Source organism: Abramis brama, assembly GCF_963993115.1.
Source record: "Abramis brama genome assembly, chromosome: 1".
Classification (NCBI taxonomy): domain Eukaryota; kingdom Metazoa; phylum Chordata; class Actinopteri; order Cypriniformes; family Leuciscidae; genus Abramis; species Abramis brama.
In genome coordinates, this window is record NC_139963.1 from 74,908,260 (window position 1) to 74,980,348 (window position 72,089).

General features: G+C 39.1%; 3 protein-coding genes and 1 long non-coding RNA gene across 6 annotated transcripts in view; 3 read left to right on the plus strand and 1 right to left on the minus strand.

Annotated features, from left to right (window-relative positions):
* Positions 1–115, plus strand: part of LOC311082332 (nucleolar protein 12-like) — a gene marked incomplete at its 5' end in the record, with an annotated part of 4,773 nt that extends 4,658 nt beyond the window's left edge. The window contains one exon of the mRNA XM_084113095.1: positions 1–115. This exon is cut by the window's left edge and continues 184 nt beyond it. Coding sequence (XP_083969221.1) covers positions 1–18 — 18 coding nt within the window. The 3' untranslated portion in view covers positions 19–115.
* Positions 116–1,157: 1,042 nt separating this feature from the next.
* LOC311089377 (uncharacterized protein) lies at positions 1,158–4,723 on the plus strand. Of its 2 annotated transcripts, XM_084124043.1 has the most exons (7): positions 1,158–1,512; positions 1,902–2,213; positions 2,311–2,676; positions 3,195–3,250; positions 3,831–3,890; positions 4,036–4,116; positions 4,228–4,723. In XM_084124043.1, exons 1-6 carry the CDS (start codon positions 1,452–1,454, stop codon positions 4,036–4,038), a joined length of 858 nt encoding a protein of 285 aa, XP_083980169.1. In that variant the 5' UTR covers positions 1,158–1,451; the 3' UTR covers positions 4,039–4,116; positions 4,228–4,723. The 2 variants fall into 2 exon arrangements, 1 of the variants encoding a protein (XP_083980169.1); XR_014607681.1 differs by lacking the exons at positions 1,158–1,512; positions 1,902–2,213; positions 3,195–3,250 and having other exon boundaries at positions 2,555–2,676; positions 4,036–4,680.
* A 27,576-nt stretch (positions 4,724–32,299) lies between these two features.
* On the minus strand, positions 32,300–40,571 carry LOC311084948. Of its 2 annotated transcripts, XR_014606681.1 has the most exons (4): positions 40,460–40,568; positions 39,294–39,410; positions 37,427–37,578; positions 32,300–32,512 (listed from the first exon to the last, which is right to left on the minus strand). It is a non-coding gene; the product is annotated as an uncharacterized lncRNA (long non-coding RNA). The 2 variants fall into 2 exon arrangements; XR_014606682.1 differs by lacking the exon at positions 39,294–39,410 and having other exon boundaries at positions 32,301–32,512; positions 40,460–40,571.
* A 4,364-nt stretch (positions 40,572–44,935) lies between these two features.
* On the plus strand, positions 44,936–54,773 carry LOC311089375 (uncharacterized protein). Its single transcript, XM_084124031.1, has 6 exons — positions 44,936–45,260; positions 46,878–47,201; positions 47,299–47,637; positions 48,121–48,195; positions 54,091–54,171; positions 54,283–54,773. The coding sequence occupies exons 1-6, from the start codon at positions 45,200–45,202 to the stop codon at positions 54,336–54,338; spliced, it is 936 nt and encodes a 311-aa protein (XP_083980157.1). The 5' UTR covers positions 44,936–45,199; the 3' UTR covers positions 54,339–54,773.
* The last annotated feature ends 17,316 nt before the right edge of the window (positions 54,774–72,089 follow it).

Here is a 72,089-nt window from a genome sequence, read left to right on the forward strand (position 1 = left end):
GAGCGGCACCAGGACTGATGAACGGCAGACTCGTGGAGCGACTGATGCGACACACTCATGAACTCTCGCCGCTCTGTGTGTGTGTGTGTGTGTGTGTGTGCTTACATGTTGATGCTTTAAAACGGACATTAAAAAAAGAAACCTTTCATTCTACAGTGTCAAACTCTCATTCCCACATTAGGCAAGTTCACAACCATAACCATAACTATAATAACTGTAAAAATACAGTTATAACTATAATACTGTAATAACTATAATAACTGTAATAACTATAACAGCTGTAACGATAACTATGTAATAACCATGACGATAACAGTATCGATAATGATAACTGTATCAATAACTATATAATAACTGATGATAACAATAACAATAACTATAATAACTAACGATACATGTAACTGTAACGATAACTAATGATAACTGTATAATAACTACTGATAACTGTAACGGTAACAGTAAAGGTCCTTTCACACTTTTGACGCACAAATAATTCGCTCGATAGTTTTATTTTTTGTTTTTTGCTTTTGCGGCGACAGAAAAGGCTTCAGCCGATCACAAACTACAAGCACAACGATTTGAAAGACGATGTGTGGCGTAGCATTGCCAAGCAACTCGGTTATCTCGACTGTGAGTGTGTTGTGTGGTAGTTTTAGTCGTTGTATAGTCCTGTGCTGTGTAGGCTAGCAGGCTAAACTACATCTGGGCTAGAAAGCTAACACTATTATCATCAAAGATAGAGACAGAGACCGTGTTTACTGTGAACATGTAACGAAATGTAGTGAGACTATTTAGGGCTGCTTTTAGTATACTATACATTCTGTGTGTGATCTCTACAGTTTCTAGTCGAATGATTTTATCTTGTTACTTCGTGTGTGACATGTAATGTGTATCGACATTAGAAAACGCACTGTGTTTAGTTGAAGACGCAAAAAAACTGTGGGAAAGCCTCAGGGACACCTGTGAGAGAAGAAGGAGAGAGGAAAAGAAAAGTGGACATTAGCATACTCCCCTTCAGACTCTCTGTTCTGTAAGATCGGGTGCACCCAAAACCTTCTTTTCTGTCTTTTAAAGAAAATGAAAAGCTCGTCTTCACTGGATGATGATGATGATGATGATGAAGTGTCCAGCGTTATCTTAGGCCCAGGGTCCCTGACGCTTAGGAGGGAAGCGTTTAGACTGATGAGGGTGCTGTCGACGCTCACTCAATACATTACATGGGGGTTTGTAGAGGAAAGTTGAGTGTCACTCAGAGTCAAGAACATTCAAGACCACAGAGCAAAATCCTCAGTGTTAAAATACACAGTCTATATATGTCACTATATAGCAACGGATTTAAACACTCGGTTGGTCAGATGAGAGGAAGTTAATAACCACAGGAGGAGCTGATGATGTTTAAAGGAGGAGCTGTAACTATATATAATGCAGAGGAAGACTGACAGAAACAGAAAATGGCTGATAAGTGTGATCTGTGTCTGCTGGGACTGATCGTTCTCTCTTCACTTCTCACAGGTAAAGAAATCTGTATTTTCTCTAAAGACATTTAGTGGAATTAGTCTGGAAAGAGTTCATTTGAACATGCTCAGTTTATTATTGCACACATTCACGTTGTGATCTCAGAGTTGTGTATTGATACACACAGATCATACTGTATTATTCCTGATACTGGACATAGTGTCACTCAAACATCTGATGATGAAGAATTATCTTCATATTAAGAGTGTGTCAGTGATTTGAACAGCTCTCTGATAAAGACTAATAGTTTATTCTGGAGAGTGTGTGGTTTGCTTTAAGTCAGGAAAAATACTAGGATTTAAAACTTCTGCTTTTTATGCTGGTGTGTTTTATGGTTCATTTATTAATATATATCATAATGATCACTGAGATATACTGTGTTTCAGGAACCAGTGGAGTGGATCATGTGTTCATCAGCTCTGGTGAAAATGTCTCTCTGTCCTGTAATAAAACTCTTTCTTACTGCAAATCAACTACATGGACCTACACTAACATATTCAGACATTCAGCAGTTAAACTGATTACTGGAGGGATAAAGAATAAAGACACAGAGAGTCATGAGAGACTGAGTCTGGAGTCTGACTGCTCTCTCAACATCAAGAACGTCACAGAAGAAGATTATGGAGTATACATCTGCAGACAATATGTGAATGGAGAACAAGGACCTGATGCACGTGTTTTTCTGCATGTTCTTCATGGTAAGTTTATGATTATGTGGTCAATTTAAAAAGGGCAGATTCTCCCTTTAAACTCAGATGATGATTGAAGAGTCTGTGATTTGTGTCTTGTGTTCAGTTTCAGTGTCTCCATCTTCATCTTCATCTTCATCATCTTCATCATCATCATCTTCATCCTCACAGACTGAGATCAGTCCAGGCCGCTCTGTGACTCTCTCCTGTCAGTTGTATTCATATGTATATTCCTGTGATAAATGGGTACGTCGTCAGGGAGTTGAGCTGTTGTGGGTGAATCAGGCTGGTGTTGATCTGAAGACAGACTCCAGATATCAGATATTATTCTCATCATCAGATCGATATCCCTGTATCATCCTCACTCTGACTACAACACTCCTGAATGAAGATGACAACAGAGAGTGGAGATGTCAGCTTACTCAGGGAAATCAACTCGAGACCTCAGTCAGATACACTGTCAAGTATTCAGGTGAGAAAACACTCTTTTCTGACAGATTTGTGAAAACTTCCACAGATTGGCTCTACTCTTTCTGATGGCTTCATACGTTTTGGAGTTGTAAAATATTAGTGGTCAAAGTCATAAACTGCATAACAATCCTTATAATTCCCAATGTTGGCCTCCTACATGGGTCATACATGATATATTGCATAAATCAGACGAGTGTATTAAAGCCTAGTATGACCCATGTAGGAGGTCGGGTTTAGGAATTATAAGGCTTATGTCCTTCATTCAAGCTGAAGGTTTATTTGCAGAAGCTCAACTGTGTTTCACTCTCATATAAACCAGGAATAAATTATACAGTAATACAGTTATACAGTAATACAGTACAGTCTCTTCTCAACTACTGCCACTGTAAACTGTGATGATGAACACAAACTGCATGTGATGATCGATATGAACATATGATGTTAATGTCCTACAGATGATGCGTCTGAACATTCATCTTCTGCAGATCCAGTCGCTTCACCAACACTGATTCCAGTCAGAAGCTCAAACTCTGGGAAGAAATCAAGCCGAACTACAGCAGCAGCTCCTACACAAGGTTCATGATCACATGATCACTGTCACACATCATCAGTCTCTCGCTTCAGCGGTTTGATCCCGCCACAATAAAATCAGTTCCATCAATTCAGGATTGAAACCTCAAAGGATCCATCAATATTTGTGCATTTGAATGTGTTCATACAGGAAACATTGTATGTTTTAGATGCCGTCAATATATTAATATTCCACATTTGAATGTTTCTGCAAACTTATTGATTCAGCAACACTGATTCCAGTCAGAAGCTCAGTGTTTCATTCTCATATAAACGAGGATTAAATTAACAGTAACACCTCTCTCAATGTAAGAAATCAAGAAGAAGAAATCAAGCCGAACTACAGCAGCAGCTCCTACACAAGGTTCATGATCACATGATCACTGTATAAATAGATTTATTTTTGGTGAATGGCGATAGTCATTCTCCTCCTGACAGCTTGATAGTGAAGTAAGATGATAATAGATGACAGACTCGTGCACATATTCATCATTTCTGTGATGTGAAGCTCCAGTATTATGTGATGATGATGTTGTGTATATGTGGCATTATGTGTTGAACTGAACTAACAGACGTGATCCACAGATCCAGCTGATACAGCATCAGAAACTGGAGTCAGTGTGTCTGCTGGATCATTATACAGAGGTACGACACGTTCATTTATACTGACAGCTTTATAACATTAAACTATCAGTCAGTCTGTAAATGCTTCATCAATAACTGTTGACAGTTGAATACCCTTGACTTCAGTCATGTACAGTTTCTCTTCTTCCTCTCATGTTTCCTGCAGTGATTGTGAGTATTGTTGAGATCGCAGTGTTTGCTGCTCCTACTGTGATTCTTCTTCAGATCATCTGTGCAAGAAGAGCTGGTGAGTTTTGAGCCGCACACAATCTGATGATTCACACTCATCTGATCTGGAACAATCTGCAATCATGATAAAAACACATACGAGAGGTCAGTCAATGCTTTTATTTTGCAGGGAGGAAGGACTCGAAGCACCCAGAGGAAATAGAGATGCCGACAATATTAGAATAAAATACTGATGAGTTTAGAGCCAATCTGCAGCAATATTTACAATAGCAAAAACTTACAGAGGATTGTTCATTGTTTTAGTTTCTTCTTCTCAGAAAACAGAGAAAAAACTCTGAGCACTTATAGTGACATAATCAAGTTTAGATTAAAATGTTTGTTTTTTTTACATATAAAAAGCCAGATTTATTTTTATTTATATGGTTTTATGGATATATTTGCCTACAGTGTTGAAAGTCATTCTCTTGCGCTTCATATGTAAACTGCTTTAAATATAATATTAATACAGTAATGGACAGACTCAGACTGTATAATCTCTCTCTGTTCTGTGTGATGGAGCTGATTTGAGGATTCTTGGATCTTGTCTGTTCATTCCTGTTTTTAGCATCTTTTTTCATTTTGAATGATTGCTATAATTTTCTCAATAAACCTCTGCAGTTGTGTTTAATAAGTCTCCTTTCCTGAGATGTTTGTTCCCCTTCATGAGCTTGTAATGTATCGTAATATAGAATAGTAAGTGTGAGTATTAATGGGTCGAGTGTTGATGAAATATATGCGTTTTCAGCCGTTTCTTGAAGATGGCTAAAGCCTCATCAGCTCAGGTTGAGTTCGGCAGGTCGTTCCTCCAGCAGGAACAGTCCAGGTGAAGGTCTGTGAAAGTGATTCTGTGTCTCTTTGAGATGATGCACCACAAGACACCGTTCACTTGCAGAACACAAGCTTCTGGAGACACATCGGTCTGGAGTAGTGAGTTTAGGTGTAGAGGAGCAGAGCCAGTGGTTGATCTGTAGGAAAACATCAGGGCCTTGAATCTGAAACTGTGTTCAGAGCAGATGTGTGTTGAGATAGTGCGGTTCACAATATGCATGTAAAGCAACACTTCACTGTGGCATCGTGTCTCTATACAGCAACTCTAGCAGGATTTAATCACTCAGTTGATCAGCAACAGAGGAAGTTAATAACCACAGGAGGAGCTGATGATGTTTAAAGGAGGAGCTGTAACTATATGTAATGAAGAGAAACAGAAGATGTCTGATAAGTGTGATCTGTGTCTGCTGGGACTGATCATTCTCTCTTCACTTCTCTCTGTCAAGGTTCTCCTCTGACCGTTCTGTCAGTCGTGTCATTGTTCAGTGTCTCTTTGTTTGTGTTGTGTTTGAGCACACGGCTCTGTCTCTGGTTGTGTTGGTCATGTGATCCTCTGGTCCCGCCTCCTTGTTTCCCGTTGCTACGCCCCCTTGTTTAGTCCTCGTTAAGTCCTCGTTTGTCTGAGTGTGCTCTCCTGTTCCTCATGTGCTCTGCTCTCTTTATAATGTGCTTCTTGTGCTACGCTACTGTTGTTGCTAATAGTCTGTTGTTCTTGTTAAAGGAACACGCCGACTTTTTGGGACTTTAGCTTATTCACCGTATTCCCCAGAGTTAGATCAGTCCATACACACCCTTCTCATCTCCGTGCGTGCCGTAACTCTGTCTGACGCACCCACCGCTAGCTTAGCACAAAGACTGGAGGTAAACGGCTCCAGCTAGCATACTGCTACCAATAGGTGACAAAATAACGCCAACATTTTCCTATTTACATGTTGTGATTTGTATAGTCAATAAAAAAAGTGAAGCTGTACAAACAGAAACACAAAAGGTCACTCGCATAGAAGTGAAGATATACTGGAGATTAACAGATGAGTCACGAGATGACAGTCAGGTTGAGATCATTAATCTAATATGCAAATATGCTCCTGTCCATCTGAAGAGAAATTCCCTACAAACCCTGAATTAATTCCTATAGAAGAAGCAAAGTCTATAATAATCAGGGTCATGCAGAAACTTGCTAAAGAGAGGATGTGTGTAATGCAGTGAGAAAAGTAATTCATGATCAAGTTCACTGCAACATTTGTCTTAAAATAAAGTCATCTTGTAAGAAGAATTCTTTGAAATTCTATATTGTGACCCTGATAAAAGAGTTGGATTAGTTATATCGGCATACGTTCTTTAAGAAAACTGTGCATAATACACAAGTGAGACAGATTAGTGCAAATATTACAGATAGGTCGTTGTCTTTCCTCCAAGCCACGCTGGTGGAGTTTTTCTCCCCGTAAAGAAATGCTCATTTTCAGACCGCAATTTAATAAATTGAGCTGTCTGATCCTTGCTCCCTGAAACAATTATTAAACTAATATTAGAAAAAAATCTGCCTCAAACCACCTGAGAAATTTTATAAGAAAGAAAAACTTGTGGCTTTTAATTCTGGTTTCACTAGCTATTTGAGTAAATGAAAACATAATACTTACATTTAAATGTGAATTTGCCGTCCACCACCGAACTCTCGGCCGCAATCTTTTAAAATAAAAAAGGCGCGCAATGACTTCTGGGGTAGGATAGGCCGCTAAGGATCCATTTATGTATCCTTCCTTTCACGGGGAAACGAAGGGTGCTTCTCAATATCCCTCCTCGTCTCCGAAGGGTTCATTTGGCGTCGCTTTTGAATCAGGGTAGCCTTCGTCACGCCGCGATGACGCAACCGGCCTTCACACTGGGACACAGCTACCTTACATATACCTAAACCTACCCATCTCCACCCCCTGATCCATAAACCCACCCCTAAACCTACCAATCTCCACCCCCTGATCCCTAAACCCACCCCTAAACCTACCAATCTCCACCCCCTGATCCCTAAACCCACCCCTAAACCTACCAATCTCCACCCCCTGATCCCTAAACCCACCCCTAAACCTACCAATCTCCACCCCCTGATCCCTAAACCCACCCCTAAACCTACCAATCTCCACCCCTTAGATCTGGATCCAACTCCGCCCCCTGGATCTCGTGTACTGCAGTGAGGTGCTACTGGCAGCCTTTTTCAAACTGGAGCAGCGCTTACTCGTGGTAGGAAGAAAATGCATGATTTGATTTGTTAAACATGAAAAGGACTTATCCGTCTGGCATGGCCGCCTGCTCTAACGTTAATCTAGATAAATGTGCGCTATTATTAGGTGCATATCCAAGTGTTTGAGCGGAGTGTGGAGCGTGCACTGCATGACATGGAGGCGCTGACGCGATTACTTGCATTTTCCTGTTAACAGTGGAAACAACTCAAAATACTCCATAATTTCTGATCAAACAGAAAAGAATAATACATCATTCGACTACCTTTATTAAGGCCGATTGCGTCAGCGGCACGACGAAGAATGTCCCAATTCAAAGGGTGCTTCTCATTTGTTATTTGTGCATCCTCGTTTCCTTTCCTCGCTTCCTTTCCTCGCTTCTCAGCTCCTCCCTCCTCAGCTCCACCCCTGTAGGATGCGAGGGAAAGAAAATGAGGACGGAGGAATCGAAGGAAAGCTTATTTATACATTGGAATACTTGATCACTCGAGCGTCACTTCACAGCGTCATCAACTGCGCTCAAAGGATCTGCCGTTATGTTGTTAAAGTTTGGTTATTTAAGAAATTCATAATAAATAATAATAAAGCAAGAGGCCATGTTGAAATATGTGAGATGTGTGGTTTCTATAAACTGCAAAGGTAAAGTATAAATTTAAATGATTGTGACCGATGTGATGGGGGAGGAGAATTTATACGTGCGTCACGTTTAGTCGATAAAACTCTTCGAAGTTTTTCGAAGCTCGAAGGCTACCCTGATTCAAAAACGACGCCAAATGCACCCTTCGGTTCCCCGTGAAAGGAAGGATACACCGAATGACAATGAACATGACAAACACAAGACTACATATAGGATTCATAAACGAGACGCACCTGCCGCTGATCTGATTGCTCGTCAGCACAGCTGACGCTGATAGGCAATCAGACCAGAACAGTACACACAGAATGAACAGACAAACCTGTGAACCGTGACAGTATTTATATTTATAGTTATGTGCTGGGAGCTCATCATTCATGTGAGAGGTCTTCTATTCAGAGAATAATTATGTCCTGTCCTGTAATAAGGTCCTGTGTCCTGAATGTTCAAGGACAAAGCTTTTGCACTACCCTGCTAAGTTTTTGCACTTCAGTTACTGTGTAGAAGATAATGTTCACAGAATGAAATGTGACATTTGAAGTGAGTTGAGCAGGCTTATTTTCCTCATTTTTTGTAATGCCTTTGAATAAGATGGGGGACATGAATCGCAATATATCGCAGAATCGAATCGCAATATTTGCTGTATCGAAATATGTTAAGAATCGCAATAATATTGAATCGTGGCCCAAATATGGTATCATATTCACACCTCAATGCTATCGAATCGTCACATTTTTGCCAATTCCCACCCCTATTGGAAAGTAAAGAACCACATCAAAATAATTAAAATCTTATCAAATTAAATTATTATTTAAAAAAAAATACTTGTAACAAAGTAAAAAAAAACACAAAAAAACCCGCTGAAAATGTTTTAAAAGCACTGCAGATGATAAAACTATGATTTATATATATATAATGTTAATGTTGTTAACAATATCACCATTTGACCATGTGCTGTTCTTGTGGCGCTGAATAATGAAATGCGATGAACCAAGAGGAAGATGAAGAAAGATAAGAAGAAGGGAGGCGTGGCCAGGCGTTTTCCTGACAGTCGTAGCTAAGGTGTGAATTTTAAGTATGTTGTTGTTTTTTTTATATTTATAAGTAGTCCTGTTGATTGTTTGCAATTCATGTGGAACTAAGTAAGTGCATCTTGAGGATTTGGTTACACATCAGCTGTGAATGCCATCTCTCTTTCTCCATCTCTCTCTCTTTTTCTTGTTTATCTCTTTCCTTATTGTATTTCTTTGTGCTTTTACTTTATCATTTAATTATTTCTCTTTAAAAAAAACATCTACAAATGGCATCAGAGTCATTAAAACAATTTAACGAATGTCTGGAAGCGGCAAACACCATGGCTGATGAGTTGGAAACCCAAAAAGTAAAGTTTTTCATCATGGCATTTACCTAAATTTAAAAGAGAATGGCTCTGCACATGCCTCCCCCAAATATATCATTTAGTGTTTAGTTTTAGACTAAAAAGAAAATAAAGAAAGGGAACTGAAGTCTCCAATGTTTAGAGGCCAGCATGGGAACATCCTAGCACAACGTGTTTGGAAGAATCGATCTGGTCAGTAAAATATAGTCATACTGTTGTTCACAAGTGATGATGCTTTTGGTCAGCAGTAATGTTTTCTATATCATTACATGTTGTGTTTGCAGTTAAAGCTGCTGGCACTAGGGCTCTCAGAAGTTGAGGAGGTGCAAATTAATGACATCCCGCAAGAGGTCCCAAGACTTGGCCAGCTTAGTGAATTGAGACATGAAGCAGAACTGTATTGATCTGACAGCAGCATCACAAACCGTAAGAGAATAACTTCATAATGCTTTGTCTGTAAATGATGATTATATATGAATGTTTTCAAAACATGCAATGACATTAACCAATCATAACAGGGGTCGTTTTACTGTCAAGCCTTAAGAGACACGCCACTAACACCAGTCATTTCAGACAGGGTTCAGAATGAAGGATGAAGATAATCATTATTGCTAATATAGCGTATAACTGTTGAGCTAAGTGAACCTGAAGGTAGTGATGGTGAGATGACGCGGGGTGAATGACAGATAAGGATTTAAAATGTGAAGAAAAAAAAGAAAATGGCAAAAAAAATAAAATTTAGGACTTTCTATTCTCATTAGAGTGTTGTGTATGTAATGCAATGACATGTACACATTTCAAGAATGTAATTAACCATTTTTTTGGTGAATCAGATCTTTTTCACCATGAAAATGTCATTCCTGGGTAACGTAATGAATTTTTAAATTAATTACATTTCTACCATTGTTGGCATAGACAAATGTACTGATCTCCATAACTGGAGCTCAACAAACAATAAGTGCTTGGAAAACTACATTTTAATCACAATTAATATAATCAGTTTGGGATTTCATATAGACATGGGCTTATTTTTGGCTGCTGATAACTCAAAGTTTCAGAACCAAATAAAAAAGAAAAGCTGGAAAATGTTTAAAAATGATTTCCAATAAAGTAAATAAGACTTGTTGTATCATTAACTCAACAAAAAACAGAATTGTGTAATCTAACACACAAATATGGGTTAAATTAATTGCCTGTGTCGTTGTTAGCCGGAAGGACATTCTGCAATATTTTTCAGTATTACCATAAAAACATCCTCAGTATATTTTTTCTTTCCAACACTCAAACTTGAAACAAAAGTAAGAGACGTAAAAGTAAGAGTTTTTAATGATTTAAAAATCTGTAAAAAATAACAGTAAATCGGTCAAATTATAATGCTTCATAAACAATGGCCAAGGGTATAGTCCAACACATTATACAGCTAAAACACTTAGCCTTATTGCAAATGAGCCAAGTCAAGTCACCTTCATTTATATAGCGCTTTTTACAATATAGATTGTTTCAAAGCAGCTTTACAGTGATAATAGGAGATTACAGTAGCAGAGATTGTTTAGGCTTTACAGCAGCTCTAGAATAAAGTTATTGTCCAGATAAAGTTAGTTTGATTGATTCACTTCCATGCAGAGATCATTAGTTATTAACTTAGGGGCCGCTAACACGACACCGTTCTAACAGAAAACTCTTAAGTTCTTTCTGCGCAAACTTCAAAAAAGCTTCCAGAGCATTTATAGTGTTGATAAAGGAGTCTGGATCTGATATATTTCTCGAGGCTGGAGAGAGTAAAGCAGAACGTTATAATCCATGTGTAGAAACTCCCTGAAGACAGTTAATATCTGCTTTACAGACGCTCATGTGCAAATGCAGGTTTATTTTACCAAGCTGATGCTAATAATTACTTTACAATACTTTTAAAATATGTTTTATAATTCAGGAAACTGCTAAAATAAGGAGGGGAGACTAACAGTAATGCTCTCGTGTGCAAAAGAATATCTTATAAACTGTGTTCAGAGCAGATGTGTGTTGAGATAGTGCAGTTCACAATATGCATGTAAAGCAGCACTTCACTGTGGCATCGTGTCTATACAGCAACTCTAGCAGGATTTAATCACTCAGTTGATCAGAACAGAGGAAGTTAATAACCACAGGAGGAGCTGATGATGTTTAAAGGAGGAGCTGTAACTATATGTAATGAAGAGAAACAGAAGATGTCTGATAAGTGTGATCTGTGTCTGCTGGGACTGATCATTCTCTCTTCACTTCTCTCTGTCAAGGTCTGACCGTTCTATCAGTCGTGTCATTGTTCAGTGTCTCGTTGTTTGTGTTGTGTTTGAGCACATGGCTCTGTCTCTGGTTGTGTTGGTCATGTGATCCTCTGGTCCCGCCTCCTTGTTTCCCGTTGCCACGCCCCCTTGTTTAGTCCTCGTTAAGTCCTCGTTTGTCTGAGTGTGCTCTCCTGTTCCTCATGTGCTCTGCTCTCTTTATAATGTGCTTCTTGTGCTACGCTACTGTTGTTGCTAATAGTCTGTTGTTCTTGTTAAAGGAACACGGCGACTTTTTGGGACTTTAGCTTATTCACCGTATCCCCCAGAGTTAGATGAGTCCATACACACCCTTCTCATCTCCGTGCGTGCCGTAACTCTGTCTGACGCACCCACCGCTAGCTTAGCACAAAGACTGGAGGTAAACGGCTCCAGCTAGCATACTGCTACCAATAGGTGACAAAATAACGCCAACATTTTCCTATTTACATGTTGTGATTTGTATAGTCAATAAAAAAAGTGAAGCTGTACAAACAGAAACACAAAAGGTCACTCGCATAGAAGTGAAGATATACTGGAGATTAACAGATGAGTCACGAGATGACAGTCAGGTTGAGATCATTAATCTAATATGCAAATATGCTCCTGTCCATCTGAAGAGAAATTCCCTACAAACCCTGAATTAATTCCTATAGAAGAAGCAAAGTCTATAATAATCAGGGTCATGCAGAAACTTGCTAAAGAGAGGATGTGTGTAATGCAGTGAGAAAAGTAATTCATGATCAAGTTCACTGCAACATTTGTCTTAAAATAAAGTCATCTTGTAAGAAGAATTCTTTGAAATTCTATATTGTGACCCTGATAAAAGAGTTGGATTAGTTATATCGGCATACGTTCTTTAAGAAAACTGTGCATAATACACAAGTGAGACAGATTAGTGCAAATATTACAGATAGGTCGTTGTCTTTCCTCCAAGCCACGCTGGTGGAGTTTTTCTCCCCGTAAAGAAATGCTCATTTTCAGACCGCAATTTAATAAATTGAGCTGTCTGATCCTTGCTCCCTGAAACAATTATTAAACTAATATTAGAAAAAAATCTGCCTCAAACCACCTGAGAAATTTTATTAGAAAGAAAAACTTGTGGCTTTTAATTCTGGTTTCACTAGCTATTTGAGTAAATGAAAACATAATACTTACATTTAAATGTGAATTTGCCGTCCACCACCGAACTCTCGGCCGCAATCTTTTAAAATAAAAAAGGCGCGCAATGACTTCTGGGGTAGGATAGGCCGCTAAGGATCCATTTATGTATCCTTACTTTCACGGGGAAACGAAGGGTGCTTCTCAATATCCCTCCTCGTCTCCGAAGGGTTCATTTGGCGTCGCTTTTGAATCAGGGTAGCCTTCGTCACGCCACGATGACGCAACCGGCCTTCAAATATGGCCTTCACACTGGGACACAGCTACCTTACATATACCTAAACCTACCCATCTCCACCCCCTGATCCCTAAACCCACCCCTAAACCTACCAATCTCCACCCCCTGATCCCTAAACCCACCCCTAAACCTACCAATCTCCACCCCCTGATCCCTAAACCCACCCCTAAACCTACCAATCTCCACTCCCTGATCCCTAAACCCACCCCTAAACCTACCAATCTCCACCCCTTAGATCTGGATCCAACTCCGCCCCCTGGATCTCGTGTACTGCAGAGAGGTGCTACTGGCAGCCTTTTTCAAACTGGAGCAGCGCTTACTCGTGGTAGGAAGAAAATGCATGATTTGATTTGTTAAACATGAAAAGGACTTATCCGTCTGTCATGGCCGCCTGCTCTAACGTTAATCTAGATAAAAGTGCGCTATTATTAGGTGCATATCCAAGTGTTTGAGCGGAGTGTGGAGCGTGCACTGCATGACATGGAGGCGCTGACGCGATTACTTGCATTTTCCTGTTAACAGTGGAAACAACTCAAAATACTCCATAATTTCTGATCAAACAGAAAAGAATAATACATCATTCGACTACCTTTATTAAGGCCGATTGCGTCAGCGGCACGACGAAGAATGTCCCAATTCAAAGGGTGCTTCTCATTTGTTATTTGTGCATCCTCGTTTCCTTTCCTCGCTTCCTTTCCTCGCGTCTCAGCTCCTCCCTCCTCAGCTCCACCCCTGTAGGATGCGAGGGAAAGAAAATGAGGACGGAGGAATCGAAGGAAAGCTTATTTATACATTGGAATACTTGATCACTCGAGCGTCACTTCACAGCGTCATCAACTGCGCTCAAAGGATCTGCCCTTATGTTGTTAAAGTTTGGTTATTTAAGAAATTCATAATAAATAATAATAAAGCAAGAGGCCATGTTGAAATATGTGAGATGTGTGGTTTCTATAAACTGCAAAGGTAAAGTATAAATTTAAATGATTGTGACCGATGTGATGGGGGAGGAGAATTTATACGTGCGTCACGTTTAGTCGATAAAACTCTTCGAAGTTTTTCGAAGCTCGAAGGCTACCCTGATTCAAAAACGACGCCAAATGCACCCTTCGGTTCCCCGTGAAAGGAAGGATACACCGAATGACAATGAACATGACAAACACAAGACTACATATAGGATTCATAAACGAGACGCACCTGCCGCTGATCTGATTGCTCGTCAGCACAGCTGACGCTGATAGGCAATCAGACCAGAACAGTACACACAGAATGAACAGACAAACCTGTGAACCGTGACAGTATTTATATTTATAGTTATATGCTGGGAGCTCATCATTCATGTGAGAGGTCTCCTATTCAGAGAATAATTATGTCCTGTCCTGTAATAAGGTCCTGTGTCCTGAATGTTCAAGGATGTTCAAGGACAAAGCTTTTGTTTACTTTTAGACTAAAAAGAAAAGAAAGAAAGGGAACTGAAGTCTCCAATGTTTAGAGGCCAGCATGGGAACATCCTAGCACAACGTGTTTGGAAGAATCGATCTGGTCAGTAAAATATAGTCAAACTGTTGTTCACAGGTGATGATGCTTTTGGTCAGCAGTAATGTTTTCTATATCATTACATGTTGTGTTTGCAGTTAAAGCTGCTGGCACTAGGGCTCTCAGAAGTTGAGGAGGTGCAAATTAATGACATCCCGCAAGAGGTCCCAAGACTTGGCCAGATTAGTGAATTGAGACATGAAGCAGAACTGTATTGATCTGACAGCAGCATCACAAACCGTAAGAGAATAACTTCATAATGCTTTGTCTGTAAATGATGATTATATATGAATGTTTTCAAAACATGCAATGACATTAACCAATCATAACAGGGGTCGTTTTACTGTCAAGCCTTAAGGGACACGCCACTAACACCAGTCATTTCAGACAGGGTTCAGAATGAAGGATGAAAATAATCATTATTGCTAATATACCGTATAACTGTTGAGCTAAGTGAACCTGAAGGTAGTGATGGTGAGATGACGCTGGGTGAATGACAGATAAGGATTTAAAATGTAAAAAAAAAAAAAAAAAAAAAAAAACTGGCAAAAAATTCAACATGTAGGACTTTCTATACTCATTAGAGTGTTGTGTATGTAATGCAATGACATGTACACATTTCAAGAATGTAATTAACCATTTTTTTGTTGAATCAGATCTTTTTCCTCATGAAAAATGTCATTCCTGGGTAACATAATGAATTTTTAAATTAATTACTTTTCTACCATTATTGGCATATACAAATGTACTGATATCCATAACTGGAGCTCAACAAACAATAAGTGCTCGGAATACTACATTTTAATCACAATAAATATAATCAATTCGGGGTTTCATATAGACATGGGCTTATTTTTGGCTGCTGATAACTCAAAGTTCAGAACCAAATAAAAAAGAAAAGCTGGAAAATGTTTAAAAATGATTTCCAATAAAGTAAATAAGACTTGTTGTATCATTAACTCAACAAAAAACAGAATTGTGTAATCTAACACACAGATATGGGTTAAATGCCTGTGTCGTTGTTAGCCGGAAGGACATTCTGCAATATTTTTCAGGATTACCATAAAAACCATCCTCAGTATAATTTCTCTTTCCAACACTCAAACTTGAAACAAAGTAAGAGACACTGACAAGTTTTTAATGATTGAAAAATCTGTAAAAAAAACTACAGTAAATCTGTAAAATTATAATGCTTCATAAACAATGGCCAGGGGTATAGTCCAACACATTATACAGCTAAAACACTTAGCCTTATTGCAAATGAGCCAAGTCAAGTCACCTTCATTTATATAGCGCTTTTAACAATATAGATTGTTTCAAAGCAGCTTTACAGTGATAATAGGAGATTACAGTAACAGAGATTGTTTAGGCTTTACTGCAGCTCTAGAATAAAGTTATTGTCCAGCTAAAGTTAGTTTGATTGATTCACTTCCGTTGCAGAGATCATTAGTCATTAACTTAGGGGCCGCTAACACGACACAGAAAACTCTTAAGTTCTTTCTGCGCAAACTTCAAAAAAGCTTCCAGAGCATTTGTAGTGTTGATAAAGGAGTCTGGATCTGATATATTTCTCAAGGCTGGAGAGAGTAAAGCAGAACGTTATAATCCATGTGTAGAAACTCCCTGAAGACAGTTAAAGGAGAACTCCTGTCAATTTTAACATTGAGCTCATTTTTTTGTAAATTTGGAGTGCTGTCAGTACAGAGAACAACGACAAAAATCGGTGTTGCCTACACCGTGTTATCCTCTTTTTAAAATTTGCACCATGTTGACTTCAATGGGGCAAGTTTTAAACCTGCTTTTAGCCTCTTAACATCCTTGATGTGTCATTACAAGTGCACAGCCAATGTGAGTGATTCCTTCAGAGTGAACACGGTGAATCTGACTGCAGTAGATGTGAAAGATATGAATAAAAATGATGTTAATTCAGCCAGCGCACATACCTGTATTTTCTTCCTGTTTTCGGTCGAAGTCCATAGTAGTCGATTGTCGAGTTAACGCGCGTGATCATAGGTAACTAACTAACTGCGCGAACTCGACAATCGACTACTGTGGACTTCGACCGAAAACAGGAAATAAATACAGGTATGAGCGCTGGCTGAATTAACATCATTTTTATTCATATCTTTCACATCTACTGCAGTCAGATTCACCTGTGTTCACTCTGAAGGAATCACTCACATTGGCTGTGCACTTGTAATGACACATCAAGGATGTTAAGAGGCTAAAAGCAGGTTTAAAACTTGCCCCATTGAAGTCAACAGGGTGCAAATTTTAAAAAGAGGATAATTTTTTTTTTACAGTTTTGTCGTTGTTCTCTTTTTTTTTTTTTTACCTTTATTTAACCAGGAAAGTACTCGTTGAGATTAAAAATCTCTTTTTCAAGAGTGTCCTGGCCAAGGTAGGCAGCAGTACAACCATACATACAACACAGAATACACAATAACATAAAACAACTAAAATAGCAGATACATCAACCACAAATCCTTAGCATATCATGCAGAACAACTACAGCCAGATGTGGCTGCTTCCAAGTCAGTTAATATCCTCTTAAAATTAACCAATGAGACAAGCTTATTAAGTTTCAAATTTTTCTGTAACTTGTTCCATGCAGAGGGAGCAGCAAAGTTAAACGCCTTTTTCCCCAGCTCAGTTCTAACATTTGGTACAGACAGAAGGACAAGATCCTGGGACCGAAGATTGTAAGTCCCAATATTTTTTACACTGATGTAGGTCAGAAGGTAGGATGGAAGAAGACCTAAAATAGCCTTATATATAAAAACATACCAGTGTTGAAGTCTCCGTGTTGACAGAGAAGACCATCCAACACGTTCATACAGTTCACAGTGGTGAGTGAGGACTTTAAGACCAGTGATGAACCTCAAAGCTCCATGGTATATAGTGTCCAGTGCATGTAAACTTTGAGACGAAGCATGCATATATAAAATATCACCATAGTCAATAATAGACATAAAAGTACCAGCAACCAACCTCTTTCTAGATTCGAATGAGAGACAGGATTTGATTCTAAAGTAAAACCCTAGTTTAAGTTTTAATCTTTTTGCCAGCTGCTGAATATGAGAAGTAAAAGAAAGAGATTCATCTATTAAAATACCGAGATATCTGTATTTAGAAACACATTCAGTCTTCTTACCCTGAGAAGTGATGATTGAAGGCAGATTTAATTTGGATTTTGAATTTGAAAAAAGCATTACTTTTGTTTTTTCAGCATTTAAAACAAGTTTCAGATCATAAATGTTCTGTTGAAGCATATTAAAATCAAATTGTAATTGGGAGAGGGCCTGGACTGCTGTAGGTGCTGAGCAATACAGTACAGTGTCATCTGCATAAAAATGAAAATTTCCTTTCGATATGTTATGATTTATGTTATTTATATATAGGATGAAAAGCAGTGGACCCAGCACTGATCCCTGTGGCACGCCTTTTGTTATTTTGAGATAGCTAGAGGTGTTTCCCTCCGCCTGCACACACTGAGTTCTGTCTGTAAGGTAATTAACAAACCAACTTACAGTTTGTTCAGAAAGTCCAGCCCTCCACAGTCTGTGCTTAAGCACTGTGTGGTCCACTGTATCAAAAGCCTTAGAAAGGTTAATAAAAAGGGCTGCACAATGCTGCTTTTTGTCTATGGATTCAATTAAGTCATTTAAAACCTTAAGAGCTGCAGATGTTGTACTATGCCTTTTTCTAAAACCGGATTGAAAGTCAGATAGAACATTTTTACTGTCTAAAAAAATCTTTAATTGATCACTGACAAGAGACTCTAAAACCTTGGCCAGGACAGACAATTTAGAGATCGATCTATAGTTATTTAATATAGCAGGGTCACCACCTTTTAACAGGGGAACCACAAAAGCTGATTTCCAGATGGACGGAATGACATTTGTGTTCAAGCACCGATTAAAAATATTAGTTAAAGGCACGGAAATAAAATTAGCTGCTAACTTTAAAAAGTAAGGATCCAATTTGTCAGGGCCTGCAGATTTTGTTGTGTCCAAATGTTTGAGGGCTTTATCTACGTCTGAAACTGTAATAGGACTAAAACTAAAACACTGAGTAGAAGGTTCGGAACCAACAGTCTCCACTATAGGGGAACACTTATGTTGAGTATTTAGTGACTCAAATAAAAATCCTGAGGCTATGAAATGTTCATTGAAACAATCAAGAATTTTGGTTTTGTCAGTAATTGTTTTAGAGTCTATCACAACACTTGAAGGATGCTCCTGACCTTTACTGTTTTCTGATAATGATTTGATAGTTTTCCAAAATTTTGATGGGTTATTCAGGTTATGAGTGGTTTGAGAAAGAAAATGATCAGCTTTGGCTTTTCTAATTTTGAGAGTACATGCATTGCGCAGCTGCCTGAAAACCAGCCAGTCAGAGTTCTCATTAGATTTTCTGGCTTTTGCCCATGCCACATTGCGGTCATGGAGGATATTTGCTAAATCCAGAGAAAACCAAGCATTGTTTCGGCCTTTAACTCTGTATTTCTTTAGTGGAGCGTACTTATTGATTATATTTACAAAGCCTTCATGAAAGAGGTTCCAGGCACTATCAACATCTGCACTGTTATAAATTTTTTCCCAGTCAAAATTAGATAAATCATGGAGAAAGTATTGTTCTGAGAAGTGCTTCATATTACGCTTGACTATAATACATGGTTTGGTTTTAGATATTTTAGTATTTCTAACTGTAGCTATGACACAGTGGTCACTGATGTCGTTTGCAAATATGGAAGCAGTGGAGTACTTATGAGGAAAGTTAGTTAAAATTACATCTAATAGAGATGATTTTTCCGGGTTTTTAAAGTTTGGCCGTGTGGGACTGTCAACAATCTGGAAGAGATTTAGTGAATCACAATTAGCTCTAAAGTCATCAGATATTGGTTGTAACCAATTCCAATTTAGGTCTCCGAAGGCTACTAATTCCTTAGAGTTAAAATCCGAAAGGAGTTGCATTAAGGAGGGCAGAGCACCGTTAACAGCTGAAGGAGTCCTGTAACAACCAATGACCATTATACAAAGTGATTTAGAGATTTCAAGCTCCAATGCTAAAAATTCAAACTGTTTAACTAATGATATTGACCGCAATACATTAACATGATGCTGGTTTTTGATGTAGATTGCTACACCCCCACCTCTATTAGGGCGGTCAGTCCTAAAAACTTTATAACCGCTTATATTGATTACTTTATCTGAAACCGATTTACTTAACCAGGTTTCAGACAAGACAATTACATCGGAATCTGTAGAGTGAGCCCAGATACGCAACATGTCCATTTTAGGAACAAGACTGCGTACATTCAAGTGAAAGAAACCAAGACCTGACCTTTCTTTAAAATCTGCCGGGGTGTTAAAGCCTATAGGGGTGTCTGGGCCTGGGTTTGGCTGCACATTTCCTGACATCAACAGTAATAAAGCAATTAGACATTTTATCTTAACTGATTTCTTGTACGATTCATTGCTTCTACTTTTAAAATGGGAGTCATCATGGAGCACACAAGAAACAGTGGTAAAGTTGTCACATAACGTCATGATACTAGACAAACAGACCAAGTCAACGGTGTCAGAAGGGAAGAATAGGCAACATGTGACATTAAGTGAACAGTCAAATGCACACGTGCCCTTATGTGATTTACATGACATTGGGAACACTGGACTGGAATATCCATTCCAGTAATAGGTATCCCCAGAGATAAATAAGGACAATGAAAATATAAAACAAAGAGAGGCAAGGAGCAACCACTTCTTTCTCTCCATACCCGTAGCACCACTCAGAAGACGTGTAAAGACAAAATATTACAACAGTCCAGGTCAGCAATGGAGAAGTCCAATATGGATTATCTGTTTTCTCTGCAGCGACCAATGATGTTACATGTTGTCACTTGTAAACAGGAAGCCCAGTGAGTGAAGCAATGCTGCGGGTAAAAGAGTTTAATCAAAACCAGACGTCTCTAAAACATCAAGCTATATCTTAAAAACCAGCAGTAAGAACAAAGAAGAATTTCCTTCATTGTAGGGAGATCAAGCCCATCAAACTCAGTGACACGTCTGCACTCGAGCTCCAGTAGATAAGTAGGCTCCCAGCACCGACCAGTCAGCATGAAACAGATCCTCCAAAAACAGTGCAGTTCCAGGTAGATTGCCGTGCCATCTTGGTGGTTCAGACTGGGATTTTATGGATACCGTGTGTTTGCAGACGGCACTGCTAGGATTAGCACAATGCCAGTACACTGAGGATGTCAGACCCGACTTAAACTATACGGATTTGTGTCATAAAACAACCATCGAGTATGACAAATACCGACTCTACATTATAGTTATATTGTACAAAAGCTCATAAAATGATCAATTTGCTATTTTCCCATAAACAAACAAATATCAATCACAGACAGAGAGACAAGCTGCCATCTTGGATTTGACAGGAAGTGTGCCCTCAATGGGCAGTTCTCTGTACTGACAGCACTCCAAATTTACAAAAAAATGAGCTCAATGTTAAAATTGACCGGAGTTCTCATTTCATTTCATTTCATTTTTCATTTCATTTTATTAAGGATAACCCCTTGAGATGGAACATCTCATTTTCGAGGGGGTCCTCAAAATAACATCAAACAATTACACACAATTACAAACTCACACATAAAGCTCTTCAGCACATTCAACCAACCAGTCCCTCCTCTATCCAAAACATATTCATATAAACAATATAAAATACTTTCAGAATATTACAGGAGAGAACCTTATTTGAAAAAAAAAAAAAAAAAAAAAAAAAAAAAACAAAGTCATATAGAGAAACATTTGCATTGATCACAGGATTGTAAATGAGTTAACAGGGCTGACTTAAAGAGTGAAAAGGAAGAGATGGACCTTAAGGAACAAGGTAAGCTGTTCCAATCAGAAGGAGCTTTGAATTTAAAGGCACGTCTTCCAACTTCTTTTGAAATATTTGGGACAGAAAAAAATAGATGATCAAGGTGTCTCAGGCCATAAGTTGATCTATATGGGACTAAATATTGCTTCAAATAAAGAGGATAATTAAAAAAGATACATTTATAAACAAACTGAAACCAATGTAACTGACGTCTGGCCTTAGGTGATAAAAGATTCAATTGTTGATACATATAACAATGATGGGTTAGGAACGGACATCTCAACACAAATCGACAGAGACTGTTATAAACAACGTTTAAGGGTTTCAGGCATGATTCTGTTGTACTCATATAGACAAAATCAGCATAATCAATAATGGGAAATAATAGCTGAGTTACAAGTCTTAATCTAATCAGTAGTGAGAAACAATTAATTGAACGATATAATAGTTTTAAATTAAAGTTTACTCTTCTCACTATAGATTCAATATGAGACCTAAAGGAGAGGCTGGAATCAAGCCAAAGGCCCAAATATTTAAATTTCTCAACATTCTCCATAAGTGTACCATCTGAGAATTTAATTGATAAGCTATCGCCCTGGTTATGTCGGGCAGACCAAGTGGGGAATAACATACTATACGATTTACTTTTATTCAATATAAGTCCGTTATCTGAAAACCACTTTTGAATAGTATTGAAATCAAATTGCAGTGAGGATTGAATCAAGTTAATGTCACGTTTTGAACAATAAATAACTGTATCATCAGCATACAGGAGAATTTGACTATCAGAGCACATTTGAGAGAGGTCATTAATAAAAATTGAAAATAAAAGAGGGCCTAAACAAGAACCTTGAGGAACACCCTTTTCCATTATCATGAACTGAGAGAGAGAACCATTAACAATTACACACTGGCGTCTGCAATGAAGATATGAATTAAACCATAAAATGGACTGTTCAGAGAGACCAATGTTATATAATTTATCCAGGAGAATATAGTGATCAACCAGATCAAACGCTTTGGTTAGATCTATAAATATTGCTCCAGTGGACAGATTATTACCTAAAGAAAATGTAACATCATTAACAAATTTTGTAAGAGCAGTAGTAGTGGAAAAATTGGGTCTAAAGCCTGATTGATGTGGAGAAAAGATTGAAAACTCATTAATATATTTGAACAGTCTCTTGTAAATAATTTTTTCGAATACTTTTACTACATTACTAATAATTGAGATTGGTCTGTAATTGTTAGGATCTAAAGGATCACCACTTTTGTATAAAGGTGTTATTTTAGCACACTTCCACATAACTGGGACTTTACAAGTAGATATAGATAAATTAAATAAATCACATAATGGGTATGCTAAAACATGAGAGGCAATTTTAATAAACTTTATTTCTAGACCATCTACACCGACTCCACTTCCAGATTTAATTTCAGAGATTGCCTGCTGTACCTCAATAGGAAGAATTGTGGTAAATGAAAAAGAACTTTTTGCAACATTACCGTTTACAAAGTTGGAGTAACAGAAATCAGGTGGACGTAAATTACAAACAGAAGAAAAGTGTTGATTAAAAGCATCAGCTACAGAAGTTGGATCGCTAACGATATTATTATTTATTCTTATTTTTACAAGGGAACTCTTATTAGATTTATTCAACAGGCAATTGAGTTTTTTCCAAAAATGTTTCGGGTTTTTAAAATCATTTGATAATGAGTTTTTATAATAGTCAGATTTGGCATTTCTAGTTCTAACAGTACAAACATTTCTTAATCGCTTATATTCAGTCCAATCTGCTAAATCTTTTGTTAAGTGGTATCTTTCCCAAGCCTTGTCCCTTTGCTTAAAAAGATATATTAAGTCACCGGCAATCCATGGAAGATGTCTACCCTTCACTTTAACTGATACCCATGGAGCATGTTTATCAATAATTTTTGATACCTCAGTATAAAAAAAATTCCAAGCATTATCAACATAAGGGATTAATTCCATCCTATTCCAGTTAATACATAACAAATCTTGAGTGAATACATCATTATTCATATTTTTAAATTGTCTTACCTTAATTATTTTAGGTGGTAGACGAGGTAACCTTATTTTCCAGGTACAAAAAATAACTGAATGGTCACTGAAACAGTCAGATAAAACACCTGAATCAACAATTCTGTCAGGGTGCGTGACCAAAATCCAGTCTAAGAGAGACCTGGAGTTCCCCTCCACTCTAGTGGGTTCCCGAATTAATTGGATAAGATTTAGGCTTTCAAATTGATTCCTCTCTTTCAGAGAGGACCTATCAAGCCAGTTCCGATTAAAATCTCCCAGTATTATAATTTCGTCAAAACAATTTAAAGAATTAATAGTACTAAGGATATTGTTAGTTGATTCGGATAACGAATTCGGGGGTCTATATATATTTCCTATAATCAATCGTTTGTTTTGATGAAAACATATTCTAACAAAGAGGCATTCAAAAAGTACGGGGCTTTCACTTGCAATAATAAGTTCAGAAGATAGATTTGTGGAAACATAAGTAGCAACTCCTCCACCACGACTGCCTCTGTCTGCTCTATATACATTATAGCCATCAAGACTTATTTCATCATCACGTACATTACTATTTAACCAAGTTTCCGAAAGAGTAATAACAGCAGGTTTGTTATATAAGAGCCATGCTCTGAGAAGATCAATTTTATGAGGTAGACTCCTAATATTTAAATGAATAACTAATAAGCCTTTAACCATAGTCATTCAGAAATAGATAAGAGAGTGGGACATATGATTGGATGGAAGAGCAACACACACATACACATATACACATCCACACACTAACAAACACAAACTGCCTGGTCCAAAGCATTGAAATTAAAAATAAAAAAGAAGAGAAAGAAAAACAGACTATCTGCTAATATATGCTGAATATTGTATTTACATCATTTACTAATTCAACTCCCAATATAAACAAAACAAAAGAAAGCCACTTCTAATAGCATTATAACATTAAACAAGTCACACCATACGACTTAAAGAGCATATGCTTCAACTTTTTATCAACAAGGGCTTATAGAACACATAAAAAAAAAAAAAAAAAAAAAAAAAATTATAAAGTGATATCGTTTATCATATAATCAATTCAAATAAATTCAGTTCAAGTCAAAGCCTTCAAAGAAAGTCGGCACCATTTGCACTAAGTTCCATCGAATGAAGTAAAGTCAAGTAAGACAGTTAACGTTTTACAGCGCTCTGTAAAAAACAGTTCGCTTCTGCTGGGGTTTTGAACAGAAGCGGTTTCCCATTAAAGATAATCCTGAGAGTGGCCGGGTAGATCATTGTGTATTCCAGTTTACGTTGTTGGAGTTGTTTCTTAATGTCATCGAATTGACGTCGCTTACTAAGTAAAGCAGCACTAAAGTCAGGAAATATATGGATACGATCACCGTTGTACTCAAGTTGTTTTTTCTCCCGGGCAAGTCGGAGGATTTTGTGCCTATCAAGGAGACTAAGACACTTCACCATAATCACCCTCGGCTTACCACTGTCCTTGGTTCGATGCATTGGAGAACGGTGAGCCTTCTCAATAACTGGGGGAGTAGTAAAACTTTCTCTCCCAAAAAGCTGCTGAATCAAACTGGAAACAAATCCACACATGTCCTTGCCCTCCGACTCCTCGGGAACGTGAACAAAGCGTAGGTTGTAAATCCTATTACGGTTCTCGGCATCATCCACCTTGTCCCGCAGGTAAACGTTTTCACTCTCAAGTGTTTTAATACGCTTTCCAAAATCAGATATATTATCCTCATTGCCACTGACTCTTTGTTCAAGCTCCGATATATGTTCTCCCAGGTTTGATAAAGAAAGCTTTATTGTCTCTAAGTTCATCTGTAGATTGTCCATCTTTGCATCAAAATGGGAGACCATTTCAGATTTTAATTGTTGTAGTGCGTCCAAAAGGAATTTGTTTGACGCGGTCTGCTCCATTAGGCTATATCTCTAGTACAAATCAAAGCTGACTGCTTCAGGAAGAGCGTGCTTAAGTCAATAATCAACGGAGACTTTTATTGTAGGCTTTCAAATTCAATATAATACTTATCGCAAAGTTAGTTGAAGACAAATAATTCCATAATTAGCAGACCAGTCTGCGCCAGACACTCACGCCGCCGCCATCTTGGATCTTGGATGTCGTTCTCCTTTAATATCTGCTTTACAGACGATCATGTGCAAATGCAGGTTTATTTTACCAAGCTGATGCTAATAATTACTTTACAATACTTTTAAAATCTGTTTTATAATTCAGGAAACTGCTAAAATAAGGAAGGGAGACAAACAGTAATGCTCTCGTGTGCAAAAGAATATCTTATAAACTGTGTTCAGAGCAGATGTGTGTTGAGATACTGCAGTTCACAATACGCATGTAAAGCAACACTTCACTGTGGCATCGTGTCTCTATACAGCAACTCTAGCAGGATTTAATCACTCAGTTGATCAGAACAGAGGAAGTTAATAACCACAGGAGGAGCTGATGATGTTTAAAGGAGGAGCTGTAACTATATATAATGCAGAGGAAGACTGACAGAAACAGAAGATGTCTGATAAGTGTGATCTGTGTCTGCTGGGACTGATCATTCTCTCTTCACTTCTCTCTGTCAAGGTTCTCCTCTGACCGTTCTGTCAGTCGTGTCAGTCTAATCTGTCTATTTTAGTGGTGTTTTGTCCTTCCCGCTGTTCCAGAGGATCCTTGCTATTGTTTAGTATATTTCCCCCCTTAGTTTTCTCTGCTTATTCTGGAGCAATGTAGCTGTTATCTGATTGGCTTGAGTAAACGGTGGGTGGAGTCCACTTATCTGTGGCTTTTCCTGCATGTTGACGCTAGAAGTGTTTCAAAATCCACAGATGCGTGCAGCGATTTACAGATGCACAGATAGCGGTTCACAAATAAATGCCAGGCAGAGTTGTGTTTGTGACAAAACACATTTGTTTCATTTTTTTACTCATTTGTAAATCTCATTTTATTTACTTGTGAGTTTTATACATTGTTGTGAAACTCTTACATTTATTTGTGGATCTTAATCTATTTATTTGGAATAATGCAACAATCCTAATTATTTAATATTGGAAATTTCAGTGAAACTGTATGTGGTGTGTGAAAACCCCGTACACGTCCATACACTTGAGATGCACAGAGATGATCAGATACAGGACATTTCTGATTACACACACTAGATGTGTTCAGAGATTTCCAGTATACCAGCAATTGCTGATGTTGTAATGTTTAAATCCTGGTAAGCATGAGGCCAAGAAAAGTAGTCAATTCTTATAGCTAGGCAGAACTGCGGATCGTAGGCCAACACACTTTCGTGTACGTGACCATTTAATACAGTTACAATGAGGACATATTTATGAATAAAGACAATGATTTTAGCTAATAAAATGCATTTAAAAAAACTACTGTACCTTTAATTTCAGATGTTTAAATTACAAAATACCATTTTTCAACCGAGTGAATCTACACATGAGAGGCCTTCAGAAGTCATAACTTCAGGGGTCAACGGTTTAGGTCAGTTGGTGAAAACACTGTATTCTCCTACTTAGTATGTGTGTAAATAGTTGTATTTAAATCTTTGGGTGTATTTTTACACGCCAACATATTTTGTCACACCGTAGTGATGCAAACTTCCACACTCTTGTAAAGCCTATGGACTAACTTTAAAACATCATCTTTACACAGCAATCACATGTGTCCAAAACATCCGTGTAAGATTCAAAAGACCAAATCACTAAGAAAAGAGGGTTGAAGTGCCGATTATAATAAATACACAAAAGTTCACAAATGATGGTTTTATTACTCCACTAGATTTAGTCGTCTTGTCCAGACAGCAGACGACACTGTTTCACATTTTGTATGTTGGACTGTACGTGTTTTAGGTGAAGACGTTCTTTGAGAGCTGTCAACATTCAGTGTTTATAGGAATAAATGAAATTAAGAATTTAAGTGATAGTCTTTGTTTGACTAAATTGATACTTCATTTTAGTGCAACTTTCCCTCTATCTATGATGTGGAATCACACAAAGTATTAACACGAAAAGTAAGTGCTGTTTTACACTTAAACTATTACAACAGAATCACATCTGACTATTGCCCTGAGAGAGGCATATTCATTAGAGCTTGAGGCTGTTAAAGGTCCACACTAACTGCACCCTGCAGATAAAATTGCACAAAAGTAAATTCTAGAGGTCAAACTCGCTGAAAAGTAATTACAGCATGAGCCATTTAAAACAAATACAGAAAAGCCACTTGTGATCAGTTTTGAATGTTTGTAATTGATATTGTACATTCTAGTCGATTACGCTGTTTACATCTTGTTTCTTTTTGTTTTTGTACAGTTTGCAAAAAGTATATAGTTTTAGAGCGTGGTCAAACATGTTCATATAGGAATTTATGAAAAACATGAACAAATATTGCATAAAGAGAATTAAATGACGGTCCTTCTACATGAGAGTGTTTAAGACTAAACAAACCATATTTCTTTTAGAACATCTTTCTGCTATGTCTACGAAACATCGACGTGAAAGATGAGTATTGCTGTTTTTCTGTTACCTATAAAACTATTACACTTCAAACTCGTCTAACTATTACACTTAAAGATGTGTATTTCGCAGCGCAGTCATAGATACACTGTTATTTTGTGTATGTCACTAAACAACAGTTAAGCAAATGAATTACAGTTGATAAAAGGTATTTTTATGTGAAAGGTAGGATGATTCATTTTTTATTCACAAAATGAACACAAAACACAAAAGAAAAACAAAAACACGCGTTCAAAACTCAAGCTCTCACACACGCTCCACAAACGCCCACGCATGCGCAGAGAGAGAGAGAGAGAGAGAGAGAGAGAGAGAGAGAGAGAGTGTAGAGAGAGAGAGTGTAGAGAGTAAGAGGAAAGAGGAGGTAAAGAGAGAGAGAGACAGGGAGAGAGAGAGAGTGTGTGTGTAGAGAGTAAGAGCAAAGAGGAGGTAAAGAGAGAGAGAGAGAGAGAGAGAGTGTGTGTAGAGATAGAGAGTAGAGAGTAAGAGGAAAGAGGAGGTAAAGAGAGAGAGAGAGACAGAGAGTGTGTGTAGAGAGAGAGAGAGAGAGAGAGTGTAGAGAGTAAATCTGTATTTACTGCTGGATCACTTTTGGCTGTATAATATTCTCTACTGCATGCTTATGCTTCTCTGTAATGGACAGTCTGTATTAATATTTGTGGGCATAATTGTTGGTGGTGGTAGTTATGTTTGAGGCCTATAATAAAATTTTACCTCATAGTAGCGTGTGTGTGTGTGTGTGTGTGTGTAGCAGAGACAGCGCGCATCAGAGAGAGCTTACAGTGATACTGATGTTGGTCTCGGGTCGGGTCGGGTTCGGGCTGATAAATTGCAGACGTTGTCGGGCTGGGGCCGGGTTAGGGCTTGAGAAAACTGCGCGAGTTGGATTGAGTTTCTGTGAGTGTGTGGGGGATCACCCCTTCATTTGTGTGTATGTATGACACATTGTGTTGGATCTATTGATTTTTTTTTTTTGACAAAAAAATAAATAAAAATGCTCTGAATTACAGTTTTTCTCATTCATTCATTCCTATGGGTGCCCATTTCTGTCCACGAAGGCGAGATTAAGGAGGTTTTTTTTTTTTTCACTGACTTAACATTGTAGAATCGAGTCAATTTTTCTTGTGTGTGTTCAGCTGGCAAACTTAGGAAAAGTAGCCAAGTCTTGTACCGCTCAGATTAAGGAAATTTTTTTTTCTTTTAATAAATAATAATTACTTTGCCCACATTTGTCCCCAATACGGTTTTAATTGGACATTTCAGTGAAACTCAAGGTGTGTGAAAACCCCGTACACGTCCATACACTTGAGATGCACAGAGATGATCAGATACAGGACATTTCTGATTACACACACTAGATGTGTTCAGAGATTTCCAGTATACCAGCAATTGCTGATGTTGTAATGTTTAAATCCTGGTAAGCATGAGGCCAAGAAAGTTCTCAAAGTTCTTAAAGATTTATTAAAATCCTAAAGCAATCCAAAAGTGCCAGATGTTACATAATGGTCAGCATGTACAACACACTTCAACTCTTACTCTACACCTTTTATAGGTGACAACATGTGGACTACAGCGCCATCTCCTGACTAATACACCAACACTACATTCCCCCATTACTTAAAGGTACTTCATTACTTCATTACTTGAACTTAGTTCACATCAAAATGAAAATGTCCTGATAATTTACTCACCCCAGTGCCATCCAAGATATTCATGTCTTTCTTTCTTCAGTTGAAAAGAAATTAAGTTTTTTGAGGAAAACATTTCAGGATTTTTCTCCACACAATGGACTTCAACGGTCACCAACTTGTTGAAGTCCAAATCAATGCAGTTTTAAAGGGCTCTGAAGTGCTTCAAAGGGCTCTGCACGATCCCAGCTGAGGAATAGGGTCTTATCTAGCGAAACGATCACTCATTTTCTAAAACAAATAAAACTGTATATACTTTTTAACCAGAATTGTTCGTCTTGTGCTGGTGTGCGACGCGCCAGGCATTACGTAATCACGTTGGAAAGGTCACGCTAGACGTAGGCGGAAGTACCGCCCCATTGTTTACAAGCGTGGAGAATACTTAGCGGGTGTTACCCTCGGTTTGGGACGGGACTGGAGTATTTTGCACCGTACTCCCAAATTCCATGGCTTGGTGGAACAGGAAAAAACACAGGAGCAAGATGGGCTAACGCTGCCGATGAACCCGAGTCACTCTTAGACACCCGTGCTGCCAACTTGGCCAGTGTTGCTATATTCATAGACGCGCACATGCCATTCTTACGCACACACACTGCACACATTGCAGCATATTTAACAAGTGCGGATTTCTTTCTTGTTTATTTTTCTTTCTTTTTCTTTCTTACGCTTTTAAAGTTGAATTGTGTTTCGGTAACACTTTATAATAACTGCACGTTATTAACCATTAGTTAAGCATTAGTAAACAGTTAATTCATCATTTATAAAGCATGGATAGACATTGATAAGCAGTTTATAAATACAGCTATAAATGCTCTATTTTTGATTTATAAGAATATCTATAATGTGTTTAATAATTGTATTTTCTTAATTTTTAATGATCAATTTATCATTTCTAAATGAAGTATTGCACTATTTACAAACTGGTTATTTAGGAGTTGTTGTCAGTGGTTCATAAGATCACTTAGAAAGTGTAAGTAAACGATTAATAAACTATTTAAATGTACATTCATACATCTTAAATATTTCTGTGTTCTGTATCACTGTGTTGTGTTTGTTTCCTTTTTCTGTTTAGAAGATAACTGTAAAATCTCCTTTGTAAAAGCTTTACAAGGCATAACTAGTCCTCACTTTAGATGAGCTCACAAAAAAAGTTAACTGTCCACAACTAAATGCTTTATAACTACCTGAATTAACCATTGATTATTGACACACTAAGTAACTATTACTATATGTCTGAATAATAAGATGTATGAATGTACATTTAAATAGTTGATTTATGTAACCCAGGTCATTAACTCGGGTCACTAATATTAATAATTAGTATTATTTAATTTATATCACTATAAAACTAACAGTAAGAAAAGAACATGAAGTATAATTTATTTATTTTATTATAAATAATCCCAATAGAAAGAAAAGGTTCCTGAACTGATTGCTGATTGGTGAGGTGAAAGGTTAGCCCCGCCCCCTGTTGGAGAGTTCCAGAAGATCGCGCACAAGCAGAAATGTAGAGAGATTGCGAACGACACGAGAGTGAGAGCAGATGCGATTGAGTGATTTGACTGAGAACAAACTGTTTAATAATCCAGCAATAGATTATTAACAAGTTGAGAAGTAGATTTATGAGGTATTAATTCTTTAAAAAGCCCACGCTTTGAGAAGAGTGCGATGTGAATCTGAACGCGACGAGAAGAAAAGACACTGGCGTGATAGGATCTGAACTAAATCTGTTTCTTTGAGAAAATACTTTTTTTGTCTCTGATTTATATTTCTCCTTGGTGAGTACCAGTTTCTTCATAAGAGATGTATTTAGGTAATGTGGATACTGTTTTTGGACTCTTAATGTGAAAAATGCATTTGAAAAAGTGATGAGTGATATAATAAATGTTTGAAAATGCTTTAAGTGTTTTCTAATACAATCTGTGAGTGCATATAGTTATGTTTAAATGTTTGAAAGATTATATTTTTTCTGTTGTGAAGTGTGTGCCATGCGCTGCTAGCTTTGCTAGCTCTGTAAACAGACTCTAGTGTGTTAAAGGGATAGTTCGCCCAAAAATGATATTTAACCCATGATTTACTCACCCTCAAGCCGTTCGAGATGCATATGTCAATCTTTTTTTAGACGAACACATTTTCAGTTATTTTAGAAAATATCTTAGATCTTTCAGTGGTTATAATGTGAAGCAATGGGGTCCACAACGTTTAAGTCCCAAAATGTGCATGCATCCTTCTCAAAAATAATCCGTAGAACGAACGTGACAGCGGAGCCAGAGAGCAGAGCAAAACAAAACTCAACGTTTGTTCTACGTCACGACGCTTCCTACGCTACGTCCTACGTCATACGCCAGCATCCATCTCTGTGAACGCGCACCGACCGCCACCGGAAGCCAGTTATTTTATTTTTAAGTTTTAAATATGTATATTTTTACGACAAAACCGCACGGATTACCCTCAGAAGGCCTTCGTTTATCCCCCTGGAGCCGGATGGATTATTTTTGAGAAGGATGCATGTACATTTTCGGACCTGAATCAGCTGGACCCCATTGCTTCACATTATAACCACTGAAAGATCTAAGACATTTTCTAAAATAACTGAAAATGTGTTCGTCTGAAAAAAGATTGACGTATGCATCTCGAACGGCTTTAAGGTGAGTAAATCATGGCTTAAATATCATTTTTGGGCGAACTATCCCTTTAATCAAGCACATGGTGACTAGCATGTATGTGTTGCCTATATCCAAATAATTGAAACACACATTTTGGTCATTAGAAACTGTTTATTTGAATGAGTTACTGATGATTGTTTTGGCTTTGTTTTTGCAAGGCCGGGTTTTTTTCTTGTGTTTTATTTTTCTCTTTTGTGAGAGTCTGAAAAATTGCTGCTGTGATCCTGAATCCTGTCCTGGCTGTGGACTCTTATCCCGGGTTTGGACTGGCGAGCCATCCCATCGTTTCGTACCTGGAAACGGAGGAAAAGGAGTTGTGAGAAAAGGAGTTTTCTGATTGGGTAGGACAGAACTGCATACGTTGCGTTTTTCAAGTTTTCCAGGATTTCCCTGAAGACAAAGTTAATTCTCTTCATGGACTGAACTGCATTCATTTTTGAACAACTTTCCTACTCAGTCATTTTTGGGAATTTGAAAACAAGACATTTAACTTGAAATTGAGAAACTTGAGGTTGAATTTCAGAAATTGATATTGGAAATTTTTTTACGGCCGTTTCACACATCCTCCGTGTGCAGTGTGGTGTGTGTGTGAGTAGCGCGTTATAGTGCTTTCACATATGCTGCGTTTGCAGTGACTGATCCACGGCTGTACCACAAACACATACTCACTATTTTTATTTCAAATCCAGAAGTTATCAGCAACTTTTATTAAAAAAAAAGTTTTGTCAGCATTGCAATTCTCTTTGTACACATACACTCTTTAATGGACGTATGCACGTTAAAACACAATTTAAACAACGTAGGGCTATTATTCCATGCATTACTTCTACTTATATTAAGTTGCTCAAGCAAGTGGTCAAATATTTAATCATGTACTTATATTAAAATCGCAAACATTTTAAATTAAAACTTAAAATTGACAGAAACAGCTGACTCTTATGCCTTTTCTTTTGCATTTAAATTTTAATAGGCTAAAATAAATCTTGCATGTCACAAATAACTTGTTTTTCCACCTCCACGAATGAGACGAGTGTTGTTCATAATGTCGCCTTGTTGAGGTAAATTGTAGTTTTCCTTGCTTTACCCCGGTCTTAAAGTAAAACGATGACTGTGAAAAATAGTAGTATTTAAATACATTTATGGTGAAATTACTGCATTTTCAGGTCAATCTGTGTTCATTTTGACCACGAAACATGCGCTGTCACTTTAATTCAGCGTTTGCAGCACAGCAGAAGTAGACTCGGTGTGGAAACGATCTCTGCACTGCTCCTGGAACGGATCGACGGACCGCATCCGCGTGCAGTGTGAAAGCTCTAACCTGATAATAGGGATGGTTACCGAAACCCGGTATTAAATGGGCCCCGGTGCTGAATTATGAAAGACCGCTGGATCGATTAGCTCAGACGTTATCGGTTCTGCTGTCGGTACTAGAGAAATTAAGAAAGTACACGTGCTATTTATTATTGCTATTAAGAAATTATTATCTTGCAAATTTAATCTCGCCAGCCACTTCTACATATAATAATATTGAACCATTTGTCTGTGATGCATTTTTGCTAAAGAGAGAGAGTGTCTGTGTGAGAGAGAGAGCGATCTTTCACGTGGAGCCACGGCGCGCACAACACAACAGCCCTGCTTAATGAGTGACGATGAGGACAGAACTAAACATTCAAACGGTTACACTTTAGATCTTTGATATTAAACTAATTTTATTTAAGATTTAGATTTTGGCTTCCAATGATTATAAAAAAAGAAGATATTTGAGGTATAACCATTAAAAACTAAAGCCGCATTCTCTCCAGCGCAACTTCCTTCCCTTCACAGCGGTGCGCTGTCATTTCTCCCTAAAACCCAAACGTAACGTCAGAATCTGCACGATCGTGATTGTTGTAAAATGTAGTCTATACTGTTGCTAAACTGCGGGATGCGTTTGATAATAAAAGGCTATTCCCAAAAAGTACCAAAATTGACGCAATAGACGCTGTTCCAAATGCGGCGCGCGCTCCGAAACACACCGCAACGAGACAAGCAACGTATGTTTTGGGCTTCGTGTGCGCATCTAAACGATCAAATATACACACAAATATGGCAAAATGGCCGTCTTGGAGATTCACTTAAACAGTTTATTCAATAAAATACAGTTGTCTTAAATGGGCGTAAATAGTTGGGAGGAAATATGATGCGTAATAAGATCTGCATTTGGTCTTAAAGAGGCAGCAGTCTAATAAACCTGCTGACGATTGCTCCATTAATGTGAATCAAACAACAAAAGGCAAAGAGAAAATCAGTCGCAGCTCTTGAATGAATAATTTTGGCTTTAACCCTCTGAGGTCGACAAACGCGCCGACGCGTTTTGCCGGATTTTCTCCACATTGTAGCACTATAAACTTAAATTACTCCATCATTTATGGTCATACAGAAAAAAGAAATATAAAAAAAGAATCTGTGATATTTCTCCTTTTGTATGTGTCCACTTACAATCAAATCAAAACATTGTGCTTTTGTAAAATAAAGAAAATAAACAGGGTGTGCTTTCTGCCTCTCCGTCGCGGTGAACTTTTTTTTCTTGAGCACGTCTATAAACTGAAACAAAACTCAGCGAATACTTGTCACACATTTATGAGCCATATACCTTTATAAACATTTAAGTGTGTACTTTTAAATGATCGGATTCAAAACGAAAACAAATATTCTCTGTTTAAGTAATTTGTATAAAACCAACAAGATGTCCAGCTTCTCAAACGCTTGCTCATTACAGTTAATTTGGCCACGCCTACTCGCGCAAAAGATATTCACATGCAAATCTCCACATGGAACGCGAACGCGCTCGTTACCTCAACAACAAAACACTTCACTTCACTTTTCGTCGAGTTTGAAAGACGTGCCTGAGCTTACATTGGATTTAGGCTACCTCAGAAGAAGAAGAACGCGATTTGAAGACAAGAAAGATAAGGTAAGAAATTCTTACATAGCCTAGTTTGTTATTGTTGCATAAATGTCACGTTGCAGCTGAACTGTTGCTAGATATATGGGGAATATTATAATATTTAGACCCGTGTTTACTGTGTTTGTGGATATCTGCTTAAACATAGATATGTTTATGGTAACCATAATGTTTTATATTTGAGAGTGATCGCGTTTGAATGTATCATATTTTGCAAGCGATCGCGTTTGAATGTATCATATTTTGCAAGCGATCGCGTTTGAATGTATCATATGTGTTTACTGTGTTTGTGGATATCTGCTCAAACATAGATATGTTTATGGTAACCATAATGTTTTATATTTGAGAGTGATCGCGTTTGAATGTATCATATTTTGCAAGCGATCGCGTTTGAATGTATCATATTTTGCAAGCGATCGCGTTTGAATGTATCATATTTTGGATGAAAGCAAAACGCACCAAACGGCTTCATGTTTTTATTATTATCTCATTTCATATCATCATAACGGATGGAAACATTTGAAGTAACATGATAATCAATATATTTTTCTCTAGCTTCTTTTGGAAGATTTATAGGCTGCTATAGGTTATTTATTGTTATTATTATTTTATCCGCACTGCGCATATACCTTATGCCTACAAGGCACAACAAACCTGGTGTTCATTATATTATATATCGTTGGAAACGTGTGTGTGTGTGTGTATTCTGTGAATTTTAAAAAGGAATTTTAAAAAGCAATTTTAACCAGAAAAATCTAATATTTATTTCCAAAATCGTGCAGGCCTTTCTCTTGATATCAGTATGTTCACTTTTTTTTTTTCAGGTCCCAGATGCCACTGAGGACTTCAACATTCACATGAGTCTCAGTACGTGAACATGGTAAAGTGAAAATCTTGGAAATGAAAGGTATGTACAATGTTTTTAGGAATGGCACAAAGGTCTCTGTCTTTGAAGTGCTTTTTTGGCATTTGTTGTGTATCTTTGGATTATGTTGTGTTGTAAATAAATCCAAACAATTTAAAAGCCATTATTTTTTAAATCTCCTCATTTACAGTATTGTGCAAGGTTGCTCAGAATGATAGGGGCCTGATAGCTCCTAATAGGGCCGTTAGGGGAGGTTCTTTGTCTTTCTCAGGTGAGAAAAGCTTACATATTAATGAGCTCTCGCATAAGGCTTTTTCACACAAAACACGTCGTAAAATTTTTAAATCAATATATTGTCTTATCTGAATGAGCAGTCAGGGTGATTTTCACATAGTTTTGCAGCAAATATTCTAGGCTACGTCATACAATTTTCAAAAGTCTTGTGAAGAAATAATCAGTATGGGTTTCATGGCCTTATTTCAGTGAGAATTTTTTTTTGTATTTTCAAAAACCACGCATAAATGTCATTATCTCAAAACTACAAACTTTTACATACATGCTGCTGATATATTATTGTAGCAGAGTTTGTGCTGAATACAGTGTAATTAGACTTTAGCCATGAAAATGTCACAAGTAACAGAAATAACCAGAAATGTCAGAGCATGTCAGAACACCTCCAGGGCCCAGAAAACAGCTCAGACCTCAGAGGGTTAATAAGCTTTAATCTATCTATGATAAACTATGCAGTGTTATTTTACATCTGACTTTATTAGATGTCTTTTTAGCCCATATTACTCCTGAACAGTAATGTCAGTAGACATTACTGAAATTAAAGCACTGGGTATATAATTTGTATATTTGTTTTATTGTACACTTTTTTTTTTTTTGACCATGTGTTTGTACTTTGTTTTTGGTGTCCTATGTCTTCTGTATATAAAACACAAAAGCCTGCACCCTTCTGCATAACATGTTTTATTTGTTTTGTTAAAGCATTGCTTTTTCTTTTGCTATAGATATTTATTTAACATTTCAAAATATAAAGCAATATTATGTTCTAAATTATTTTATTTTCCTTTTTTTTTAATATAACAAAAAGAACCGATAAGAATGCTGTTAAAGTACCGGATCGATAAGGAGTATCGGTAAGAGTAGTAATACCGTTAAAACCTTAACGATACCCATCCCTACCTGATAACATGGGTACGGAAAAAAATACGCACCGCATACACACTGCAAATGGAGTATGTGTGAAAGGGGCGTTACTCTGTGTTTATCATTTATTCAAAATACTGTGTGTTACTGTTATCTGTTTGTTTTTATTTAGTTTTTCTTTCATTCTTTCAATTTTAAAAGATACAATTCATGCAAAAGAACAAACAAATAGAAAAACACACTTACCTTTTCATTAATTAGCTGCATTCCAGTGGTCTGAGTGGTTCATTGTTTTTATTATTTTCTTACGATCGTCTTTGCTAATTTTTGCTTCAGTGAGTCGATCCAAATCTTCTGATTCTGGTCCATAGTTTTGCTAAATAAATGTTGCTTGCCCACTAGAGGGAGACATAGGATAAGGATGGAAACTATGAATGGAAATAATCGCATTGATCCAGTAAACTAATTATCATGATTTAGTAACATTAAACAATGGAAAATGTAATGTAATATTATAAAATAAAAGTAAAAATTTCTAAAAATTCCAAATGTTATAAATGCATGAATGTTATATTTATATTTTATAATTATATGTTATTTTCATAAGTGTTTAAAACACGTATAGTAAATACATTTAAAAAATGTAACTAGAGGGAGACACAACATAAGGATGGAAACTATGAATGGCATTAATCATATTGATCTAGTTCATTTTTATAACTTATGGTGTACTGGCAGAATTGTTTTATACAATTAGTGTACATAGAATCTGTGAAATGCTTATGCATTATTAAATGTTATAACATATATATACACATATGTTATATTTTAGAGATGCACCGATTGTTCGGCTGGTGACCGGATTTTCACGTGATCGACCTTGACCGGCAACCGGCTGGTCAGTCTGATATATGCTGATTTTATGCCGGTCAAATGCACTCGGGCGCCGCATGATCAACCTTTTGAGCGGTGCGGTCTCATATATGGGTATATAAATACACATAAGCACGAGTAAAACAATACATTTGGAGTTTGTAAAATACACACTGATGTCTGTGGAAGCAGCAATAACAATCTATTCAAATATAATTTGCTGACGTGTGTTATTCATATCAGACAAACATAGTGGAAGTAACTATAAAGTTGACTCTATTCTTCTCAGTTGACCGGCTACTTGCATTTATTTCGGGAGAAACTGATGAATTCACGTGCTGTAAATCCGACTGACAGGACAACATTGCGGTGCCCATCTCATGTTATAAATCAAGATTATTTATAAAGGTTTTTAAACGACCAAACACACTCACTTACACGTATTTGAGAATCGGAATATCAGATAGGCTAGTTGATGACATGGTAAGCAAGTTTGTGAATATTTTGAATTAAAAAGGAAAAGCGAAATAAAAGTGACACATCTGTCATATTTATTGTGGCTGCGGTGTATCGCGTGACGTGTCGCCATGGAAACATTAAAGGGAACGTTCGCCTTGAAAAAACTCACTCTGGGGGTGGGGGGGGGGGGTGTCAGTTAGAATATTTTAAACTTGCGCGTGAAAGGGTTAAAGAAAAGATCGAAAATAAATATTTGTGTGTGCTGTAAAGTGGTTAGAAAAAAATTAAATCGGAATCGGCTAAAATCGGTATCGGCAGGTCAAACTCAATGAAAAATCGGAAATCCGAATTGGCCTAGAAAATTGTAATCGGTGCATCTCTATTATATTTATAAGTATCTATACAATATATAATGCACTTATTATAAATGTTGTAAACACTGATTTATTTTTCACTCAGGTAAAGGATTCACACAGGTAAAGTAATCAACAGGTTTATTTGCAGAAGTATGTTATCGCAGCAATGGAAGCAGGAGAGTAACTGATGAATACAGTGTTCAGGATAGATGTCTGTTCTGAAATGGAGATCGAGGCAATGACTGAAGACGGATGAAGGAAGCAGATGACTGAAGACAAGTTGTTCAGGTAGGTATCGTGCAGGTAATGAGTCAGGTAAGTGCATGCAGGTGAGGGCCAGAGAGGATGATGGGAAATGTAGTGAGGAGGTGGTGACTAGCTGGTGACCGTGACAAAGTGCACCACAAGTAAGTAAAAACCCTCACCATTTATCCGGACTTGGCACCGGCAGGGGCGCCGCCAGGAATTTTGGGCCCCATGACAAAAAAAATCAAATCGGGCCCCCTCTGCGCAGCTGCTGTCACCACATCTCTAGGACCAAACTGTCCCATCAAAAGCTTTACATAACTCTAATCAAAGGCTTGCAACTGTCTTGCTTCTTGTAGTTCAATACTAGTACTAGCACAATATTTACTGCTGGTGATTAGTAAATGCAAGTCTGCATACAGTATGCAGTTCACTATTTGATGCAAGATTAAAAGCCACCATAAAAATGTCCTTAAGGCAATCCTTTACAGTCTCAATGTATTTTTATTGTAAAATGAATGACAGATTTAAAAAAAAAAAGAAAAAAGAAAAAACCTAAATATATATTAACTTTTTAATCAAAATAAATTAACATCATCATCTCAAAACAATGAAAACAGCAGATTTTTTAACTTAACTGCACATATATGCCAACAACAAAATAAAGTTGACGTGTAAAACGGAATTTCCACATCAGGGTTATTATAGCGCTACAAAACAGATCCAGTGATCACTAAATCAATAGGTTTTGACGTCTGGAATGATGGGAATAATAAAGTCTGTATCTACAGATGTCATTTAACAGCCAAAATTCAGTCTAAATGAACGCATCAAACTGGATTATTTTAATATTGTCTGTAACTTACATGCAGGTTGAGGTAAGCTACTCATTGTTTCTAACTGCATCCAGTACAAACAGGAGGTTGTTTTTTTATTTTTATTTTATTTATGTCATAATGGTCATTATGTGAGAAAATAATTTGTGTTTGATTTCTGTCATTAATAAATATTTAATTTTCTTTTTTGTTATGGTAAAAAGAGCAAGAGAGACAGGGAACCCCACACAGACTCCCTGTAATGATGCTAACTCATTACCACAGTGTTGCTCACCTTCTTCACTGAGACAGGGAGGGGTAGTTATGGGGGGACTGGGGTGCTGCTGCTCATCTGTTGTTTAGTCTGCTAAAATGGGCATGGACAATGATTTAATATGAATATCTTGCTAAACGTTTCCCTGTACTGATTAAATGTTGATGAAATGTAGGCTAACACTAGCCTGCAGCTAGCTAGCTTATTTCACTATGGACAACAGGTTAATACCACTCGCAGACTAAAGGCTACCCACCTTTCTTGGTGAAAAACTGGGTTACAGACTGACACCCTTTCTTTTGTCTTTCCTCTCTCTCTTTTCTCTTTCCTTTTTTGAAAACCAGATTTTCTTTTACTATGCAACATTGTGGCCTCTGTGTGTTTCTGGCGCATCGACTGACTGTCTGCAACTAAATACGTCACTGATGAGTGCGCTAAGGCAGGACCAAACCATTTCATGCAGATACAGGGGGGTGGTCGTCAATATAGATGTTTACTTTTTGGTCAATGGGGATATTTAACTTTTATTGCCTAAATAAGTAAAATCAAAGACATCATTCATTTTATTATTATTTGAAATATACTCAGTGATGATGTTTTATATAAGGTATAATATAATAAAAAATTTTAATTAGTTTTTATCTATTTGTTGGGGCCCCTGTCAGTCAGGGGCCCTTGGAATTGTCCTAACTTTTCCCCCCCTATACGGCGCCCAAACTACACTAGTTTTAGCAATAGTTTCGCGATTATACAACATGCTTGTTGTATGTTGTATGTATGTCAGATTTTGCTGCCGCTAGGGGTGTAAGCTTCCCCCAATAGATCCCAATTGTTAAATTGGCTACAGCAACACGCTTGTTGCAATGTGTCCTTGCTTGCTCCAGCTTGGGGAGATGCTTCCCCCACTAGATTGGATCTACAGTGCTCAACATATGACGCTAAAATCAGGATGTAACCATTCTTTCAGCATCAGTCGTGGTGGGGGAGTGTGTAAAAAATAAATAACAAAAGATAATATATATATATATATATATATATTTTATTATTATTATTATTATTATTATTTTCTTTTTCTTTTTTTCTTGGTTTCTACATTAGTAAACTACAACCAAGTATAACAAGGTTATGACGTCATTGACAGGTGACAGTGTACGCAGTGCACGTCAACAAATAACTTGTCTAGTGATTGGAATTTATTCAAACCTACATATTTGTGACTAAATATATCCAAGCATCAGCATCACACTTGTTACATTAAACCATCCAGCTGTATTAATGACATGAGTTACTAATTCTGTGTGAACCGGATGTTTCCACCAGGATTACTTCAGGATTGTGTACTTCAGTACTTATTTCAAATGAAAAAGATAATTGAAAAGGAAATCTCCATCTCTCATCTCTAGCTCACAGGCGTCACCCAAAGAAACTGGAACTGGACTGCGGATATACAACAAGCAAGCAGCTGATTCATTTTGATATCTCAATTTTCACTTCTTCATTTCAGGTGGTATGTCATTCATTGCAATATGCATGTTTACTGCTAAGCATTTTGGGTATTGACAACATGCTTGTTGGGTTTGGGGGGATATTGGCATATGGTTTTGTTTTGGGAGGTTATTGCTGCTCTCCCTCCTCTAATCTATGCTAGGCTGCATGGATGCACAGGGAGTTCTCGCCCAGAACGGAACCATACCGCCAATCCAAACTGTATGCTAATTGTCAATCGTATTTGACGGTACTGATCCTGACAGAACATCTATTTTCTCAAGCAGCTAATTACCTGTCAGCTTGCAGTAATTATGCAAGTGACTGCAGTCAGTTTTACAGAAATGAAAGTGTAAGCGCAAGTTCTACCAAAAAGACTGCCACGTCATTAATTTATAATCCATCCATCCATCCATCTTCTTCCGCTTATCCGGGGCCGGGTCGCGGGGGCAGCAGTCTAAGCAGGGATGCCCAGACTTCCCTCTCCCTAGACACTTCCTCCAGCTCTTCCGGGGGGACACCGAGGCGTTCCCAGGCCAGCCGGGAGACATAGTCCCTCCAGCGTGTCCTAGGTCTTCCCCGGGGTCTCCTCCCGGTGGGACATGCCCGGAACACCTTCCCGGGAAGGCGTCCAGGAGGCATCCGGAACAGATGCCCGAGCCACCTCAGCTGGCCCCTCTCGATGTGGAGGAGCAGCAGCTCTACTCTGAGCTCCTCCCGAGTGACCGAGCTTCTCACCCTATCTCTAAGGGATCCCAGCCACCCTGCGGAGAAAGCTCATTTCGGCCGCCTGTATCCGGGATCTTGTCCTTTCGGTCATGACCCACAGCTCATGACCATAGGTGAGAGTAGGAACATAGATTGACCGGTAAATCAATCTTTCTTCACCACGACAGACCGATACATCGACTGCATTACTGCAGAAGCTGCACCGATCCGTCTCCTGTTCCATCCTTTCCTCACTCGTGAACAAGTCAAGACAAGAAAAAGGAAGAACTTTTGTTTTTATGTTGTTGTGTAAACATACAAGTGCTACTTTATATGAGTGTGGACTTACAGTATATAGACCCCAGCAGTGTTAATTTAACACTAGAGATTTTGCTAAATTGATAAATAAAACACAAAAAGAAAGAGCCTTGAGTGTTTTTATTATCGAAATTTCTGTTCTCGTGTTCTTTCTGATCTAATGTTTTCTAGCATTATACCTGAGGGAGTGTCAATGATATTTAGTTTTGAATGCATTTCTTATTTTTCCTTATTCTTCCTCTTGGTTCATCGCATTTTTTTATTCAGCGCCACAAGAACAGCACATGGTCAAATGGTGATATTGTTAACAACATTAGCTGACATGAAAAAAAATATTATAATAATTACAGTTTTCTGTATGGTAATCTCAAATAAATACAATGATAAAACTTGTATTTTGATCAATCAAACGCCATTTCATGACACACAACACTGTCATTATTAACAGCAGCGCTACCGGGTGCTTGACTGTAAAACGTAACTATAGGTGGTAATAAGCTGTTATTACTGTAATAAGCACACACGACCTTCTCTATTAATCACTTTCACCCTTTTATCCAGTCTAAAGAACTCTGTTCAACAAAAGCACTGCTTACTTACAAGATTATGAAACAACAAAACTTCCAAGAACTCATTCATTTATTTATTTAATATGTGTTTATGTGTGTGTATATGTTTATGTATCAAGCCTTTTTAAACCATCTAACACACATGTTGGTGCTGTCCCGCTTGTTGCAGAAATGATCTGTTTAGTGGTGAGACTGCAATGAAAAGCAAACCCACTTGTCTTTGAAGTATTTTATTCTTGCAAGAAGGCCATTCACACACAGACTTCAGAGTTTTCTGCTGCCTTTTTATTCATCCCTCACACCTCACTCTGCTGTGTTCCTGTTATGTTCATTCAGAAAGAAGATCTGTATCATACAGTGGTTAAAGTAGGATTTGGCAGGTAGGGGAACCCTTAAATTTTATGCATGCAACAGGGAAAATGACTGATGACACCGTGGGACAACATATTGAGTATCATGGTATAGCAATACTTTTTGGGAGTGTGTCACTGTGGCACCACGTATCAGGGTGGGGGACTGTTTCTAAGAAATGGCAGGATGTGGAGTTGACATGTAACACCTTTTGTTGCAAAGATCTTCAGCTCACATTTGAAGAAAGTATACAGTCATTTTCCACTAAACTATTGTCTGTTGTCATGCAAGCACACACATTACATGAAGTAAAATTAATTTTTCATAACACCACTGGGGTTTTTTTCTGCACAATATTTGCATTGAGAAATCAACCACTTTTACACATATCAGGCTGGAAAGCTTTAAAGCTTCATGAAGCTTCATCTCACCATCACTACCTTCAGGTTCACTTAGCTCAACAGTTATACGCTATATTAGCAATAATGATTATCTTCATCCTTCATTCTGAACCCTGTCAGAAATGTGTGAAACCCTGTGTTAGTGGCGTGTCCCTTAAGGCTTGACAGTAAAACGGCCCCTGTTATGATTGGTTATCATTGCATGTTTTGAAAACATTCATTTGTAATGAAATTCACATGAATATCATTTACAGACAAAGCATTATGAAATTATTCACTTAAATAATTTTATTAAGTTGCTGCTTCATGTTTCAACAAAAGTTTCTTCACAAACTGTACATTACATTATGCCTCATTTACAAAACAATCTGCAGTAAATTAAAACTTGAGTTATATAGTTAACTCATTTCATTTGCTATTCATAAGCAAATTGTTTACAAAAAAAAAAACATGTGACTTCGAGACACACGCATGCACACACACACACACACGCATCAAGAATCGGTGTACGAGTCTCAACAACAGTGACAATCAACAAAATATTCAGATAAACAGATCATCTTGGACCATCACAAAACAAGCTACTAAACAAATCACAAGATGAAAATACTAAGACATTGCATCTGCGTAATTTATTCATGCCGCAATGCATGCTGGGAGACATGGATGAGCTTTGATTGGTGGTTCCCATCATGCACTGCAACATTAGGCTTTATGTTTATTTCACCAGTGATGTCTGTGACACAAAGTAATTGTAGTCTGACTACAAGTAAAATGTAATGTAATCTAATTATAAGTACTATATATTTGGAATCTGATTATTAATCCAGATTACATGAACCAGTTCCTACCCCGGGTTTACATCCAACACTCAACACATTACATGGGGGTTTTGTAGAGGAAAGTTGAGTGTCACTTAGAGTGAAGACCATTCAAGACCACAGAGCAAAATCCTCAGTGTTAAAGTACACAGTTCAGAGTCTATATGAGCCCAATCTACAGAGAGGACAAAGTTACACTGGTATAGTGTCACTATATAGCAACGGATTTAAACACTCGGTTGGTCAGATGAGAGGAAGTTAATAACCACAGGAGGAGCTGATGATGTTTAAAGGAGGAGCTGTAACTATATATAATGCAGAGGAAGACTGACAGAAACAGAAAATGGCTGATAAGTGTGATCTGTGTCTGCTGGGACTGATCATTCTCTCTTCACTTCTCACAGGTAAAGAAATCTGTATTTTCTCTAAAGACATTTAGTGGAATTAGTCTGGAAAGAGTTCATTTGAACATGCTCAGTTTATTCTTGCACACATTCACGTTGTGATCTCAGAGTTGTGTATTGATACACACAGATCATACTGTATTATTCCTGATACTGGACATAGTGTCACTCAAACATCTGATGATGAAGAATTATCTTCATATTAAGAGTGTGTCAGTGATTTGAACAGCTCTCTGATAAAGACTAATAGTTTATTCTGGAGAGTGTGTTGTTTGCTTTAAGTCAGGAAAAATACTATGATTTAAAACTTCTGCTTTTTATGCTGGTGTGTTTTATGTTTCATTTATTAATTGTTTTATGGTGCTTAATTTAACCCCTTGTTTGGGTCTTAAATATAGACACCTTCTACCTTATTTTGTTTATTCTCAGGTTAGGTAAAGTCAGTCGAATTCGTTCTAAACAATAAGTATATAAATTTCCATACTTACAATTCAGTCGAAAGACTGCTCCGTGGTTTAGTTCAGCTCAATATTTGGTAAAACAGAGAGTTAAGGCAGGCGAGCTTCTTAATTTCAATTAAATGTAATTTTTTTATTAAATACAGGTTAACTAGTTTACATAAAAGGTACTTATATATAAAATAAAAATAAAAGCAAATCCAAACCAAATAATTTACAAGCTTCCATCTTCATGAGGCGCAATGGCAAGGCATCTAACACCGGAGAGGCCGTCCTTGGTGAAACAGCGTCTGACGTTGACATTCTTTACAATACTTTTTATAGTCCACACGCCCTCCACACCGATTCAGTCCTTTACAGACAATCTGTCCAATCCGAAGTGTTGAACTGTCCTCCGTTCTGGAAACCCCCTTCTAAACTCCATATATAAAGCTCTTTCCTTTGTTCTCCTTTGTTTGCTGCTCTGGACCCTCTGCCTTTCTCCTGCGTCTCATGCTCCTCATCAAACGGGTAATGCTTGCCATTTCTACTTTGCTAAGTTACATGCTTTTCACTACTTAATGTTACTTCTATCTATTGATTAAATGCTTTAACATGAGTACATTATTGTCGTTTCTTGCATGCATTATTACAATAAAAAGTTTATTACAAAAACAAGATGCAAAGTTTTTCTGAATACAACAGTTCAATAATAAAGACCTTTACAAAATCGTCTCCATTGTCTTTCTTAATAAATCAATTTCACAATAAAGGCTCTTACCAAACAAGTTGTACTGTCTTGTTCTTAATAAACCAGTTTCCAATAAAAGGACTTTTACAAAAACAAGTTGCATCGTCTCATTCTTAATAAACCATTTGTATTGTCTCTTCCTAATGAAACAGATTCCAATAAAAACCTCTTACAAAACAAGTTACAGTGTCTTTTCTTATACAACACTCTATTCTAATAGTTTATATAGTTAGTTAGTAACATACATAATTTATATATGAGAATCACAGATTAATACAGAATAAATTGCATCAATATTTCATTTCTAAAACTACATTGGTGATTAATATCATATCAGCCCATGTATATGAGGCATAATAAAAGAATAAATTGCATGTTTACTTAACATAATATATATCATAATGATCACTGAGATATACTGTGTTTCAGGAACCAGTGGAGTGGATCATGTGTTCATCAGTTCTGGTGAAAATGTCTCTCTGTCCTGTAATAAAGCTCTTTCTGACTGCAAATCAACTACATGGATCTACTTTGACAGAATCAGTGATTCAGGTTATTCATTAGTTGAACTGATTACTGGAGGGATAAAGAATAAAGACACAGAGAGACATGAGAAACTGAGTCTGGAGTCCGACTGCTCTCTGAACATCAAGAACGTCACAGTAGAAGATTATGGATTATATAGATGCAGACAATATGTAAATGCAGAGCAACAAGGACCTGATGCAACTGTTTATCTGAATGTTCTTCATGGTAAATTTATGATTATGTGATCAATTTAAAAAGGGCAGATTCTCCCTTTAAACTCAGATGATGATTGAAGAGTCTGTGATTTGTGTCTTGTGTTCAGTTTCAGTGTCTCCATCATCATCATCATCATCATCATCTTCATCATCACAGACTGAGATCAGTCCAGGCCGCTCTGTGACTATCTCCTGTCAGTTGTATTCAGTCGACTGTGATTATTTGGTCAGTTCTGAGGGACTTGAGCTGTTGTGGGTGAATCAGACTGGTGTTGATCTGAAGACAGACTCCAGATATCAGGTATTATTATCATCAGATCAATATCGCTGTATCATCACTCTGACTACAACACTCCTGAATGAAGATGACAACAGAGAGTGGAGATGTCATCTTACTCTGGGAAATCAACTCGAGACCTCAGTCAGATACACTGTCAAGTATTCAGGTGAGAAAACACTCTTTTCTGACAGATTTGTGAAAACTTCCACAGATTGGCTCTACTCTTTCTGATGGCTTCATACGTTTTGGAGTTGTAAAATATTAGTGGTCAAAGTCATAAACTGCATAACAATCCTTATAATTCCCAATATTGGCCTCCTACATGGGTCATACATGATATATTGCATAAATCAGACGAGTGTATTAAAGCCTAGTATGACCCATGTAGGAGGTCGGTTTTAGGAATTATAAGGCTTATGTCCTTCATTCAAGCTGAAGGTTTATTTGCAGAAGCTCAACTGTGTTTCACTCTCATATAAACCAGGAATAAATTAATAATAATAATAATAAATTATACAGTAACACATTAATACAGTTATACAGTAATACAGTACAGTCTCTTCTCAACTACTGCCACTGTAAACTGTGATGATGGAACACAAACTGCATATCATGATCGATATGAAAATATGATGTTAATGTCCTACAGATGGTGCTGAGAAGAAATCAAGCCGAACTACAGCGACTACTGAAGTCTGTGTGACTGCTGGATCATTATACAGAGGTACGACACGTTCATTTATACTGACAGCTTTATAATATTAAACTATCAGTCAGTCTGTAAATGCTTCATCAATAACGTCTCGGTTATGTATGGTAACCCTCGTTCCCTGAGTAGCAACTGCCTTCGAATGAATTAAAACGAGCCAATGAACATTGGCATGCAACATTTGCATTCCGCGTCCCGCCTCGCAGCGCGGGTATAAAGGCGGAAGCAAGCGCATACACAAATGGCTTTACGCTGAGGAGCCGAACGGTGTCCGATCCTCCGCGAAGGTACAGCAACCATGGCGACGGGACGAGACGTCTCCGTTCCCTACTCAGGGAACGAGGGTTACCATACGTAACCGAGACGTTCCCTTTCGTTCGGGAACTCCTACGTCTCATCGGAGGAGTTTCCAATGAATTGGGATGCACTAGGAATACACATGTGGACTAGCCCGTAGGGTAGTGAACACATGGAAGTCTCTGAGGTAGTCCCAGCCCGGAGGGTGGGAGCGTACTCAGCAGAGACGACAGAGCAGACTCTGTCGATGGGAAGACACTGGTTAACCCGGGGGGTAACCGTATCATGGAGGATGCTTTCCCGGCGGGAAGAACACTAACCGACGAATAGGTTCCACTTCAACGCATAGAGGCGCCTCGTAGAGGGGGCTCTAGCGGAAGCGATGGTGTCTACCACAGCCTGTGGTAGGCCACCTAGAACCTCCGCGTCCCGTCCAGGGACCACACATGGAGTTTCCAGAGGTCTGGACGCGGGTGCCATAGAGTGCTCCGTCTCTGAGAGAGAAGGTCTTTCCTCAGAGGAATCGGCCAAGGAGGGGCTGTATATGAATGGCTCGAAGCAACCTCAGATGCTTCTGACTCCAAAGGAGGAGATGGCGGGCGAGTCGCGACATACGACGGGAGCGTAGACCACCTTGGCGGTTGATGTACGCAACGGTCGCAGTGCTGTCCGTACAGACCAGTACATGCCTGTGACGAAGTAAGCCTCTGAGGCGGCACAAAGCTAAGCGTACTGCTTGCAATTCTAGGCAATTGATGTGCCAATGCAGTTGGAGCCCCGCCCACAGACCCGAAACTGCATGCCCGTTGTACGTGGCCCCCCAGCCGTTGGCAGAAGCATCTGTGAAAACCACAGCATGCCTGGACACCTGGACTAAGGGCACTCCGGCCCGTAGAAACGCAGGGTCTGACCAAGGACTGAAGGTTTGGCGACAGTGCGGGGTGATGTTCACCCGGAACATGCCGTTCTGCCACGCCCATCTTGGGACTCGATCGTGAAGCCAGCGCTGAAGCGGTCTCATATGGAGCAGACCGAGGGGCGTTACTGCGGCTGCCATATGCCCCAGGAGCCTCTGAAACTGTTTCAGTGGGACCGCTGACCTGCCTTGAAAGGACTTGAGGCAGTTGAGCACTGACTGGACGCGCTCCTCCGTGAGGCGCGCGGTCTGAGCGATCGAGTCCAACTCCATACCGAGAAAAGAGATCCTCTGCGTGGGGCAGAGTTTGCTCTTGTCCCAGTTGACCTGAAGCCCCAACAGACTGAGATGCCGAAGCACCATGTCCCTGTGTTCGCACAACAGATCCCGCGAGTGAGCTATTATGAGCCAGTCGTCGAGATTCTCTCATGGGAACAATGGCCGCCTCCGCGACTTTCGTGAAGACACGGGGTGACAGGGCCAGCCCGAAGGGAAGGACCTTGTACTGATATGCTCGACCCTCGGACGCAAACCGAAGAAACGGTCTGTGTCGAGGGAGGATCGAGACATGAAAGTACACGTCCTTCAGGTCGATCGCTGCAAACCAATCCCGGGGACGGATGCATTCGAAGATGCGTTTCTGCATGAGCATTTTGAACGGGAGCTTGTGCAGGGCCCGATTCAAAACTCACAGGTCCAGGATTGGCCGTAACCCACCGCCTTTCTTGGGTACAATGAAGTAAGGGCTGTAGAACCCAGACCTCATCTCGGCTGGAGGGCTGCCCCGAGGCGAAGGAAGGAGGGGAAACGAGGAGCGAGGCCCAGGGGCGTTGAGTCCTGGTTTCCGCACCTCCTTGCCCAGCGGGAGACGAGAGTGACGAGGCCGTAGCGGTGTCACTGCCATCTGAGCGCTGGGGCGAGAGGAATGAGAGCAGCGAGGCAACGTGGCGGCGCACACTGTCATTCTGACCCTCTTGGACGGGAGAGACTGGGAGTGGCGAGGCAATTGAGCGTCGTCCTTGACTGCCAGTCTCGACCATTTTCTTACCCAGCAAGAGACGAGAGTGACGAGGCCATAGCAGCGTCACTGCCATCTGAGCGCTGGGGCGAGGGGAATGAGAGCAGCGAGGCAACGTGGCGGCGCGCACTGTCATTCTGGCCCTCTTGGACGGGGAGACTGGGAGTAGCGAGGCAAATGAGCGTCGTCCTTGACTCGCCAGTCTCGACCGTGTGTGACCCAGAGGAGGTGGAACTGCTCTTATATTGAAAATTGTGGGTACCGCTGACTGGTTGACCAGCGGCGGAACAGAAATAAGATTCTCACCCAGCCCTCCTCCGGGGGAAGGAGTGGTGCCGATACGTGGGTCGCCCGTCTCAGGGTCGCTTCCCTCCCTCTTGCTGGGGGGGTAGACGAACTGCGAGCGGGCTGTTTTTTTTTTGGTTTTTTTTTATGCGCTTCTGGACCACCAGTGTGGACATCGTCTGACTGAGGGCCAGCACTGTAACTTTGTCACGGTCAGTCACTATGCGCAGCTCCACCTCGACTCAGAACTACCCTTGTGCACTGAGGCAGTCTGCAATTAACAAAGCCGCCTCACCACCAAGGGTAGTGAGAGAGGAAAAACTTTTATGCAGATTTTGGCATGTTTGGCTGCCATTATTACTTCCATACTGCAAGTTTTTCACACACATCCGGGCAGGCACGGGCAAGGCATTTAAGTGTTGCACAGCTTAAATGCAGAGTAGCCCGGGAAAGTGTGGCTGTCAAGTCTGAATCTGATTCAGCATGAGTACACACATCATTGTAGCGTTTATGGTAACAATCGTAATTAGGTCATATATGAAATATTAGCTCGAGCAGTAAGGAAATTTGGGGAAATATTAAAATCATAACTCAGTCATAATTCATAAATTTCACATATGCTATTACATTACCTGCTAATTATCAAAAATATTTCGTTCTATAACTGGTCTCTCATCAGTCATTCGACCAGCGAATGCTTTGATTATACCAGTTAAGAAGGAATATTTATATTATCAAACCTCAGACAAATTCTCTCCTGGCCGTGGATGCAAATTGCTGGGTTTATGAATTAAAATAAAGAGCTAGTAGCCAGATCTTATCGCAATTTCATTGACAATTACATTGGTGGGATTGTAACACAGAGTCAGTCAAAGTATAAAGGATTTATTTAATCAAAAATTACACACAAAGGATTATATGCATATAGGAAGTAATATAGGCTAATCTACGTACGTAAAATTACACAAGACCCACGAACGTTTAAACAAACAAACATAAAACATGACTTGATCAGAATGAAAATAGGAAGAAAGTGAGGGAAAAAGTATGGTAATTTACAAACAGAACCTTTTAAGAGACAACTGTGAAAGCCGCTTCGAGAGAGATCATTTGATACTTGCGATTCTGTTCCTTTGTCTGTGTGAAGCTGGCTTCGGGACCACGTGCGTATCTTGGCTGGACCGTGTCTCATCGATTTGTAGGCTTGCGTTTCGCGTGAAGTTCTTAAAAGTTTACTGAATGTAACATTACCGAGAGGTACGGAGGTCTCTTCCCGGTGCGGGAAGGGCGAGAAAACTTGGTTACAGGACGAGACTGGATTTTTACATCCGCGGTTCGTTTGGATGAAGGCCTTGTGCCTTCTCTCGCTCCGCTGCTCGTGTTGCAGGGAGGGGTGAGAGTGCAGAGTTCAGAGTTCGGAGTCACGAGGGTGAGAGTGCATGAGAGCAGAGAGAGAGAGACGTCTGCTTGTGTTGTGGTTTTAAAGCAGCGCGGGGTAACGCCCTGTTTGATGACGGGACCCAATAAAATCTTTCGGTTCTGAGGCGGGAGCGTTTCATTGTTTGTGAAGGAACGCCTCTTCTGATCGTACACAGAAAAATGCATTAAAACTTTAATACCACATTATGTCTAGGAATAAACATTTGTGCGGAATATAGTTTCTATTTCTGTATCAGGAAGCTCATTACGATCAGTAGGATATCACACCCGACATTAATATCAGTTAATGAAACAGATACATCTCAAATGTATCAACACACGTGTCCATTACATCTGCAGAAGGGCATAAATATCTCAATTTATCCCATCACATCCCATAAACAAGAAAACTACATAAAAACATTTTGATAATGATTCATGCGTGTGTGTAACTTGTGTTTTAGGAGTTTCAGAGTGGTTTGGTGTGTGTGTGATTCAGAGCGGGTTTTCTGTTGAGATCGGAATGTCAGTAATGTCTTTGAAGCTCCCACTGTGGAAAGGGGGAAGTGAGTCGTAAAAGGGGGTTCAGTTACAGACTTTGCCAAGTCTGTGGGAATTAGAAAGTGTTTTCACTTTTAATTAGTATATAAATTAAAAGTCCATTTTTACCCATCGAGCCATAGTCGCTACACCATTCTAGTGGGAACTCAGCATCAGCTTCATTTCCAGAGTATAACAGCCCTCTCTCCGATGTAACGATCGACATCTGATCCTCCCCTGGAGCCCCGAATGAAATGCTTGGTCCCTCATGAGAAGGACCAGAATACCATCCGAAGCTGCCAGGCATGCAAGACAGTGAACATGGCCATCGCTGACACACGGCACGCTGAGGGCTAAAGCCTTCATGAAAAAGGCAAAACGAATAACGTGCCAATGTGGTCATGCTCTCATGAAAGAGCATAAACCACCCACGAACGCAGTCTCAGCATGGTTGCGATGCGCTAGAGGAGTGAGTGGTACACTCACTGTAATCCTCAGATCACCAGAAGAGAAAGTAGATCGGGGAATAAGCAAAGGGACTCCACCTCGTTGAGGCACACGAGTCTCGACCACGCATCTAGAGTGCCGAACGACGCGCGCTGGGTTGCCGTGACAACCCGTGCTGTCAGCCGGCAGCTCGACGGCACACGGCACGCTGAGCGGCTCAAGCCTTTACGAGAAAGGAGAGATGAACAACGTGCCGACGTGGTCATGCTCTCATGAGAGAACATGAACCACCCACGAACGCAGTCTCAACACGCTAATTAGCCCAGGCATGTGAAACAGTGATTGTGGCCGTCAAATGAGGACAGGAAACGACCGCATCCAGAAACACACGGGTGAAACGTCATCCTGAAAAGGATGCGATCTTCACTCGTGTTACTCTTTCAGAAAACGCTCTCTTAGTGTGCTGAAGCACGCAGGGATCAACGCGGCAACGCAGCGGGGAAACTGCAAACCCACTGTGTGCACACAACCAGATACCAGCAGTGACAACAGCTCTTTGAAAGAAGCAGATCGCTCATGAAGTGACAGTTGATATCCGGGAGATCGCGAAGATCACTGCCGCACCGTAACACCAACACAGAGAGGTCTCGAAACAGAAGACTCGTTGAGCTCACGGAAAACACTATCCAAACGCTCATTCACTCAGAGGACACAACCGGTCGGCTCCGAACCAGAAAGCAATTTGTGTATGCGCTTGCTTCCGCCTTTATACCCGCGCTGCGAGGCGGGACGCGGAATGAAAATGTTGCATGCCAATGTTCATTGGCTCGTTTTAATTCACTCGAAGGCAGTTGGTCTCCCTAGCGTGATCCCAATTCGTTGGAAACTCCTCCGACGAGACGTAGGATTTCCCGAACGAAAGGGAACTGTTGATACCCTTGACTTCAGTCATGTACAGTTTCTCTTCTTCCTCTCATGTTTCCTGCAGTGATTGTGATTATTGTTGAGATCGCAGTGTTTGCTGCTCCTACTGTGATTCTTCTTCAGATCATCTGTGCAAGAAGAGCTGGTGAGTTTTGAGCCGCACACAATCTGATGATTCACACTCATCTGATCTGGAACAATCTGCAATCATGATAAAAACACATACGAGAGGTCAGTCAATGCTTTTATTTTGCAGGGAGGAAGGACTCGAAGCACCCAGAGGAAATAGAGATGCCGACAATATTAGAATAAAATACTGATGAGTTTAGAGCCAATCTGCAGCAATATTTACAATAGCAAAAACTTACAGAGGATTGTTCATTGTTTTATTTTCTTCTTCTCAGAAAACAGAGAAAAAACTTTGAGCACTTATAGTGACATAATCAAGATTAAAATGTGTTTTTTTACATATAAAAAGCCAGATTTATTTTCATTTATATGGATTTTATGGATATATTTGCCTACAGTGTTGAAAGTCATTTTCTTGTGCTTCATATGTAAACTGCTTTAAATATAATATTAATACAGTAATGGACAGACTCAGACTGTATAATCTCTCTCTGTTCTGTGTGATGGAGCTGATTTGAGGATTCTTGGATCTTGTCTGTTCATTCCTGTTTTTTAGCATCTTTTTTCATTTTGAATGATTGCTACTAATTTTCTTAATAAAACCTCTGCAGTTGTGTTTAATAAGTCTCCTTTCCTGAGATGTTTGTTCCCCTTCATGAGCTCGTAATGTATCATAATATAGAATAGTAAGTGTGAGTATTAATGGGTCGAGTGTTGATGAAATATATGTGTTTTCAGCCGTTTCTTGAAGATGGCTAAAGCCTCATCAGCTCAGGTTGAGTTCGGCAGGTCGTTCCTCCAGCAGGAACAGTCCAGGTGAAGGTCTGTGAAAGTGATTCTGTGTCTCTTTGAGATGATGCACCACAAGACACCGTTCACTTGCAGAGCACAAGCTTCTGGAGACACATCGGTCTGGAGTAGTGAGTTTAGGTATAGAGGAGCAGAGCCAGTGGTTGATCTGTAGGAAAACATCAGGGCCTTGAATCTGGTGTGAGCAGCTGTTGGAAACCAGTGCAGGTTTATGAGGAGAGGAGTGACGTGCGTCTCTTCGGCTCGATAAACACTCTTGCTGCAGCATCTGGATCAGTTGCAGAGGTTTGACAGTGATGCTGGAAGGAGAGAGCAATTGTCCAGTCTGGAGAGAACAAGCACTTGGACAAGCAGTTGTGAAGCTCCGATAGGAAGGGCCTGATCCTCCTAATGTTGTATAAGGCTAATCTGCAGTTCTAGCACTGTGGTCTGTGAAGTTCAACTGATCGATATAGCTGAATGGAGAAGTTGTGATGAAGTGTTGGGTTGGCCGAGACCAGGAGCAGTTCTGTCTCAGCAAGGTTTAGTTGAAGGTCCTTCATCCAGCAAGAAATGTCTGTTAGGCGAGCAGTGCAAGAAAGAAGAAATTAGATTTCTGATTGGCTACAGCAGTCAGATGACATCACAGGTGCCCTGATAGGCCCAAAATAATTATTTTCTTTTCTTTTAATCCTCCCTTGTCTGACTTATGCTACGCTAAGCAGTGCCTGAACTTTGTATTTTGAGTACTTCTTGCGTTGTTTTTGCCTCTTCATGATGACTTGCTTGCTGTATTCTTCATCAGGTCTTTTGTCTTAAGAAAGCTGTTTATCTGTCTGTGCATGCATGTGTGTGTGTGTTTGTGTGTGTGTGGATTTACCCTGCATGCTGTGTTTTTAAGAAAAAGTGTCACACAGATGGCTAGTTGGGTTAAAAAGTGCATCACGTCATGGAAATACTCCACTACACCTGATAAAAAAAATAAAATAAAAAATAAATATATATATATATATATATATATATATATATATATATATATATATATATATATAAATGCAACCAACAACAACAACCAACTGACCAATGAACATATGACCAACTACCTCTCATTTAAATGAACCAAAAGTGCTCTTTCTGCCCTCCTTACAGGAGACAAACTGTTCAGCAATCTTTTTTCTGTTTACCCTGTCCAGCTTGTCTTTATGTACATGGCACACAGCAACACTGTTGAGGCGGGTTTGGCTCATGGTGCTGCGTAGCCATGTTTTCAGCCTCCGGAGGCTGCTGAAACTCCTTTCTGACTCTGCTGATGACACAGGCACAACTAGGAGGAGTCGGGCAACTTGGTCAAAGAGACCACGGACCTCTGGGGTCATCCCTTGAAGAACAGCAACAATTTCAGTACTAGACTGGAAGCTGTACTTCATTCTGAACAATGCAAGCTGAACTAATTAACATTAGTCTAAAAGACAAAATATAATACCGAAATTCTTGACATGTCAACAAAACATAAACAAAATATCTTCCCAAACACATATCAAGCTTATTTAAAAACCTCGAAAGCATAAACACTAATTCAAAGTACCTGGAAAAGGGAGATGTAAATAACCATAACCATAAGTTCTCGCCTCCTCAGCACGAGCTGACCGATAAATCTAACACACCAAGAGAGGTGGGACTTAAGGGAGAACAGCCAATTATCAGCCGGTCACACTCAAAGCCGGTGTCATGTTTGAGAGGGAGGGGGAGAGGAGGCAGCCGCAGCGAGCGCAGACACAGAGCGACCAGAGAAACGGAGGAGCGACTGTAGTCAGGCGTTTGTGCAAAACTGCTGAAAAAGTGCGGGTGTTGAACCCTCTCACCGGGAAAAGTGAGAAATCCCCCATGGGTGCGACGCCCCTGCATGTGTAGAAACACTCCCTGAGACAGATTAATCTCTTCTTTAGAGACACTCATGTAGTGTGTGCATATACTTTTTGTTTGACCAAACTGGAACTGATGCTAATAATTACTTTTAAAATACTTTAAAAACTGTTTCATAATTCAGGAGGCATGGATAGTGGATAACTTTTAAGTAACAGAACAATTTTATCACTAATAATATAATGATTTTATTTCTAGAATTTAACGGCATGCAGGAAACTGCTAAAATAAGGAAGTGAAACTAACAGTAATGCTCTCGTGTGCAAAAGAATATCCTTGTGTTCAGAGTAGATGTGTGTTGAGCCAGTGCGGTTCACAATATGCACATGTTTCACACACATGTAAAGACACTTAACTGTGGTATAGTGTCAATAAATATCAACTTTAGCATGATTTACACACTCAGATTGTCAGGAGTGTGACAGCGCCAACGTGTATTACATTGTTCATGATACTTTAACATATACACATGTAGCGCCCTCTCCCTTAGATTTAAGCGGGAGGGGTCCTGGGTTAGTTTATTATTAGATCTCTCTAAGTAACCTCTGAATATTATTAACTTTATTTCAATAAACCCTTATCTCAATATTGGTGTGCTTATGAACAGACTAAAATAACCACAAAGTCTTGTAAGTGAAATAGAAACATTAAGTAGTTTTAAATAAAATAGTAAAACTCAAATAGCAATTGAAAATAAAATAAAAGTCAAGACCACAGACACATACACTGTGAATAGTTCAGGTGAGAAAACAGACAAAACTTTCAGAGATTAATTTTGACTCTGGCTTCATACATACTGTCATTGTGAAATAGTTCTGATCTAAGCCATTCAATTTCTTATTTGGCAAAATTCCATTGCCAGATGATGAGAATCTTTATAATAAATAGATTTCTCTGTACAGCGAGGTGTCTGTGGGCTGTGCTCTTAGTGTGACATTACATGATTTCCGTAGTGTTTTCATAGCTGTGATCTCACTGTTGAGGTCTGGAAACATGTTACTGCTGAGTGAGTGAACTCACAGTTTGATCACAATAGAGCCGTGATCATCTCTGAACCCAGTTGATGAATTTAAAGACGGCCCTTCTGCTGGTTCTGGCATCGGTCCAGAGAGTTGGCGATCTGTCTGATCTGCTCTTTCAGTGGACGCATCGTGCCTCGAGTTTGGGCCTAATCTCCAGTCATCCTACCACCTGCCCTCTAGACCCCATCCCCTCACACCTTCTACAAGCCGTCTCTCCCACACTTCTACCAGCACTCACACACATCATCAACTCATCCCTCCATACTGGCATTTCCCCTACAGCATTCAAGCAGGCTCGGGTAACTCCACTGCTTTAAAAAAAACAACACTAAACACATCACTCAGAGAGAGTTACAGATCTGTCTCTCTGCTACCATTCATAGCGAAAACACTTGAACGAGTTTCTTTCAACCAAGTATAATCTTTCCTGTCTCAGAACAACCAGCTGGATGTCAACCAATCTGGCTTCAAGAAAGGGCATTCAACCGAGACGGCATTACTGTCGGTCACAGAAGCCCTGCGGATCGCGAAGGCTGCTTCCAAATCATCAGTTCTCATTCTCCTGGATCTGCTGCCTTCAACACTGTGAATCATCAGATCCTTCTGTCCTCCCTCTCATCCCTGAGTATCACAGGTACTCCTCTCCACTGGTTTGAGTCCTATCTCACAGGTAGATCCTTCAGGGTCGCATGGAGAGGCGAGGTATCCAGAGCACATCAGCTGACCACAGGGTTCCCCAGGGTTCAGTGCTTGGACCCCTCCTCTTCTCCATCTACACCACATCACTGGGACCAATCATACATGGTTTCTCTTACCATTGCTATGCTGATGACACACAGCTCTTTCTCGCATTTTAACCAGATGATAAGCTAAAAAATCACTCTCCAGAACATTCTCATTCACGGTTCCTTGCTGGTGGAATGATCTCCCCACCCTCATCCGGAATGCAGAATCCCTGACAACATTCAAAAGACAGCTGAAAACTCATCTCTTCCGTGAGCAAAATAATTATTTTCTTTTCCTTTAATCCTCCCTTGTCTGACTTACAGTATGCTACTCTAAGCAGTGCCTGAACTTTGTATTTTGAGCACTTCTTGCGTTGTTTTTGCCTCTTCATGATGACTTGTGCTTTTCTTTATTCCTCATTTGTAAGTCGCTTTGGACAAAGGCATCTGCTAAATGACTAAATGTAAATGATTGGCTCGCCATGTCCAAACAACAGACAGAGCATCCACAGCAGGGACAGATCAGGATTCAATAGGGCAATGACTCAGATGACATAAGAAATAGAAAAAAAAGCAAGAAAAACAAAAAACCCGGCCTTGCAGAAACAAAGCCACAAATAATCATTATTCAGCTTTTCAATAAACTGTTTAAATTAAATAAATTGTCAGTTTCATCATGTTTTATTTGGCCTTAATCCAGATAGTTTCATTCTTCTTTCATGTGTATTTCTAACTTTTCCCGTTCATCTCGATCTCTCTTTCCGTCGGCTTCTATTACCCTTAAAGCGTGACTTCTGAGGATATTTTTCTCTAAAATAATCTATTTTAAACATTACGTAACATTGCCTCCTAAAAGAATGACAGGTGACAGGTGAGCTGGAGTTGAGCCGAGCTTCCGCTCTACCAAATATCTCCCGGGGGAAAGGTTTCGCTTATATAGTCACTCGTCTTACTATTGAGTCAGAGGAGGAAAAGAGCTCTTTTGATGAGGCACAGAATGTTTTATGTTTATTGCTACAGAACACATCGGTTTCAATACAACACTTAAACAAACATTCTCGAGGTTCTCCGCTGGCCGCCGAGGGAACTCTGAGCGAGAACACACTCTCTTTGTCGCTGGTCCTCCGTCGTTCACAGACCGACGTTCACAGTCTTTTCCTCCTGGCACGAACATCAGGAATGCTGCGTCTTTTTATCTGCCGGGCGTCCTTCTTGATGAGGGGCCATCTGCGCACAGTAGCAGGACTTCTTGTGCGGCCTCTGCAGAAGCAGCGGTTCGGGGCAATTCCTTGGGCGACCTTTTTAGGAGTTGCACAGTTTACGGAAGGACTCTGGGTCCGGCCCTCCTCATCCAGGGACCTCAGTAGTCGAGTCTGGAAGACCTGCAGGACTGCCATCGTGTGGAGAGCAGATGCTGCATGTCCCGGGTATATGAGGATGTTTCATCACTCAAAATCAGGTGTGGTGATCTCTGTCCATTTCTGCTCATAGTTTAAAGTTTTATTAATTCCCTTGGGGCAATTAGTTCTGGCTACATTGTTGGTTCACATACATAGACAACACAATACATTTAAATACTAGGCACAAAGGTATATAGTGCAAAGGATGTCCCCTATTATTTTATGTGCTGTCTTCAACACTTCAACACTTAACAGTCTTGTGGATGATTATTGTTCTTCATGAACAGTGAAAAGGACAAAATGATTATCAACATTTCATGAACACAGTAATTCATGTTTTCTGCATTCATTCATTCATTCATTTGCCAGACATTGAAGGAATGTTTATTTTTTGTTATGCTATATTGCTTCATTTTACCTTGTGATTCTTTAATTCAGGAAAATAGACAGTAGCAAACTAACTATAGCAAATGATTTCTAACATATGCTCAGTGTGTCACAATTAAAGGGCTCACGACATGGATTATTTTTATTTATTTTGTATGTTTCTTGAGCTTGTGATGTTGCGCCTGATACAGAGGCTTTGAAGCTTGTGTCGAGAACGTCAGGTTCTTCCAGTCGGATCTCCGTATCCAGGCTTGTGTTGTTTTAGTGAAGGGACATTTGAAGCCTCGTTTGATTGCAGTGCTTCGAGAAGAGTTTGGACTCGGCCTGAAGACACTGGAAGAAATATTGTTTTTAAACTTCTCTCTGTCCAGTCCATATTAATCACTTTCACCCTCTTTTATCCAGTCTAAATAACTCCATCATTCCCCTCTGTTCAACAAAAGCACTGCCTACTTACAAAATTATGAAACAACAAAAACTTTTAAGAACTCATATTTAATATGTGTTTATGTGCGTGTATATGTTAATGTATCAAGCCTTTTTAAACCATCAAACACATTTTGGCACTGTCACACTCCTGAGGATTTTTGTTCTGCATGATATTAGCATTGACCAGCAGGTGTCGCTGTGTGCATTCGAAACCTGGAGAAATCAACCACTTTTACACACATCAGGCTGGAAAGCTTTAAAGCTTCATGAAGCTTCATCTCACCATCACTACCTTCAGGTTCACTTAGCTCAACAGTTATACGCTATATTAGCAATAATGATTATCTTCATCCTTCATTCTGAACCCTGTCTGAAATGACTGGTGTTAGTGGCGTGTCTCTTAAGGCTTGACAGTGGCCCCTGTTATGATTGGTTAATGTCATTGCATGTTTTGAAAACATTCATATATAACCATCATTTACAGACAAAGCATTATGAAGTTATTCTCTTACGGTTTGTGATGCTGCTGTCAGATCAATACAGTTCTCCTTCATGTCTCAACAAACTGTTCTTCACAAACTGTGCATTACTTTATGCCTCGTTTACAAAAGAATCTGCAGTCAAATGTTTAGATCAAACACTGTACATCGTGTTTCACTGTGCAACAATGTTCTTAAACTGCATTTACTTTTTTGTAACACTTTATTTTAATGTGTCCTTGTTACATGTATTTACTTGCAACATTTTTTGAAGAATGTTCAAATGTACAGTCTTTAAAAAGATGAGTTTTGGTTTCGTGCCACTTTCACATTCAGCTTGCTCAGAAGTTTACAGAACAACTCAGTTTGCTGTATACAGTGACACTTCACATGAGAGCATCCGCTAAGATATGATTTCCCTTTCAGTCTATAATGTTCGATATCACATCGGAACGTTGTGCCACTGCCACAATAAAGCCCTGCACGATGCTCACTTAAGTAAAAAAATAAAGAAATATATGTATATGTGCCATGCCAAAATGTTTATCGTATTTTTTTTGTTGTCTTTTTTTTGTCTTTTTTGTCTGCATGTATGTTGATTTTTGAGCATTTGCCTATGCTTCTTTGTTTGAGGGGGAATTAGGGGGACTTTTGTTCGACTCTAAGGACTCTTATTATGATGAGCCTAGGTATAAAGGGAAAAGGGGCGGCCATTTTGAAAAGTGTGTGTTTGGTGAGGTGGCATGGTTTTTGGCTAACCTGGCTCAGAGTAAATTGCCCAAAATGATCTCTGAGAAGAGAGACATTGTGTATTAGGCGTTGGAGCCGTTTCATATGTGCACGCTCTGGGTCTGGGATATAGATGGTGGACTATACTCTGGGGACTTCTTACCAGCTGGAGGGTAACCTATTTTTTGTGGGAACTTGAACCAGTGGATTTATACTTTTTTCTCTTTATGGGGACATTGTGTTTTTCATCAGGACTTTAAATTTCCTACCTACCCCAAAGCAGGAAAGGACCGAGTCAGGACTGAGTATTATCTTTGTTATTTCTATTTTGCTTGCATGGACTTACTACTCTTGAATTTTCACTAGGTGGACTATTTTGTTTGAGTTTTATACAGTCAACAGATTTATGTTATGTTTGCGTGTGCTTTACAAGTGTCCTTTATATTTTCAATACAATGTTGTTTGGGGTCTTTGATGTCTTTGCAATCCTGCTGTTTTTTTGTAGTACTTTTGACAAAGAGTAAACGGAAACAATAGTCAACTCCCCTTGTGATAATGATTCAACCTTTTTATAAAGAGTTGAAGTTGTTATACCGTACTGATGAATTGAGATCTGGCCTGTGTGCACTTCAGCACTATAAAGAGAGATAAAGTTCCCTGAAAGAGCATTATACACGTGTGACACTGCGTCTTTTTCCAGATGTGGTTCCACCCGTGTGTTTCTGGATGCGGTCGTTTCCTGGTGACGGCTGATGGTCACGATCGTTGACTGGCGTGTTTGGGCATAAAGCCCACTGAGGTAGTTTGTGGATGAGTCAAATTCTAGAGAGAAAATTATAGCTATGCAACCGTCTACTACAGTATCGCATCAGGGAATGCATTGTAGTCTCCTTGAGGAAAAATTTGATTCATTCATTACTATAGGAGAGGAAGAATTCGTTAAACTCGTTAAATCATCTAAATCGACAACATGTATGTTAGACCCTATACCGACTAAGCTACTGAAAGAGATGCTTCCAGAGGTCACAGATCCTCTTCTTAATCATTAATTCGTCTTTGTCATTAGGATACGTACCAAAAACTTTTAAGCTGGCTATGGTTAAACCGCTTGTTAAAAAAACGCAACTTGATCCTACAGAACTAGTCAATTACAGGCCGATCTCGAATCTGCCTTTTCTGTCAAAATTAATACTTTTCCAAAATCACAGAAGTGACATCGACGTCCAGGTTAGCAGTAGTATGAGCCGTCAGGCAAGTGTTATTTAAATAAACTCCTGATGTACTTACAAACTTTCCAATGCCTCGTTTTACGAGTACAGTACCTATTTGTACTACTGTAGAAGTTTGGTACCATTCTGGGCATTATTAGTGGGGTAATTTACGACATACATCCTTGGATCTGTTAGCGCCTGCACTAAACCATCTGGCTGATATCTCTAAATAAGCTCTAACTTTAATAATGTTCGACCAAGGGAAAAAGGCTTCTGGGGGGGGTGTTTGGCTCAAGGTCATAGTGCAAAGGACCCTAGGTTGATTTTACTCAGAACCATCCCTTTAACGCATTATAGTCTTTCACGTCTACTGCAATCTCAAAATTCTGGCCAGTTGATAATACCTAGAATATCAAAATCAAATGCTGTCGGTAGATCTTCCTCACCCCTAATTTCCACCAACTGCGGAACGGCTGCGGATCCGCTCCGGAACGGCGGCGGAGTCAATAGGTTTCCATTAAAGTCAATGTGTGTATTTTCACTGACTGCGGAACGGCTGCGTTCCGACTCCGGTGATCCGCAGCCCTCCGGAGCAGATACGCAGAGCTTCTATTTTTGCCAGATGCTGGAGAGCTCTGCAGCAATTCAGCACTTATATCGCGCGATCATACGTGAATTCTTGTGGGTCCTTGTGACTTCAGCTGTCAGTCCTGGCCGCAGCCATTCCACAACAAATCCGGACCTAGTGGGTATTGAAGGATGGCGGAGCACGGAGCCGACACGCAGCGGAGCCGATCCGCAGCCGTTCCGCAGTTGGTGGAAATCCGGGATAACATTGTCCGGGAAGCAGACACACTCTGTCAGTTCAAAGCTAGACTAAAACCACATCTCTTTTACCTGGCATTTATATAGAACATTATGCATTTCTATTATTCAAATGAGTTAAAGATTATTAGGCTGCATAGATTAGGCCAGCTGAAACCGGGGACACTTCCTATAACACCTGATGTACTTGTTACATCATAAAAAGAATGGCATCTACACTAATGTTAGTCTTTCTGTTTATTCCAAGGTTTACTGAAGTCAGCCGGATACGGGCCTCCTGGATGACTCTGACTTCCAACCAGATGAAACTGGATCATATTCTGCATGTTCTGATCCAATCTGACCTCTGACCTGTAATGCTGCCTGGATCATAATCATACACTGTTCGCTCGTTGGCCAGAGAAGAACTGAGCGACTGAGTCTGGGTTCTCCCAAGGTTTTTTCTCCATTCTGTCACTGATGGAGTTTTGGTTCCTTGCCACTGTTGCCTTGGCTTTTGGCTTGCTTAGTTGGGGACATTTAATATTCAACAATATTATTGATCTGCCTTACTTAGGGTGGACGATGACGCAGTTTTCTTCTAGAAACAACATAATTGTATTATTTTCATGTTATCACTGTAAAGCTGCTTTGATGCAATCTGTATTGTAAAAGCAATAAAAGCACTATATAAATAAAGGTGACTTGACTTGACCTATTATATGCAGCACATACATAAAGCTTATTTGGTAAGTCTTTCCATTAACAGTTGTTGAGACCCCAGCCTGTGCCTCTCACATTTTTCTGTTAGAGGCAAAAGACATTGACAGTTTCTTTCAAATATGCATAAGGCCTCAACAACGGACACACTGTGAAACCACACACACACACACACACACACACACACACACAAATATCAATTTTCAACAATGACCCTTAAGCTTGCAGTTGAAGCCTGGATTATGCTTTCAGCAATTCAAGCTTGTCTTGCAAATCAAATATTTCACCATCCATCAGTTTTTCAACTTGTCTGATCCCTTTTATTAACTGTTGGCCATGGCAGATCAGTCCATTTTGGGGAAGTTGAGTCTTAGCAGGAGATTTTCGCAAGCACCTTCTCTTCCTTTTTCTCAGCTTTGCGGACTTTCCTGGCATGGTCTCTTTGCAGATGTTCAGCTAAAAGATTGCCATAAAAATCTCATTCTTGTCTGTCACATTTTTATCATATCTCATTTCAGGGGATTTATCAGAAGAATTCACCATCACTTGTCCACCATTTATTACAATATAATAACTAACGACAACTAGATAATAACTAAAGATAACAGTTTACAAAACAAAAACAGTTTTGAACTACCATGTGATTTCGACACACACACACACAAATCAAATAAGGTTTCTGTTGATTGTCACTGTTGTAGAGATAAATTTGCTGATTCTTGATGTGTGTGTGTCTGAATGATGCCGCAGCTCTATATATACAGTGGGGAGAACAAGTATTTGATACACTGCCGATTTTGCAGGTTTTTCCACTTGCAAAGCATGTAGAAGTCTGTAATTTTTATCATAGGTACTCTTCAACTGTGAGTGATGGAATCTAAAACAGAAATCCAGAAAATCACACTGTATGATTTTTAAGTAATTAATTTGCATTTTATTGCATGACATAAGTATTTGATACATCAGAAAAGCAGAACTTAATATCTGGTACAGAAACCTTTGTTTGCAATTACAGAGATCATACGTTTCCTGCAGTTCTTGACCAGGTTTGCACACACTGCAGCAGGGATTTTGGCCCACTCCTCCATACAGACCTTCTCTAGATCCTTCAGGTTTCGGGGCTGTCGCTGGGCAATACAGACTTTCAGCTACTCCACAGATCTTCTATTGGGTTCAGGTCTGGAGACTGGCTAGGCCACTCCAGGAGCTTGAGATGCTTCTTACGGAGCCACTCCTTAGTTGCCCTGGCTGTGTGTTTCGGGTCGTTGTCATGCTGGAAGACCCAGCCACGACCCATCTTCAATGCTCTTACTGAGGGAAGGAGGTTGTTGGCCAAGATCTTGCGATACATGGCCCCATCCATCCTCCCCTCAATACGGTGCAGTCGTCCTGTCCCCTTTGCAGAAAAGCATCCCCAAAGAATGATGTTTCCATCTCCATGCTTCACGGTTGGGATGGTGTTCTTGGGGCTGTACTCATCCTTCTTCTTCCTCCAAACACGGCGAGTGGAGTTTAGACCAAAAAGCTCTATTTTTGTTTCATCAGACCACATGACCTTCTCCCATTCCTCCTCAGGATCATCCAGATGGTCATTGGCAAACTTGAGACGGGCCTGAACATGCGCTGGCTTGAGCAGGGGGACCTTGCGTGCGCTGCAGGATTTAAATCCATGACGGCGTAGTGTGTTACTAATGGTTTTCTTTGAGACTGTGGTCCCAGCTCTCTTCAGGTCATTGACCAGGTCCTGCCGTGTAGTTCTGGGCTGATCCCTCACCTTCCTCATGATCATTGATGCCCCACGAGGTGAGATCTTGCATGGTGCCCCAGACCGAGGGAGATTGACCGTCATCTTGAACTTCTTCCATTTTCCAATAATTGCGCCAACAGTTGTTGCCTTCTCACCAAGCTGCTTGCCTATTGTCCTGTAGCCCATCCCAGCCTTGTGCAGCTCTACAATTTTATCCCTGATGTCCTTATTCTCTGGTCTTAGCCATTGTGGAGAAGTTGGAGTCTGTTTGATTGAGTGTGTGGACAGGTGTCTTTTATACAGGTAACGAGTTCAAACAGGTGCAGTTAATACAGGTAATGAGTGGAGAACAGGAGGGCCTCTTAAAGAAAAACTAACAGGTCTGTGAGAGCCGGAATTCTTACTGGTTGGTGGGTGATCAAATACTTATGTCATGCAATAAAATGCAAATAAATTATTTAAAAATCATACACTGTGATTTTCTAGATTTTTGTTTTAGATTCCGTCTCTCACAGTTGAAGAGTACCTATGATAAAAATTACAGACCTCTACATGCTTTGTAAGTAGGAAAACCTGCAAAATTGGCAGTGTATATTTTGGGGATATTTAATTTTATTCTATCAATCAATAAATTCCACTAGAAACCAACCTTGTTGTATTATTTTATTTTAATTTAATACTGTGAAGCTGCTTTGATACAATCTGTATTGTGAAAAGCGCTATACAAATATACTTGATTTGATTTGATTTGTATCAAATACTTGTTCTCCCCACTGTATATTGTATGAAATATAGTTTTTTAGTGGACTCAAATGAAATAGGTTTACAGTAATAAAATGCTCACATTGCTAGCACAGTATGGCCTGGTTTCACAGACAGGGTTAAGATCTTGGGTTTGTAGAGGAAAGTTGAGTGTCACAGTCAAGACCATTCATGACCACAGAGCAAAATCCTCAGTGTTAAAGTACACAGTTCAGAGTCTATATGAGCCCAATCTACAGAGAGGACAAAGTTAGGTAACACTTTATATTACGACCCGCAAACAACTGCGTAAGTAAACCGAAACTACGGTGTACGTTTCTGTAATTATAGTGTACTTCCGTGTAGGTATAAGGGAACAATATGTTAAGTTTTGGGTAATAAAGGGGTAACAAGCAGATATACAACCTGCAAAGAACTTCGTTAGTAAACCGAAATTACGGTGTATGTTTCTGTAATTATAGTGTACCTCCGTGTAGGTATAAGGGAACAATATGTTAAGTTTTGGGTAATAAAGGTGTACAACCAGATATACAAGCAAATTATTTATAATGTAATTATTTTAAAACTAACAGGTACCTATTCTGTTAATATATTCCAGGCAAAAATTGTACGTCTGTTGTATAAACGTTTTTATCACATTTCTGGAAAAATATGTTCTTGTGCAATGTAGTTACAGGGTAATTTTGACATCTGTGGGTTGTAAATTAAATATATATATATATATATATATATATATATATATATATATATATATATATATATATATATATATATATGGCTGTATGTAAGCACAGTATGATAAAAAATTTATCTGAAACAATTTTATAAACAGCTGATTTCGAAAAACATTGGCAATGCTATTTATTGGCTTTTCTTACTAAACTACTTAACGTTAAGCCAAAAAAAATAGTTTCTGCTATGATTTTAATTTAGAACGTACCATGTAGTACTTAGTACTTACCTTATCACATTGTATTGCAATGACACTTAAATGTCAGGGCAAATATACTGTGTAATTAAAAGGTTTTTTTTAAAATTTTTTATAAGAGTAGCCTACCTTTCTCTGTAATTACTGTGCAAATAGTGTTGTTTCGTATTGTTACATAGTAAGTAGTGTTTGTTACCCGTTTCAACTGTGAATTTACAGGGTAAGTGTAACTCCTGCGGGCTGTAAATTAAAGTGGTGCTTGTTACCCCCTTGTTCTGTGTATTTACAGGGTAAGTGTAACTCCTGCAGGCTGTAAATTAAAGTGGAGCTTGTTACCCCCTTGTTCTGTGTAGTTACAGGGTAAGTGTAACTCCTGCGGGCTGTAAATTAAAGTGGAGCTTGTTATCCCCTTGTTCTGTGTAGTTACAGGGTAAGTGTAACTCATGCGGGCTGTAAATTAAAGTGGAGCTTGTTACCCCCTTGTTCTGTGTAGTTACAGGGTAAGTGTAACTCCTGCGGGCTGTAAATTAAAGTGGCGCTTGTTACCCCCTTGTTCTGTGTAGTTACAGGGTAAGTGTAACTCCTGCGGGCTGTAAATTAAAGTGGAGCTTGTTACCCCCTTGTTCTGTGTAGTTACAGGGTAAGTGTAACTCCTGCGGGCTGTAAATTAAAGTGGCGCTTGTTACCCCCTTGTTCTGTGTAGTTACAGGGTAAGTGCAGTAAATATACAATAAAGGATCCGATTTAATTTCTGACTTTTATTTTACAAAAACATTTCAAAACACTTTTTCATCTTAATAAAACATTGTCTTTTCTACAGTATACTCAAACAACAAAGTAACACATTATACCCCCCCCCCCCCCCCCCCCCCCCCCCCCCCCCCCCCCTTTATTTGCTTCTCTTGCTTTTCTTCTTCTTTCTTTTCTTGCTCTTCTTTTTCTTAACTTCCACTGGGGACTCTGAAGTTGAGGAGTTGATGGAGTCCCATTGGTCTTGCTGCACTGCAAAAATATGAATATACAGTATACATGCTCTTAGCAAGCTACACCTTCAATTTTAAGTTGTCGAACAATCCTCCACTCTAAAACATTTTGTGCCACCTGATATTACTGTAGTAACTGTAATTTTGAAGAAAACACATTTTGGTGAAGTTTGAGGCAGATCATGGGGGGGTTGTGATATTTTATAGTGATAATGACTGTAGTGCAGCAGAAAATGTTTTTAAAAAAGGCATAGTTGTTCTGACAGCAACAAAAAAAACAAAAAAGCATGAAACATAAACATGAGGGCTGTGGCACTATAGTAACAGTATATCTCTGTGCCATTGCAGATGGGACAGCAGACTTCATCTTTTCAGTTTCCTTTTTCAAAAAATCACACTCATCTTTGAGCAAGGTGATCTCTGCTTTAAGAGTGATAATCTTATCTTTGAAAGAAAGAAAGAAAGAAAGAAAGAAAGAAAGAAAGGTTTGACGTTTAAATTTTACTCCTGCCCTACTCCAGGGCTTATACTTGTGACCACTTTCCTATTTTTTAAAACATCAAATTGAAGAACTAAACATCACTGGTACTGTACATTATAAATGCACTTGTTAAAGGATTAGTTCACCCCAAAATGAAAATTTACAACGGACTTCATTGGTCACCATCGTTAAGTCCAAATCAGTGCAGTTTCAAAAGTCTTTTAAGTGTTTAAACGGGCTGTACGCGATCACAGCTGAAGAATAGGTTGTTATCTAGCGAAACGATAGGTCATTTAAAAAAAAGAAATATATAATTTATAGACTTTTTACCTTCAATAGTTCGGATTGAGCTGATCAACAAACGGACAGGGAACTACGTCATCACATTGAAAGGTCACGCCTGCGCCGGCAATACTATTTGAACTACTATTCATATTCATCAGAATGTTATTCATATACTATTCATATTCATATTCACTGAATACTATTTCTATATATATAATCGCAAACAATACTATTTGAATTATCCTCCTACGTACGGTCGCATTGTAAACAGTGGGGCGGTACTTCGGCCGGCGCAGGCGTGACCTTTCAACGTGATGACGTAGTTCCCTGTCCGTTTGTTGATCAGCTCAATCCGAACTATTGAACTATTGCCACAGCCCTCAGGTTTGTGTTTCATGCTTTTTTTGTTTGTTTTTTGTTGCTGTCAGAACAACTATGCCTTTTTAAAAAACATTTTCTACTGCACTACAGTCATTATCACTATAAAATATCACAACCCCCCCATGATCTGACTCAAACTTCACCAAAATGTGTTTTCTTCAAAATTACAGTTACTACAGTAATATCAGGTGGCACAAAATGTTTAGAGTGGAGGATTGTTCGACAACTTAAAATTGAAGGTGTAGCTTGCTAAGAGCATGTATACTGTATATTCATATTTTTGCAGTGCAGCAAGACCAATGGGACTCCATCAACTCCTCAACTTCAGAGTCCCCAGTGGAAGTTAAGAAAAAGAAGAGCAAGAAAAGAAAGAAGAAGAAAAGCAAGGGACGCAAATAAGGGGGGGGGGGGGGGGGGGGGGGGGGGGGGGGGTATAATGTGTTACTTTGTTGTTTGAGTATACTGTAGAAAAGATAATGTTTTATTAAGATGAAAAAGTGTTTTGACATTTTTTGTAAATAAAAGTCAGAAATTAAATTGGATCCTTTATTGTATATTTACTGCACTTACCCTGTAACTACACAGAACAAGGGGGTAACAAGCTCCACTTTAATTTACAGCCCGCAGGAGTTACACTTACCCTGTAACTACACAGAACAAGGGGGTAACAAGCTCCACTTTAATTTACAGCCCGCAGGAGTTACACTTACCCTGTAACTACACAGTTGAAATGGGTAACAAACACTACTTACTATAACAATACGAAACAACACTATTTGCACAGTAATTACAGAGAAAGGTACTCTTATTAAAAAAACAAAACAATTTTTTTTTTAATTACACAGTATATTTGCCCTGACATTTAAGTGTCATTGCAATACAATGTGATAAGGTAAGTAGTAGTACTAAGTACTACATGGTACGTTTTAAATTAAAAACATAGCAAAAACTATTTTTTTTTTTGGCTTAACGTTAAGTAGTTTAGTAAGAAAAGCCAATAAATAGCATTGCCAAAAAGTTTAATTTACAACCCACAGATGTCAAAATTACCCTGTAACTACATTGCACAAGAACATATTTTTCCAGAAATGTGATAAAAACGTTTATACAACAGACGTACAATTTTTGCCTGGAATATATTAACAGAATAGGTACCTGTTAGTTTTAAAATAATTACATTATAAATAATTTGCTTGTATATCTGGTTGTACACCTTTATTACCCAAAACTTAACATATTGTTCCCTTATACCTACACGGAGGTACACTATAATTACAGAAACATACACCGTAATTTCGGTTTACTTACGAAGTTCTTTGCAGGTTGTATATCTGCTTGTTACCCCTTTATTACCCAAAACTTAACATATTGTTCCCTTATACCTACACGGAAGTACACTATAATTACAGAAACGTACACCGTAGTTTCGGTTTACTTACGCAGTTGTTTGCGGGTCGTAATATAAAGTGTTACCCAAAGTTACACTGGTATAGTGTCACTATATAGCAACGGATGTAAACACTCGGTTGGTCAGATGAGAGGAAGTTAATAACCACAGGAGGAGCTGATGATGTTTAAAGGAGGAGCTGTAACTATATATAATGAAGAGGAAGACTGACAGAAGCAGAAAATGGCTGATAAGTGTGATCTGTGTCTGCTGGGACTGATCATTCTCTCTTCACTTCTCACAGGTAAAGAAATCTGTATTTTCTCTAAAGACATTTAGTGGAATTAGTCTGGAAAGAGTTC

Coding starts and splice junctions, on each gene's coding strand:
- LOC311089377 (XM_084124043.1), top strand. CDS start 1,452: ATGGCTGATAAGTGTGATCTGTGTCTGCTGGGACTGATCGTTCTCTCT. Junction 2,214..2,310: donor TTTTCTGCATGTTCTTCATG/GTAAGTTTATGA, acceptor TCTTGTGTTCAG/TTTCAGTGTCTCCATCTTCA. Junction 3,251..3,830: donor AGCAGCAGCTCCTACACAAG/GTTCATGATCAC, acceptor CGTGATCCACAG/ATCCAGCTGATACAGCATCA.
- LOC311089375 (XM_084124031.1), top strand. CDS start 45,200: ATGGCTGATAAGTGTGATCTGTGTCTGCTGGGACTGATCATTCTCTCT. Junction 47,638..48,120: donor ATACACTGTCAAGTATTCAG/GTGAGAAAACAC, acceptor AATGTCCTACAG/ATGGTGCTGAGAAGAAATCA. Junction 54,172..54,282: donor CATCTGTGCAAGAAGAGCTG/GTGAGTTTTGAG, acceptor TTTATTTTGCAG/GGAGGAAGGACTCGAAGCAC.